This window comes from Motacilla alba, chromosome Z (genome assembly GCF_015832195.1).
Source record: "Motacilla alba alba isolate MOTALB_02 chromosome Z, Motacilla_alba_V1.0_pri, whole genome shotgun sequence".
In the NCBI taxonomy this organism is placed as follows: Eukaryota; Metazoa; Chordata; class Aves; order Passeriformes; family Motacillidae; genus Motacilla; species Motacilla alba.
Window position 1 is genome coordinate 29127897 of NC_052046.1, and position 72089 is coordinate 29199985.

At 37.5% G+C, this 72089-nt stretch overlaps 2 protein-coding genes across 11 annotated transcripts in view; one reads left to right on the top strand and one right to left on the bottom strand.

Annotated features, from left to right (window-relative positions):
* ANXA1 (annexin A1) overlaps positions 1 to 6478 on the bottom strand; it is a 16021-nt gene extending 9543 nt beyond the window's left edge. For 2 of the 3 annotated variants that reach the window (XR_005255431.1, XM_038125105.1), the window contains exons 1-3: positions 6354 to 6478; positions 2840 to 2918; positions 502 to 595 (exon numbers count right to left, since the gene is read on the bottom strand). Coding sequence is in view for 1 of the 3 variants with exons in the window: in XM_038125105.1 (XP_037981033.1) it covers positions 502 to 595; positions 2840 to 2905 (160 nt within the window). In the remaining 2 variants the exon portion in view is untranslated. The remainder of the gene's footprint in view (positions 1 to 501; positions 596 to 2839; positions 2919 to 6353) is intronic. The other variant, XR_005255432.1, reaches the window with a different exon arrangement.
* Positions 6479 to 25614: 19136 nt separating this feature from the next.
* LOC119695812 lies at positions 25615 to 53477 on the top strand. 8 transcript variants are annotated; one of them, XR_005255394.1, is made up of 10 exons: positions 25615 to 26881; positions 27488 to 27580; positions 29099 to 29159; positions 29644 to 29804; positions 30265 to 30468; positions 30789 to 30955; positions 31397 to 31548; positions 32280 to 32357; positions 37901 to 38012; positions 52745 to 53477. XR_005255394.1 is itself a non-coding variant. In XM_038124956.1 (9 exons), exons 1-8 carry the CDS (start codon positions 26801 to 26803, stop codon positions 32342 to 32344), a joined length of 984 nt encoding a protein of 327 aa, XP_037980884.1. In that variant the 5' UTR covers positions 25615 to 26800; the 3' UTR covers positions 32345 to 32357; positions 52745 to 53477. The 8 variants fall into 8 exon arrangements, 7 of the variants coding, with proteins under 7 accessions (XP_037980884.1, XP_037980891.1, XP_037980892.1 ...); XM_038124956.1 differs by lacking the exon at positions 37901 to 38012; XM_038124963.1 differs by lacking the exon at positions 37901 to 38012 and having other exon boundaries at positions 29644 to 29792.
* The last annotated feature ends 18612 nt before the right edge of the window (positions 53478 to 72089 follow it).

Genomic DNA, 72089 nt, shown 5'->3' on the forward strand with positions numbered 1-72089 from the left:
AACAAACAGAAGCCCACACTAAAAAACAAATTAGATGGCATTCTCCTTCAATCTCAGTAAATCAAACTGGAAAACCTTTGGAAGCATAAAGTGCCAAATGTAATTTTCATTAAAAGAGAGATATGTAACAGAAGCATAAATTATCAGCATAATCACTGCCTCTTGCAGGAATTCTAAGGAAATCAAGCCAAAAAAGTATTAGGATGGTATGTTGCAATATTATTTCCTTCCCTAGAAATTACAATTTTTCAACCCTTCCTTTAACATATTCAAGAACTTTAATACAGCATTAAAGTCTGAAACCATAATACAACATCAGGCTATCAAAGAGTTGAGATTCTTCACCACATGGCATAATTTAATGTATTGCCAAACTTTTGAAAGTAGAGGCACCTCTCCCCCTTGCCACTGCCTCTTGCTCCCGTATTTTATTCAGTGCTATTCTCAAAATTTTCTAAGGAAGAGTTCTAATGTAGTAAGTTAAATATTTATTCCTCTTACCTTTTACAGTAATAGCTCTGTCCAAAGCAGCAACATCAGCTGATGGATCAAAATTTAGATGTGACTGTACTCCACGGATGCCTTTTGAGCTCTTCTGAAGAGGGAAAATAAAAAATAAAATTTAAAACAGAAACAAGAAAAAAATTGCTCATACCGAAGAATATTTTTGTACAGAAGCAGTTTTGAATGTCCAAATAAACTATGCATTTGGGATTGCATTTTATCATCAGGGAACATACAGTTTTGTAGCTACAGGTAATTTTATGGGCTCAATAATGGATATGCATTGGATGTATTCCTTTCACAGCTCTCAGATTAAACATAAAAGTACTTCATAAATTGATTTAGGTACCTGGACATCTATTTCTTAGTGTAAGATGGATTGCATAGGAAAATAAAATTAACTGTCATAATTAGGAAATTATGCTCAACTTTTCAAGACTCTAAACCCACAATTAAATTCTACAGGCACTTCCGGTAAAGTGCTAGTTTCTTTGCTCATCTTATGCAAACTGACTATGTTATCATGTTATGGGTGACCTCATCTGATTCATATCTAAGCTTTCAAACATTTCTTGCATTCAAGATGTTGAGAAAGTGTTCAAGCCTAACCCTACAAGGAAGTGGAGACCTCTTGCATAGCTTCTTTGAAACTTTAGACCTAAGCCACAGTCTTTGCAAAGCATTATCCCCTAGCTGATTTTGGTGAATCTACTCCTAGATGGGCACTCCCTAGTCAATGTCTGAAGATCTCTGGGAACAGTACAAAAGATCATTTGGCTTGTCCTATGTCAGCAACATGACACATCAAGTTACAGGTAGGACTAACAGCACTAAATAACTCATGCAGCACTCAACAGCACTAAATAACTGATTCTAGTCTACTGCTATTACAGAATTATAAAATGCTCCAAGATTCTTGGATGAAAGATTTATAGAAAATTTCCATTGTTGTGATATGTGGTGAGGTTTCTTATTAAAAGACACCACCAGTTTAGCTAGATGATTCTGAATCCCCTATAGTCTGTCTCTTGTTTCAAACACTAGTATTTCAAAATTTTTAATTCTTTGCCATTAAAAGAAAATATCGCAATAGAAAGGGCAAGGTTTTGTGAATACATAATTTACATACAACAGTATGCATTGAATTTGGTACACTTCTGGCATCTGGTAATTAAATGTTCATCTCCCTACAAAATTGTCTCACCAGGAGTTGCAAGAGAGCAGACATACTGCATACTTAAATCTCTAGCATAGAGAGACTTAAATCTCATATTTAAATATTTGCATCGTTAGTCTCTAGCATACTTTTAAAGAGATCATTGTGTCTTGTGAGCTAAGTCAACAAAGGAGTGGGACTGTCTCACTGCCTCTTTCTCAATCTTGCAGGCTAACCTTTGTATGCTGGTTTCCATGCCAAACTTATCTACCAGTAATAAAAAAGTGTCTGTAACCACCTTAGCCAAGAATGTCTCAGGACCCTGGGAATGGAAGTGGAATAGGATGGTCGAGCCAAAGGTTTGTCCACAAAATGTTGTGGAGTCAACATTACAAAATCTACAAGGGCCTGGAGCAGAAAACTCTTGTCTACTGAAATTTTCCCTACATAATTTTGTTTTCAAATTGTAGGTTTTTTTAGGAACTTGATTTCACAGCATACTGCTTTACCTTTGCTTTCATTTCACCTCATTAAAGTATCTTCACCTCATTATCACGAAGATTCTCCATATCCTCCTACCACAGTAACCCTTCTAATGTATAACCATACTCATCGTCTGAGGTTTTTTATTACATGCTGTGGCTTGTCCCACCATGTGCATGACATATGATATGAAAGCTAGGATAAATACTAGTGACTTTACTTCCTCCTTTACATTCCTGGGTTCCAACTCATGGCTTCCTACACCTCAGGCAAAGAGCCCCTGTTTTTTTTCACATACATTACCTAGACAGGTTCATACACGTTCACAGAACTCAGGATCAGATTACTACATTAAAGAAGCCAATCTGAGTCACTCAGTGACTGGTCACTGGCAATTAAAGTTTAATCACACTAACTAGTTCTGGCGAGGAATTGATAACTAGACTGATGGGTGCAAATAAGAGCAATTTTTCATCTTGTAGCAAACTTCCTAGGTTATATGGTTACATTAGATTATACAATGCAATAAAATTAGGTTCCAGTTCTAATTCGCTAGTGTTTTGCCATTGTTTTTTGTTTTACCCCCATTTGCATGAAAGATGTCTAGATGATATGAAAGATGTTTAGATGTCTTTAAAACATTTGTAAGACTACAAGAAAATAAGCATGGAGGTCTCAAAAGCTGGTAATACTTACAATACATTCCTGCTCCTGGTTGTCAATGAACCATGCCTGCTTCAGAAATTCTGATACCATAGCCATGTTGACAGAGTTTCTGGGAAGAGATGCATCAAGTTACAAACAATTTTTTTGTCATTTTTAGTACCAGTGAAACTCAAGATTTTCCACCCTCAAAATCACTTATCTAGCACAGTGACGTGTCATGGTTAATGTCCCACATAACTGGCCTGTGCTACTGGAGGCAGGTAACTTTGAGGTTTCATGAGTGATGTGCTGCTCCACAGCTGCTTGCTCACCCCTAGACTCTTAGCTGCTTTCAGAAGTTTTAGATAAGAACAGCAGTAGAACTAAGTGTGTACTTACAGCAATACATTAGCATTAGCACTCACTTACAAAGGGAAGTTACTAGAAACCAATTAGTTAATCTATCATCTATGCCCATTTAGTTTGATCATTTTGAAATCCACTGGTCAACAAGGGGTCTTGTCTCATCATTTACTGACACTGGAGTTCTTGGGTATTATGTTAGGAAAAAAGTAATTCTCTTGTTAATATACTTTTATGTAATTTCTTTGACTAGACATTTTCTAAGGAAGATGAGTAAGTCTGGATAGTTTTATATATATTTCTCTTTCTTACATATTTTCTACAATTTCTACATCATAATAATTAATCATTGCCAACTTAACAAGAGGAAATAAAAATAGGTTTTGCTTTTTACCACTCAGAAAGAAATTCCACCCAGCTTTCCCAAAAGTCACTAAGCAGAAAAGGAAAAAATGAGAGGTGATGTAACATTAGGTACTCAAAAATAATGAATAGGTTGCTTCATAACAATTTCTGTTGTTGGTGTGGGGAATATTCTGTTTGTTAACTGAAATACCGAGGAAATAGAAAGAAGAAATAAATGGTTTATCAAATAAAGCTATTCAAACTAGATTTTTTTTAAACTCTTCCTCAGCAAGCTCTAGGGATGACTTGGTTTTAAAGCATACGTGTAAGTAATAACTAGAGATAGTGTTGCTGAGTAAACAAGACTGATTTTGAAACCGGTGTTAAGAGACAAAATTCTGTTTGCAGTCTTGGAGTACAGATCATATACACAATTATAAAAAATTATGTTAGTTATGCTGCTAACACATTCCCTCTGTCCTGTAGGAAGGGCAGAGACCAGCCTTTTGACTCAATACAAGTTGAGGACCAAGGAGTGTAGCTGCAGCCCAGCTCTTTCTTCCCCTCACAGCAAAAGTGTAAAGCTTGCTTCTGTACTCAGCAGCCAAAAAAGTGACAAACACCTCACACAGCCTGCATGCAGCTCTCTCCAAGGTAAGAGCCAACCATATTTCCTCTTCCCCAAAAAATTCTTGCTTTCGTTTCCTTCCCTCAGGAAGGAATTTCTGGCAGTGCTGCCAGAAAAGCTGAAACTGATTTAAAATCTATATTTGTATGCTATTTCGAATAGGTCTCAACTGGGTAAATAATGGACAGAATATTCAGTCAGATTTAAGGATAAACTTTTATGACCTGCTATTTATTCAGGATCAGAAAGGCGTACTCACATCACAATTGCAACCTGCACTTTTCTCAAGCTGTCAGAGTGACTCCTGCACCCTTCTATGGACAGAAGTCAGCAGGGGCAGATGAAGCAGTACGGTGCCCAAATTTCTGCTGCGTTTTGTAACAGCACACATAAAGGCCATATGCAGTGGCATGGAAACACTTAAGAGTCTCCATACTGGGTACACTGAGTCATCAACGCTGGCATGTCCTGGTATGTCTGCTGACTAACTGATTCACAGAGCAGAGAACCACTCCAAACTATGAAATAAGATTTAGTCTCCCAGCACCAGCTCTGAGAAGAGGTGTGCATTGTCTGATAAAGAAACCCTATTCAAGGGCAGCTAGCCTCACGAAGCACATACTTTTCTTCTACATATTCCCACATCCACCTGTTACATCAAGCTCTAAAGGTTTCCATGCCTTTGGGCCCAGCTGGAGCAGAAGGCTACTAGACTACACTAAATTTGGTTCATTAAGCCTCTAAAACTTAATGTCTTTTCTGGCTTAAATGATACAGTGAGAAAAAAAAGTCTGTGCCTTAAAAACTTGTTAAAGTTTTTTTTTTCTTTTCTTTTGAAATAAAGACACTGGCATGCACATCCATTATTTCCATCTAGTAAAGAAATGATGCAATTTTAATAAAAGTCAAAGTAGTGGACAGTTCTTGGGGGAAGCTGAATACCTTAGTCTGCTTGAATTAACTTTGGAAGGTAAGAAACCAACTTAATACAAAACTCTTCTTCTACTCTGGAAGAAACTACAGCTGATAAGAAAATAGAAGGCTGGAATCTAGGAAGACAGCCAGCCCCCTGATGGAGTCAAGGTCTTGCCCAATACTTTGTCCTGCCACTCTAAAATGCAAATAGATCATGTACCACTTTAATATGGCATGAAAAGAACTGAAGCAACTGATTCCCAGTTGGAATGATCAACATCGCAATGGGATTGAAAAATCAGACAGACATCCAGACTGAAAGCCCCAACTGTTGTTTCACAAAAATCATGACAATATTGCTTTCTGTTTGGCTCTTAATCCCCTGAAGATGCACCCTTAAACAGGGCAAATCAAAAATTTTTAAGATTTTGAGAAAATACTTTATTAAAAATATTTAAAGACACAGCTAGACTTTTACACTACAGTCTGTGTCAAATAACAGCATTTATCTATGCTTATTTAACCATATCATTAAGCATGTCAGATGCCTGGTTACTTTCAGAGGCCAGGATCTTGATGTAAATTACAGTCATGTCACTCAGTCAGAAAAATAGGCAGGAAATCTAATACAGGAATTTACTTTGCAGTGGAAAGTCTGCTGAATATGGAAACATCAGAGAGAAAAACAGTCTCCTCCTTGTAAAATTCTATGGAAAGATTTAGCAGGAAGAACTCCAGATGATGCAGTTTTTACGTGGCTTCGCCTAGTTCTTAGTCAGAAAAGCAAGATTTTGCTCTCATGTTTCTAAAACATTGGTTTGATTTCTAAAATTTTATTTCTAATTTTATTTCTAAGAGATTTGATTTCCATCACTTTCATGAACAATGACTCCTCTACAGTCATAGTGCAGCAAACTGTTCTTGAAGTATCAACAGCTGTTTCTATTTTTTAAGTTTACATACACAGCATAGTACTTTTCTAGGAACTCTGGTTTTTCTACAGATTTCTACAGCAGCCTATTAAAAAGGCAAAAAGAAAGCATATTATATTATCTACTCCAAATAAGTTTGCTTTTAAGCTTTAACCATTTTTTATTCCCTTTATTTAATTGCATTAAATAAAAGCAATAGTTGCCCAAGCCCTTGTGTAAAATGTTTCAGAATGGAAAGAATTTCTCCTGCCCCCACCCATCTTTTTTCCCTGACAACAAGTCCAACCCACATAAAGTTTACACCAGGTCACTTAACAAATTCAGCATACAATTCCTAAGGTCCTGGGTCTACAGAGAGCAATAATGAACTACAAAATCCTACCTTCCTCCTCACGAACACTGCCTTGCACGGCTGCACACTGAGGAGCAAAGGAGCAGAGGGCTCTCGAAGCTTTTGTAGCCTGCGCAGGAAACTCCACCCAGCAACCAGTGTTTCCACAGCCCTAGTAATCATCTGCATCAGCTATATCTGGGTGCCACCCAAAGACGAGAAACATTAGGAAAAAAAAAAAAAGTCATTGCGAAACTATGTGCTGGCGAAAGTATGAGCAGATTTCAGAAGGGAAAAGACAACAAATGAGCAAACCATGGTAGCTCTTCTCTCCTGCCCTAACCACATCCCCAGTTTTAATAAATTGCAATAAATCTTTTGGGATCACATGAATAAATATTAAGAAAACAAAATTTGAGTAATTCTCTTCACATTTTAACGTCTGATATAGTTCCAAAAGTGAATATATTAAGATACATTTTTGCTCAGTGAAACTTTGAGAGAAGAAAGGGTGAAGAGTCAAGGCAGCATCCTCACTTAACTGAGATCCGGTGGCTATGAGCTCTGCCGCTTTTGCATGTGGGTCCATGGCAGAAATAACCCAGGAATAAAACATGTCTAGTATTTCATGTAAATAACTCTTTTTTTTTTTTTTCTTGGAAAGAAACTCAATCAAAAAGGGAGACTTAATATAAGAGACATAATTGGCATCTAAATAATTAGAAAGAGATTGAAACAATCAGATAAAACTCGGAAGTACAAAGTGAGAGTGATTTGCACAAGATGAGGCTAGAAGTGGTTTTCTGAAAGCACTTCCTTGCCAAGCCAGCACAGCACAACACCATCACTAACATCTCAGACTGGCCTGGAGCATGATGCCCAGTGAAGAAATACCTGTTGCTGAACCAGAAGTGTTTGCAATGGGCACATAGGGCTCCCAGCAGACTTTCATCGTCCTTCTGCTGACTGGCTGCAATGCACAGGTACCCCCAATATGGTTGATTTGCCCCACATGAATGTACATGAAATGCAGCCTGCCCTTGAAACCCATGTCTAACAATTAATTATGTAAAAAACAGGGCCAGGAAACCAGCTCCTTTAAAAAGGCTTTCTTTTATTAAAGACAGCTCTGAGTAGGCAACCCAAGGAGTCACGCACGCCACCGCTGCTCCCACTGGACAACACCAAGGAGAAGAACCGAAGCTTTGTCTTTTCGCACAGTTAGCATATCACTCTCCACCAAAGTCCTTAGAAACATACTGTTGGCTCCTCGTTTAGGGCTGTCATCCAGACTGAGTATTATTAAAGGTATGCTGGTAGGATGGACTCCAGCTCTGGTCAATGGTGGGTGATTTCCTGTGGTTCTGCCAGTTTAAAGTCATAGTTTATGTGCTGGTTTGTTGTTTTTGAGAGTGTCCACATAGTACCAACAACTCCTCATTTAAATTCAGTCCAGGTGCAAGTCCTTCTGGGAGCAGAGGAAGTAGCTCCTGACAGAAAGGGATATGACTACAGGGGGAGATAGTAACACTTAACAGCGGCAGCCAAAGGCAAGTCCCAGAACTCTAACATTTGATATTCAACCACAGACCAACACTTCAAATTAAGCCCCTATCAACCTCATCAACATCAACTAGCAATTACCACCTGGAAAAAGAGCTTCCATCTCCAGCATTTTATTTCTCACAAATTATATGAGGAGGAAGAGGAACAGACTGATGGTAATTGTTAGAGGAAATCCTCATAAATTTCTCAAACATGCACATTTCAGCACAACTTACGTCTTTCAGCACAACTTACATCTTTCTCTGTACACCCAAATGTGTGCTGCTCAGAGTAATCTGCTCATCAAGGAGGTCCCCATCCCAGCAGCCCAAGCAGAGATCCTCCAGGACTGCTAAAGACACAGCAGCCAGTCCACCCCAACCCCCAGGTCTGCTCTCAGCAGTGGCCTCAGCCCTCATTCCGTACTTGAGTCACTGCCCTGCTGTCTTACAGAGGGCTGGGACTGAAAGTGGGACCCAGCCCACGGGCTGATGGCCTGTCACATTCCCAACCCCAGGTGCCAAATGCCTGGAGCTGGGGCTGCCTACCCCAGGTCTTCTGCTTCTGGCTGAGGTGATAGGATAGGAGGGGCTGCCAGGCCCTGCCTGTTGACCCCCATGGGAATATTTCTGGCCCTCAGAGAGTCCCCAGCCCACCTGAATCTCAGAGCAATTTTCTCCTATGCTTTGTTACTTCCTTTCCCCCTGTGCATTTAATTTATTATTTGACAAAAGTATTTTAGATGTTTTCAGTAAACTGAATAATTGAAGGAGCCTAGCAGCTGACAATGATACAGTGAGCAAGCTGTCAGGTGTATGTCGATTTGTTTATTTAATTATTATGTGTGACCCGAATTCCATATCAGAATGACACTAGCAGTTGCATTTCACTTGGCTCAGGTGTATTACTCTTTTCTTGGGACTGTTTCCCCTGTCTATTAATGAGCACAGCTAAGGGTAGGAATCAGTGTGCTAGAAGTGCATAGTAAGACACTCCTCCATGTTGACTCTTTTTTCTAATATGATTTTTCCATAATCAGATTACTTCCCCATTTTTCTTATAGTAATTATTAATACTATTTTCTGATTTATTTCTTTTGGGTTTTGGGCTTTTTAAAAATCTAATTGTATTGTCTTTCAGGCTCATGTTTCCACCTTCAGAGTGATATCACAAGAAAGTACAATGACTTGTGCTACTAGTCATTGAAGAAGCCATTTGCATTTACTTTTCCTTCTTAATGGGTGGATAGATGCTGATTGACTCACTGTCTTCCTGGAGCTCAGCTGAGTCACCATCTGCACTAGAGTGCCTTATTGTACAAAGTGCTGCCACTTAAAAAAGATGCAGATTTGCATTTGGATGGAGCTCTTAACAATTGTTTATTGTTAAGTTTATAACTGTTACTCCATCATTTGTTTCATAAAGCTATCACAGTTTGCATATTGTTTACTATTGAGTTGTCATTATCTATTCAGAAGTGGCAAAGCATGCAGCCACTGTTGTAGATATCCAAATATCTCAAAAATGACAAAAATAAGTATATTTGTTTAGAGCACTCAATGCATGGAATGCAATTGAGAGAAACAGAAATGTTCAGTGAAAATAGAAAAGAAAAAGGGTCACTTGATCAACCGCCATATTTGGCTATGCCAAATATTTCTTTTAAGGCTAGTGATGACTCAGCTCAGTTGGGAAGATGGGATTTCCCCAAGCAATCCATCCTACACAAAGTGGTAGGAAAATGAGTCAGGAATTTTCATCTATTTCATCTATTTCAGAGGCTGCTACCAACCTGCTGTAACTCTGTGTTTATGCCACCCAAGGTGTCTTAAAGAAGTGCTAAGGTTGGAGAAATTCAGGAAATGATGATTCTATCTACACAAAAACTAAAGACCACATTTTACAAATTACCTTCAGACTGCCTATGAGATAAACTTTAAGAGAAAATTGATGCTCACAAATTGCATTGTTATGAAATAGCATTATCCTGAGGGAGCTACTGACAGTGCGGTCAGGTGATAAATCATAGAACAGAGCTCTGCCTGTTTCATGCCATGACAGCCATCCATTTTGAACCATCTGACAGCAATCCAGAGCCAACTGGAATCTACCTCTCTGATCTTTTGCACCTTGTGACCTCATTTATCTTCAGTAGCTTTTATCCACTTCCTAAAAACTGAGGGGAATACATTATTCCATTTCATTAGGCACCTAGGACCTGCAGCATAGCACCTGTACTCAGGTTACAGGCAACAGAGACATTCATATCGAAGATACAGATCTAAGAATATGTATGACTTACAGCAGGCCTGCTGAAGGCAGCAATATTCCCAAGAAGACATTCCAGAGACAATGCAGTCTTTTTACAACATATTTATCAATTCCTGTACAAATCCTATTTCAGGAAGTGTGTCTCAGTTACATTATTCAGAAAAATATCTTTCCTGCATATTGAGGTAAAGGGCCTCCTCAGACCTTCATCTCTTCCTTTGACATACACAAGAGATAAAATATCAAATTCAGTGAGAACAGCTACACTATCTATTAATTTGCACCTGATCTGCACGGTTCTAATGAGTTCCATCTAGATTCCATCTAAGTTCTGATTATGTGTACCCATGTGATCCTGTATTATGGGCTGGATAGATTCAAATCTAGACATAGAATTTATTTTTTAATTTCATGCTTAAACCCAAAAAAGTTCATTAGACACAACAGGACATTTAAAACTGTGTAATGTCTTTTATGGATTCTCTGTTAAAGGTTTTATTTTTATTGTATTTCCCATTCAGATCATGTTTCATTTCTGAACCTCTTTGCAAGCTTGTAAATAGGGAAAAGATGCATTTGTTGATACTGATGCAAAACAAATCATAAATATTTTTGAGGAACCTTCTAATAGGGATTCACTTTATTTACACTGCATAATATATTTAGGACCTTTGTCTTTTAACATGGATTTGCATTTTGTTATTGCCTCATGAAATGCAGGATTAGCAATAATTCTCAGGCAGCAGGAATTCCATAGTTTAATCAAACATACATCTGCTTCTATAATCAGCTTTAATACTTACTGTTCTCTTAGTTGCAGTAAATATTTTTCTGCAGTTCCATAAGTTTTTAGAAGTGTAATGGTATATTCTGTGTCTCATCGTTAAACATGGCTTGGCTATCCAGAAGACACAATCACGGAGTCTCCCCCAGTCAGGGTGACCCCAAAAGGTGGAAAAGTCTCTGCTCCAACCCATGCCTTCAAAGAAAGACTCAGTAGTGCTCTGTTGCCCAGTCTCAAGGTAGTTTATTGTGTGTTCTTTTAGATTTTCTTCCTAAACTGCTGTGGTCTCCTCAGCAGGTCAGCCAGAGGCACACTCTGCACACCCCCTACCCCTACAGCTGGTGCTATCTTTTATACTAAAAACTACGTGTACTGTATTTATAATTCTGTTCCAATAGCTATCACCTATGTTAGACAGTCAGCTTCTATTCTAAACCAATCTAAAAGTGCCAACATCACCCAAATCATGGAGGCTATGAAGAAGAAGGAAGGAGGACAAGGGATGCCCTGATTCCTCCATCTTGGAGCCTCAGACCCCCATATACAAAATCCAAACCCCTGTGTACAAGGCTTAAAACCCCCTTGTACAGCACTCAAAAACTCTTCCTTTCACTTTGTGACTACTTCTACTACAATACCTAAACTTTGTGGCTTGCAATTCTTCATACAGAGTTGGTAATTTGCTCCATGGGCTAAGATCAAAACCCCACATGTCTTTGGCTGCATGCCAGGGTCTCAGAGCCCCCTGCCAGTGGCTCAGGCCATCCAGGGCACCCAGAGGGGTGTCCTGGGTTCCGACAACACAAAATGTTAATGAGCAGCCCCATGCACAGAGAAATAAAAATAGCCCATCCTCTCATGGAAACAAGCTGAGTAGCCGCTTGAGAAATCATGTCAAGGTAACATCATTTTGGAGATTACAAATCCCATTCAGTTTAAATGAACTCAAGTTTAGAGAAATGCCTCCAGAAGCTTTTCAATGTCTCAGACAGCCTTCCAAAGAAAAACCCCTATAACTGTGTGCCAAAATAATTTAGATGAGGAAAATGTAGACCTTCTAGGAAGCCTCAAGGGAAAAAAACATTGGAAGTATTTGTTACACATATCTTCATCCAAATCACAGTAGAGCAAAACAGACCTATTTGATAATGAAGTTGTGACAAAAATAGTAAATTACAGTGGAGTAATTTACATTTATTACTACAGTAACAGTAAATCTCAGTGTACATTCAGTGGAAAGTGCTAAGAGGACAAGAAAAAGTGGGAAAGCATAAGCTTTTCAGAGTCCTATGCAGTGTACAATGCTAATCAGAGGGTGTAAATAATAACAGAAGAGTCATTCAGGTCAAGGGAAAACAAGTGAATTTAAACAATTGTACTGTGCATAAAAGCTGTGGAAATGTCAGTGTCCTTGACGGAGAAAACGTCCAAACATCCTCCCCAACAGAAAACCAAACCAAAACAAGAAAGTTGGTGGTATGTCACAACGGATCTGAGGATGAAGGGAACTGGGCAATCTCTTCTAAGGAAACCAAGCAGCAGGATGAGCAGTCCTCTGATTTACAAGAGACTCAACCCTGCTGCACAATTAAGTTGTTGTAACTTCAAAGAAAGAAAAGACAACACTAATTAGCAAAAAATTAATCAGCAGATGAACCAGCTGTGGTACTGCAATATGTAGGTTAAATTTAGCCATCTGGGATTTCCCAGTTTATTTGGCATTCTGAAATTGATTCCTTGAAGTAGCTTTACATCTACTGCCATTTCTTGTGCCACTTTTTCTTTTAAAGAAAATTAATATTATAAATATTTATAAATAGGCCCTTAGCAAACTCTGGTCCTTTGCTTGCTGTTGCAGTGAGTGGATCTATTGACAAAAAATGTTCAGGTTAAAACAAAAAAACATATCTTATTCCCTGTCTATAGCAAGGAGCAAGTGTCAAGCTCTGAATCTTCAGAATCACTTCAGTCAAGGTCATATTTGTTCTGGGTGTCATAGCCCTGACTTGGGTCCCACTACTATGTAGAAACAAGAATTACATAATAAGTGCATAATAGTAAATCATGTTTTGCTTTTTGTGTACATTGAAGGTGGGGTAAGAACAGTCATAAAAAAAACCTAAGGAAACTATATATTCCATTCACTCTTGTAACATCTTTTCCCAGAATATTGAGGGTGGTTTGTGGCTAGAAGTTTTTGGAGACTGCTTGGCTGTTACTATTTCACTCAGCAGCTTACCTGCCAAAATTAGGAGACAACTAATTCACAATTACTCAGTGATTGCAAAACCGGTTTGCTTCTACGGAACACCAGAATAGTTTAGCCTCAAACAAAATAAAACTTTTCATGTACCTTTCCTTCAAATCTACACAAAACCAAAGTGTTGATAGTGAAAAATCTAAACTGCAGTATTCCATTTGAAAAAGTAGGTTTTCTTACCTCCTGCATTTTATGCATTTTTCCCTCAAGTTAAAAATAAGTTTATTGTTGACTTTCAGCAAATTATGATTTATATCCAGGAGATTTCCTGCAAACTCTTGCATTGTGATGTTGAACAGGAATTCCTTATTGTGTTTCCAGGTAAAACCCCAGAAAACTCCTTTTGTTTCAGTTTTACTCTCGACTGGATTGCCTCAAACTGCTGGGGAGGAAATACCACTAGGGCACAATGGTGCAAGTCACAGTTATTAAAGGGAAATTTTAAAGAGTTTAAGCTTGTTTCTGTTTCAGAGAGAACAAGGTTAAAGGTATGTTTGTATTTGTAGTATTTTGTCCCATTATAGAACTGCCTAATGGTACATAACTCAGAGTTTGATTTGCATTTGATTTTCCCCTAAGGAGAAAGATGCAGATGCAACATTCCAAATGTAGCCTAATTCTATAGCAGTGCAAGTTATTTATCCCTGGAGCTGCTATAAGTTTCTTAAGGTAATCAAAGTCATTGGGAATATACAAAGAGGAACATGAAACTCCCAGCCATAGAAATTTAACTACACATAATTATGCATGAACTATCATGGATAACAAAATACGAGACAAGAATTTTAGCCAAAACAAACACATCAAAAGGAGTGATCTCGAGATATCTGTGGCACTACCAATCTGTTTTATTGTGTTTATTTTATAGCTAGTACAGTCACATATTAGTTCTAGAATGGGACTATTACACAGCCCTCAAAGATTAAACAAAGCAAGAAACATCACAGTGAAAATTAAAAATTTTAGTAGAAACTTAAAATACCTTATTTAAATACAAGAGGGAGTCTGTTATTTTCTGTTTGCTTCGCCAGTTTCTTCATTTAGCAGTAGTTGTAGCACTAACATGGCTTACATAATTTATTACTCTAAAAAATAATTTGGAAACATAATCTGTCAAATATGTTTTTATTTTTTATAAGATTGTGAATAGTTAAGATCAAACACCCTCATTTGTTCTGATGGTTGATTTTTCAATTGTTTCTTTTTCTCCTTTTCCATTCTTTACTCCTTTTTTTGCCTCTGTGGTAAGAGAAAAGAGAAAAGAAGGCAAAACCCTCGTTTGTTACCATAAAAACAAAACTCACAAAATAGTTCCTTTAAAAAAATACTCTCTCAAAAAAGCCTTTTGTATAGGTCACATTGTTATATATGTGTTCTTCACATCTCCGTGAAGCTATAAAATATTCAAATTAGCATAGTAGAGCAAATAGTCATAGAAATTAAATTAGCTGTGGATTATTTGTACAACAACTCACAATGAAGCTGCTTCCTGTAAACTCACAGCGAAACTGCTTGTTGAGTCAGTGGTACCAAAAGCCTTCCTTTTGTACTATAATCTAAAGGCAAGTTCCTGGGTTTAATCCTTTTTGTCATAAGGGTGGGGAACCCAACAATAGCAGTGAGGTAGAAATCCTGAGCAATTGGTCTTACCTGCCTAGGCTGGATCACGTTGGCCTGCAGATTTCATTCTGTTCTGTTTTTTGTTTTGCAATTGCTAAATAGTAATTGCTTCTCCCTGTTTCTGCTGCTGTTTTGTTCATATTTACCTGGGAATATATCAGAAGTTTTGTGCCTGGATTTATTCCAAGAGAACAGCATATTTGACTTACAATTCAAAATAACCTGCCTATCTCGGCTGAGGCCAGTCACAGCATAATGGCATAGGAAGTGATAAAATGTGGGCTTGCTTTATATTTAATTAGCAGAGAAGGGAAACGGAAATACACTTCCTTGAAAAAAATTGTAAAAAGCAGGGAAAACTTTGTTCTAATGTAGTAACAGCTTCATCTGGACCAATTTAATCACTCAGTTCATATGAAATTAGAGCTGAAATTGTATAAAATATCCCTTGGAACTCTATCAATTTAACTACTCCTGGAAGTATAGCAAGAGTATCATGTTTCACATTCTTTCAGCCAAAAGAAATGTGGAGATTTATAAATTATTCTAATGAAGCCTTTCTCATCTTGTGGGTATTTGTGCTTTCAGATATATAGAACCAATCTGTATTTTTTCACTTATAGTAAGTTTTAGTTTGCTGGCAAAACAGACATTGCCTGACACAGGAGTCAGTGAGAAGAAACCGGATCCGCGTCTGTTTTACTTTCTGCAGGTATCTTGTTGCCTAGTGAGGCTCTTGCATTTTTTGCAGGTTAAATATTTATGTACACAGTGTGGGAGGTTTTCAGAAAACACCACAAGTTGATTCTCATCTCTCTGGAAACACTGAGAAACAGACGGATAACCATGGATGAAGGTAATTATTTAGAACTTAGTGTGTATTTAGTAAAAACAAGAAACGTTCATTTGTGTATGGTAGATTATGACACACAGCTATTGAGAGTGGAAGGGTGGAGCCAGGCCACTATTTCATCAAATAAATTGAGTGCAAAGTGTGAGGAGGACAACCATCTGTTTTTCCGGGGAAGAAAAGAACTCACACATATGAAATATGCACTAAAAGAGCTTAGTCCTTTACATAGCAGAAAGATAAGCACAAATGAATGACATTATTTTAAACACAGCTAATTATTTTTCAAAAATTGTCTTGCTTACCTAGGAAATATATTTTTGAATGATAAGGATAATTTGGAAAGTTATGTATGTGTTCATAAACATTTAATGTTCTAAATGTTCATAAACATTTAGAAAAGTGTGATAAAGGTCTTCTAAGTAAAGTCACTGCAGGTTTTACAAATAGTAATTTTTTAGAAAAACAGGCCTGACTTCACAGTTCAACAAGTATTGGGTATTTCAGACATGACACTCATGTCATTTCAGAAAATGCAATCTTAAAAGATGAGCAAGAGAGATTGTACAGGGGAATCATCAAAGGGCCAGTGAATATGGCTTCTGGTGAAAGTTTGAAAAGTGGAATATTATATAACAATAATGGAAGAATCTTTAGTTATTTCTCAGAAGACTGAGTTCAGAAATCTTAAAAAAAAATCTATTTGATTGTAGGTCAGGAAGCTATGAACTTAAGGAAAGGGAGTTTCATTTGGATTTTAAACATAAACCATTTTCACCATAAGTGATTAAAAATTGCTTAAATAGGTCCTAATTTTTTTACCATTTTTTTACTTGAGACTAATTTTTTTGCAAACTTAGACCTTTCCTCAAAGCCTTACATCCCTTGTGCTTTTTTCTTCCCTGAAATGTTAACTCCTGTTTGCTGAAAAAAAAAATTAACTGCAAGGCAAATAAATTTTCCCAGAAGATTCTGCCTCAAAGAGGAGATGATGAGGTCACAAAAAAAAAAAAAAAAAAAAAAAAAAAAAAAAAAAAAAATTGCCAAGAGTTGCGGGTTTCCTCATAGATTTTCCACAGAGATAACGTATATCCTAAGTGTGACAACTTAAAATTGTCTTAAAATGGCACTTGTATTCTTTAAATAACTTTGTTATGCAGATAACCTCCTACAAAAACTTTTGTGACTGTTTTTTTTTTTTTTTTTTCTGACACAAACCCCGATGTGGCCATATTTGAGGTGTTGAAAAAACACAAGGTGGTTTGTCTTGCCCCACCTCAGGAAGCAGGGTTGTTGAAAAGCAGTATAGAGAAACATGAGGAAGATTTACAGCTTCTTCTATGCAACCTGCAGATTCTGTCCATAGGTCATGAGGGAACGGTCTTCTCTTACCTAATATTAGGCCTTCCCACACATATTCATAGAAGTAGTTTTTCCTCGGATGTCAAACATAGTTCTTAAGCATTGTGTTTAAAATTTAAATGCAATAATAAACATTGGAATGCCATGTCTGATTTAGAGATAAATAGCAACATTAGTGGGGCACTGAGGTCTGTGTGTAGTCTCAGACAGTTGACTAATGAATGAGCAGACTGGTAATACCATGGAATCTCAGGTATAACCAACATGAAGGAGCAACTATGTCTATCAATAGACACACAAGCTGACATCTTTTTGCAATGAAAGTTAAATCTACAATCTTGCATTTTGTCCAACATCTCTGTGACTTATAGTACAAAATGCATGTTTTTATTTTTATTTCCATGATGAAAGATCAACAAAATACAGCAAGAAAAGCTTTGCTGTCTGTGGCAGCAAGCTGGAATTTTAACTCTTGATCTGATTTTTTGCTCCAGATTGGCAACCTATCAGGTGATAGCTGCCATATATTCTCTTCTTCTTGCTAATATACTATATATACATATATATGTCCTGACTGTTTAACCTTCACATCAGAAGTGAAGAATAACAAGTTAAACATGTTTGACTGTCAGCTCTGTTGGGCAATACAACTGAGCAAGGTTGTTACTTAAGGCAGCGTAACCTGAGAATGTTACAGATAAAAATGTGGTTTGACCGGACAGAGTAAAAAGAACATGTTTGCATGATACATTTCCATCTGGAAAAGAACTGAGTTGTAGCTTGTAACAATGTAAGCAAGCTTTTACTTGTAATATGCTGTCCAAGTTCATTGCTAAATTACTTTCAGGGGATGAGATGGAGTTATAAAAGATATCCTGGTACAAATCTTCATATCAGTTGATACCAGCGTGCTGTAGTACTAATGAGGAAAGAATGGACTTCAGTGGCAACTGCTGTTGCCACATTCCTGCTTCTCTGAGTGATGGCAGCAGGGATAAAAATGCCAATTTCCCCTTTTTTGTAAGCCACAAAGGGAAAAAATGTGGTTTTGCTTGTCAGGACATTGGCAGAACAGTTACTCTCCATTTTCCACATGATGAAGTAGGAAACACTCTTTAAATCTCTCTGCCCAAGTCCAGAAGCTATGGTCTTTTACCCTCTGGCTGTTCTAATGAACTGCACTTTAAGGACACTCCTACGACTCCCACCAGACCTCTCTCACACTGATGTTCTTTGTTTTGCATCGGGGTACAGAGGGTGGGACAGGCTCTGTTCAGTCTGCTGATGTCATTACAAGAAAGCCTAGTGCATGTATTTGCACTATGGGTAATATTGAATAGCAGACAGTCTGTGCATCAATAGAAAGTGCTGTAACAAGGAGCAAGAAAGAAACTTGCTCTCAGACAGCCTCTCTACACAAAGTTATTAAAAGAGCCTTTGTTTTACATTATGAGAGAGTAGTGTGTGGTTTAGGAGAGTCTTGCTGCAGGTACTGGGGATTAGAATTCCTAAACCACAACACTGTCCAAAGGGATATCCCATGCCATACAATACTGTGTGCTACAATAAAAGTTTAGCATTAAGAGAAAAAAGAAAGGATTTTTGAATTACAGAATTTGTCTTTTAAGTGACAATTTTGTGTGATGGACCCTTGCTTTCTTGTAGATGGCTAAACATTGACTTGCCAATGGAAACTAGTGAATTAATTCCTTATTATGTTTTGCTTGCATGTAGATCTTTGCTTTACTTACTAAACTCTCTTTAAATCGACTCATGATTTTTATCACTTTTATTCTTCTGATTCACTCATCTAATCCTGTGGGGGAGTGAGGAACTGGCTGCATGGACCTGAGCTGCTGGACAGGCTTCAACCACAGCAGAAGCTGGTATCAATCTAGCAACATATTGTTGTGCTGCTTCTTTGGGTAGTACTGCTTACTGAATTGATCAAGAAAACATAAAAAAAAAATTCAAACAGTGGTGATAGTGGGAGGGAAGGATTAGTTAAACCAGACTGACCTTTGTTATACTGCATTTCTGAGCAGCATTTCTCAATTCTTCATATGAAAATATTCTGTCAGCTTCATTAGCTGTGTAGAACTTCAATTTGTCCATGGTCATATCAATAATAACACTGCTATCCTTATAATTCTTTTTGACCACTTTTAAGTGTAATTGTCACGTCTTTTTAGTGGACACAAGCCAAGTTTTAAAGGCTTTAGCACTTTTTGCGCAATGTTGACAGGCAGCAGCAAGTCCCCTAGCCAGATGGTTGAAATTAGCATAATGACATGTCTTCAGTTGCTGAACTTACAGTCACCTACAGTTTCATTCCTGTGCATGTGCTCTAATTGTTTCCCAAAATGCCTGTCATTTGTATTTCATGTTCAGAATCCAGTATTCATTTTATTCCTGGCTGTTGTATAAACCTTGATAGAGCTAGAAAAGCAACATGTTTCTCTATGGAGCTAATGAGGTTGGCAAGACATTAAAAAAAAAAAAGGTGTTTTTGGTAGTTTACTATCTTTAAAATTCATCAAGAAAAGAAAAGCATTTTCTGGGGAAATAGAAATTGATCATAAAAAGAGATCAAACATCCTAGAGATATCCAGAGACAAAAGTTGGCCAAGACTTATGCATTGAGGAGTGTGTTTGAGATGCTCTTTTAGATGGAAGCTGCATGAGACTTGACAGGTTTTATTCAGCATAGATAGTGAATTCTGACTACTTTATTTCATGGATCTCAATGTGATTTACTAATTCAGCTAAATCTGACAGTCAAACAAAGATTAAATCACTAAATCATGTTAGATTTCAAAAAAGACAGAAAGACCCAAAACTAAAGGTTTGCTCTGATCAGTTTCTAAGAAAGTCACCCAGGTTTAATTAAACTGCTGACGGTTTGGAATATTTTGATCTTAAATCCATTTTAGTGTGTAATATTACAGGTCTGATCTTGTTTCACAATTTTGATTTTCAGACTCTTTCTAAGACTCTTTAAAGCCTTGTTATTTTATTTTATTAAAACAAATTATGTTGCTTGTTTTTCAGAAGCATGGGTGCAAAGTAATGACCGTTTAGGTTGGCAAGTCCCCAAAGATTCAGTACAAATTGATCCTGAAACTAAACCACAGACCACCATGCACTCCGCTGTTCCTCTACCAGGCAGTGTTATTGATTATTCAGAGGACATACAGGAACATCCATCATGTGTGATTGAAAGTGTGGTGGAAGACACACCTGAGATGGGTAAGTAGTAGTAGTAGTGCCTCCTCAGATTTTTGGAATGAGATCGTATTTCACTGCTTTCCACAAAAGGTAGTAGTAGTATCTGTATTGTAGAACTGCATGAACATTATAGTCCACATTGTTGTCAGTGCTGATATACCTCGAATATACATAGAAGTCAGTATAGACTAAGTGGAAGGGTTCCTGTCATGATTCAGTTTATAGCTTTTGGACATGATCTTCAGGCTCCTCAAGTACAGCTGATGCATAGTGGCTTTGTGCTTGTTAAAACAAAAGCTGTCTAAGAAACAGCAGGAAATAGATTTTTATGTGGTCTACACCTGTAACTTCTAAAACAACGTGTGCAATCTCTCTGAAAACTGTTGAAAAGTACAGTTGTAGTTATTCAGAAATAGTAATGTGGCTGCCTAGCCTCTGCTGAATGCTTTCATTGTGATCCAAGAAAAGGACGGACCTCTGGTTTGAGGAGCCTTACATTCTAAAGGAATTGAACTGCAGGGAGCTGCAAAGGCACCCAAAGTGCCCTTTGAGAGCACTCTAACTGGAGGCATTGGAAAGAAGTGCAAAGGACTATTACAAATGTCTCATCCCTGCCACACCACAGAGTTCTGAGTTAACTCACAAGTGGTGTGAAAAGGGATGTTCAGTAGCTTTAAGAGTCACATGTTCTGTGAAACGCTAAGTTAAACAGAAGACATACAAACTGATTTTAGCATTCATTAATTAACCAGTTGGTGTTTAAAATATTTTTTCTCCCAATGGTCTGTCTAGATTGAAGAAAAACTTTGCAGTTGCAGCAGTATATGATATAGTAATGTATTTTTTAACTTAGAAATGAAATCCGTATGTCTAATTAATCTTTATACTAAGGAAAATATAGACCCTATGCTCTTGGCCTGAAAGCATTGATACATAAGTGGCTAATTTTGCCTAAAGTAGGATTATGTGAAGTGAAGGGCTGCTAAGAGTCTTCAAGATGGCAGAAAGAAAACAAAATGTGAACCAAAAGGATTTAGATGCAAGATGTCAAGTCTTTTTCAAAGTAGCTGTTCTATACAGAGTTTGTGTCCTTCAATGACATTACTCACATAGCAAAAGCTGATATTTTACAGATATTTTTTATATCTGCAATGTATAGTGATGAAAAGACTGAATTCAGAAAAAAATAATAGCTTGAGCCAAGGGTGTTCTTTTCAACATTTATTTTATAAATCACCAAAATTGCATCTTGAAAAACAAGACTTTTATGGCTGTACCTGAACAGGATCCAATTATCCACCTAGTAGCTGGACAGACTGTATTTTAGAATGGCATCCACTTAGAATTCAGCTAGTAAAAAACAGGCAGAGAGAGATATTTGTTTGTATAAAATCATTGCAGTATGTTACTAGAGTTGTGTTAGGAACTCAGGAAAGGTATACATTTATATTTCCCCAGTGCAAAAAATTTCCCCATTTCTGATAATTGTTTTGACCAATTCAAAGAGTCAGAGGACTTCTTTCAGACACTGTTCTCTCTTTCACATCAGAGCACTTGAAGGTGTTGTTGCTTGGTTTTGTCTCAGCAGGAGTGTTGAATGTGTCCAGAGCTCTCATAAATATACCTATGAGATCCACCTCATGTAACAATGTGATACAGCCCCACCTCTTAACACACACATGCACACACATAAACATACAGTCACATTTTCCAATATATTGGGCAAAATCCAGTTTATTTTGTAATTTTTCAAAATAACATTTTGAAAACATTCCTACAGAAGATGAGAAAGAAGTCCAAAATATCGCCTTTGCATTCAATATCTCTATTTTCAGAATCAAGTGGAGCCATTCAAGTCTCACACAAGTCCTCACACAACCATCTTATGCTTCTGGTTTTCTCAATTACTCCCCAGTCTTTCACATTTTTATATCCCTTCTAATTACTTAAACCACTTTTTAGACAAAGAGAATCAGAGCAAGAATGTCAATGATTTTTACAATATTTTGGCACTTGAATTTTGTTAACAGATGGAGAGGGAAACTCATGGTTGCACAAGCTTGGAATTAATATAAACAAGTGGTCATTTCTGAATTCCCTGATTGGATGGCGTGAAGACAGAACTCAAGAAAAAGGTATATTTACAAAGCAAGTATTATTCTTGCTTTGTGGAACAGATAATACCTTAAGGAAAATGAAGAGTTTTATTCTTTTTTTTTTTTCCTTGTATGTGAGCTCTGATTGAATTTGGCTGTGTTACTTGGATTTTCAAATAAAATGACTGATACTTAAATTAATTTTCCAACAGGAAGTCAGCTCTGTATTAAGCCAGAGCAATCTGACTGGGGGAAAGAAAGTAATTTTATGTCCTTATTTAACAAAAAGGAAGATTAGAAAAATAAAATTTGTATCATACTCTGATTAAAAAATGTGTCTATCAAATAACTTGTAACAGCTGGTTTCCCAGGATGTAAAGTGTCCTCTTAGTTGTGGTAAAAGCTAGTTTTCTTAAGAGGCAACATGTTTCTCCATGGGTTTTTAAACCTGATTTTAATTTTTAGTTTTAATGGCATTAATATATGTAAGTAATGAATATCAGTATTCAGGAACAAGTAATTGTCAAACATATGTTTGTATGATGGTGTCCAGAGATAAAAGCTGACAAGTCTGAGTTGCTGTATTTGTCCTCCCAGGGGCCTATTTTGTTATTAGAAAAAGAAAAAAGGAAAGAAAAAGAAAAAAATAGGTAATCAACACCTCTAATAAAAAAAAAATTAAAATGTAATATGTACATGCGAAGTTGCAGTGCATTTTAGTTGATAAGGTAAATTTTACTTTACACTAGATCAGTTTACCACGTCTGGAGTTTGTTCTGCTGCTGATCACAAAGCAACTGAGTTGGAGGAATGTACAACCAAAGAAGTGCCATACATTCCATTCAGTTCAGCTATGCTGCATATCATCAAGGTAAAAAAACTCAAACAAACATCCCCTTCTCTCAAATAAAGTCCCCAATGACTGAATAGTTTACAATATTTTAAAAATTGACAGTATAAGCAAGCATCTCTTTCCTTAGGATAAATTGTATGAATTGTCATAATCGCTGTCATTGTATAAACTCAATTCACACAATCCTTTTGCCCAACAGGTTGTTTTTTTGATTTTTTGGTTGGATGTTGATTGGGAGGCTGCAGTTAAATTTTGAATATTGGTATAAAAATGAGAACATTAATATCAAAGTGCCATCTTAACTTAGATCAGACTGTAAACTGCTTAAATGCCTTTCCCAGATTGGTGTCTAAAGATGAAAGCTTCCTTGTAACTGTGTTTGGAGGAAATCCTTGCGTTCTTATATATATTTCTCATCATTATTCTTCATTGCTGGGAATGGTATGTTACTGGAAGTGTGAGGGTTTTATCCTAATACAATGTTTTTGGGGCTAGAAACTTGAATAACTTCTGATTTTGTATTTAGACTTATTTAATTCATGTACACATTCATCTGTATATAAAATAAAAACAAATGTATACATATCCTGGTTTACTGGTTTCCTTGCTTTATTTATTCCAGTAGATATGGTCTTGTATTCTTGATCTTTTAGTATGAATCAAAAATGTTCAGTGGTGATTTCTTTTGTACAGACTACATACAGACTGCTGAGCTAGCTATAAGAGACAAGTTAAATACCTGAAGCAAATTACTAAAATGACTCCGACTTCTGTGGGTGATGAGATCTGGAGCCCATCTGGAGTTTTCAATCTTCTCAAAGAGGCTTTTCTTGTGTCTTAAACTTTTGATTGTGTCTCTTTAAAATTTCTCTACTTCCACTGTAGTTTTTGTGGATAAGGAGTAAATAGGAGAGAATATTTCAAGACTGCATTGCTGCTTGGTAACTTTTATGTCATTTTAATTGTGACAGTGTCAGGTGTTACAGATTCCTCACTCCCAAGTCAACTGCTTGTAAATATTAATAAAGATTTAATCTGCCAGCCTAGATCCATGCTAACAACCACAACTATTTTGAAATAATGTATCAGCTGCAATAAATTATCTGAGATTTTATTCTTTTTGTTTTGATTTGGCTGAGCTGCTCCCTGTCAGCAGACTCTGCATCATGTGAAGCTTAAATGAAGAACTGAAACCGGGAATTCTCTTGAAAAGTTCTAGATTTTTATCACTTACATATGATCATTTTCATTACTGCTATAATTGACTTAATGTTGTTCATGTGTCAGTGCAATTTGACGTTGCTCCTACTAGACAGCTATGTCAAAAAAAAAGGTGGACAGCAGAAGCTAGGACAGGAGCTGATGGAATTTTCCCTTAGAGACTATTATGAATTGAATTAAAACCAAAATTAATTAAAGAGATTAAAGAGAAACCTGATGCAATTTAAAGCTTAAATGATTCACTTTCAAACACAAAAATGCTCAATTTGTCCATCCTTGACATACACATCTCTATTTATTAGTAATTAAAACTGCCAGTGTACTTAAAGTTATACCAATTTTGTAGGATTTCAAATTATTTTAATGAAATACAGTATAAAATAGAATGTATTCTTTAACTACTTTGCTTTTCTAACTCTTAAATGAATAAATGCAATCTTACCCACTGGTTGCTTTTTTCCCCAGTTATAGGTCTCATAATGCTATCCTTTTTCAAGAACTTTAGAATTGTTATAATGACTATGTCTTCCATTTTCTATTTAGATCACAACATTAAAAAGGAAGAAGTGGAGGTGCAATGTTGGAACCAAAAGAGAAATTCCATTTCAAGTTATTCACAGACTTTTATTCAATAGCATAACATAATTTCTATTATTGAAGCCTGAAAGTTTTGGCCTGTAGTTCTACTGAGTACTTATCGCTGGTTCATTACAACTGGAGTTGGTAGTGCTCTGAGTTTATAATTTCCTTCTTCCTTCTACTCTGATTTCCTTCTTCCTCTACAGATTGTAAAAGACATGCAGCAAATGAAAAACAGACACATGAAGATAATCAGAAAACTAGATGATATAAGGAAAGAACAGCAGGTAATTATACTGGAACATTAGAAATATTGACCATTAACCAAAGTGATACAGAGAGATAAAATCTACTTCCTTCACAATTAAATATCCATTCTTGTACCATTCTTCGTGTCTGTAAATAATGCCAGTGTATCTTGAAGTGTATTTTGTCTTACACCTTTGTGAAGTCTGTTTTTTCTTTTTGTCTGGCACAATGTCAGACATTTTTCTAAAATTTATCTGTTACTAAAATTTTCTCTTAGTAACACCTTCATGTCATGACTGGCACCATGGTTTTAACTTTTGCATTTCTGTAGGCTGTGCCTCTCAAGAATGACGGCATTGTTAAAGGCTGTGCCAGGCTGTATTGACTTTATGGCTTTTTGTTTTTCTGTGTGTATTTTTTGTCTACTTTTTACTTAGCTTGGCTTTAGCCTTGCAATATTTTTTCAGTGTAGTTTATAGCATAACAGAATCTCTTCACCTGTAAACTCCTTCAAGGTGACAAGGAGGATCCAGAGGTGCCATTCCTGTGACCTAAATTCCACAATACGTCTCTTTCCTTAGTGGAAGCATTTCTGCATTCCATTAGTCAATAATTCTCCCAAAAAGATGGAATTACCTTCATCATCTTTCTCTACTCTGTTCTGGAATACTTTCTTGCAGTTACAGCTTCATGTTTCTGTTTATTTGTTACATCATTCTTCTTTCTGATCCACAGTAAGACAGACATTCAGTTCCTATGAAGAGCATTGCTTTCCACACAATTAAAGTTTACTGTGGGCACTCAGAAAGAGGAGATTCAGAAATTCCTCTAAAGTCACCGAAGGGAAGTGAGCAAACTCTTGTGACTGTCAAGTAAAATCTAGAGAATTTCCTGTAGGTCACATACAAAAGCTAGATACACTTTGGTGCAGAACAATATTTCATCTTGTTCTTAGTTGTCACATCTGCGTAAGCATTGTATACCAGTGTAAATCCATTTCTGAACTTTGATAGGGATGTAACCCTGGCACAGTCACATCTTCCACTTTCAACTGACTACAGATCACTAAGGGAAGAGAAAGAGAACAGGGAAGAACACAGATGCATGGCAAGACACAACAGCCTCCTGGGCAGGGATGCAAACACTGTGTAATGATCTTACTTCACAGAACTGCTCTCATTTTGGTTGCTGTGTGGGTTTTAATGCTACTTCCAAACTTTCCCTCTCTGAGCTAAGTTTCACTTCTTTAAAATCGCTTAACTGTGCTTGGGTGAATTCATTCTGATCTTCTCTGAGAAAGGCTTTGTTTTTTATTTCTGCAGAAAAATACATAAAAGATACGTTATTTTAGTAGTAAGTTTCGCTTGAAGTCTGCAATGAAGACAGTACAAATCTCCTGTGATCAATAGTAAATGTTTTCAGACAATAAACATTGAAGGACAATAAAGAGAACCGGATATGGAAACTGTTTCCTTTATTGTGCCTGACTTTCTGTTCTCATTCACTATTATTTTTCTCAATAATATTTTGTTGTTAAGGAGGAGACTATAAGTACTATAAAGAAACATTGCAGTGAGAAAATGAGGTGTCTGAAATCCCAGTTAGAAGCTTACCAGGAGCTGATGAACAAGAGCAACATACACTGGCAAAATACAGTTAAGGTAAACAAGTATTTCTGTTTCACATGGGCATAAGCATAGCAGGTATTTACAGAGGTTGTAGGAATAGGCCTTATAATTAATGCTCTTTTCTTATGGACAGACAGGTTTGGTATGCAGATGGCATGCAGTTTGTAAAATTGTAAAACTGTATTTTAAAATAAGCTATGTCTTTCTCATTCTGGAGATGAATAAACCTTTGCACAGTATACTCCCAAATCAGTTTTCATAGCTTGGCCTAGCTGTGCTATGCACTTGGAAATAGCTTTGCTTTCATGTAAATAATGTGTGAAGGATAGTCCTAGAACATACAGGATGTCTGCTGCTTATTTGATGATGAATAGACATTTAGGTTTATCCTGTTCCTCGTTTCTGTTCTGCTACTGAGGAAAAGGTTCAGAGTCCTCAAGCCTTTAGAAAGGGTCTTTAGAAAAAGGCTCCCTCTGGCCACAGATGATCATTGCTAAATGAGGAATTTTAGTTTTTTTAAGATCCACAGGCCTCAGCAGCCTGACTTTTCAAGGTGTAGACCAAAAAACCTCAAATTGGATGCCTTTCTGAAGAATAGTTGCAATTCTCATCCCATTTGCCTTATTTTACTGCCTTCAGAATCTGAGAGAAAAAAACAAACAACTGATCCAGGAGAAGGAAGATCTTCTTTACCAAATGAAACAAAGAACAGAGACCTGGAGAAAAGAAAAGGTAAAGAAACAGAGTTTATGCTTTCTTTTTGGAGTCAGATGGTGTTCTTGCTATTGTTTCCAGTGTGTGCTCTTTGCTTGCCTGTGTACTTTTACATATGTACATCTAAATCAGCGAAGATTGAACTACTATGCACTTGCCTTGTTTTTTTAAGAGAAAGCTGTATGTTTTCATCCTTAAACAGCAACAAAGATGGCACATGCTGTTTTGTCCTACTGCAATTTTCTTTCCACTTAAAATTATTAGATGGTCATTTCTCTTGCATTCCACATTTTATGTCTTTTTTGGATGAATCTTAAAATTACACAAAACATTGCTTCCTTCTTGTTTAGCAATGAAAAATCAACAAAAGCATGTCATTGTTTATGTTACTGCAATATTGCATTTCAGCTAGCTGACACAGCAGCAATACTACCTTATTTGGTCGGTCCCAGGAAAAACTCCTTAAATTTCCTGAGGCTTTCCAAATTTATCTGTAGTAATGGCACTTTAATTTATTAACAGCATAGGTGTAAAAAACCAAAGAAATTTGTTTGGGTTGTAATAGATAGCATTGGTAAACATGGCCTGATATTTGTTATTTTCTGCACAAGGTTCTGCTCTGTTCAATATGTGCAACTCTTCCTTTAATTTTGCTGCACTGCTTTGTTACAGACAGTTTTCGTTGCAGTTGTCCAAGGCATGAATTAAGGAAGATCTTACCCAACCTTGTGCTGCGGAGTCGTGGGGGTGGGAGGAGGTCTGGGGGTGGGGCCTGTGAGGCAGATTCTTTTTTTAATTCGTGAAACTGAATACAGATTTCTGTATGATTTCTGAGCAAAGATCTCAGGCAGGTTTTTTGGTTTCTCTTTTCAAGTGTCCTAGCACCACCTTCCGTTAAAGTTCTGCATGACACCAGTATTTATAATGGGGGTTTTCACTTTTCAAACACATTGAGCCGTTCCCACCACTCTAATATCCTATGTCTTATTGAAGAACTGCAAAAAAACCCATGGGGTTTACAAATCTTTTGACATAATTATTATATATCGAGGAAATGTAGCAAAAGTATTATAATGAAGAGTTAAAAGTGATGCGGATACTGTGTTCTAAGGCTCCTGGGAAGAAGGAGTATTTTCTGTTGGGCAGATAATGCTGTTAACATTTGACATACACAGCCTTTTCTGCAGGGTTGTCATAGGAATCCTTCCAAAAGCTTTTGTTCTTCAGCTGTTTCAGGAGAATCAATCATTTTGTCGCTGTTACCATTTCAGCAGTGTGGACAAATGCTTAAGAAAGTCTAAGCATAGGACCCCTTGACTGAGGCTCTTGTGAAAACACTAGTGCCTGAGGAGTCTCTGGTTTATTTCTGTATTTTCTCATCCAGTGACATCTAATTTTACTGCTCAGTAGTCCATTTGTGTTGGTTTTACACATAAGTAGCAACAACATTATTTCCTTATTGATTATTCTCCCCAAGGAAATATAATGAAAATTGGTAGAGTATTGATTTCCTGCTATTCTTTTCTTTTCTTGCAGGTCAGGATTCTAGAAAATTTGTGTAAAAAGCTAGATTACCTTTATACACAGCACATACTGAGTGAGTGTTTCAGATGCACAGTTTCTTGATCTGTTTCTGTTTCTTTCCTCTTTCCTCGTTTGTTTACACTAAGCTGCATACCTGCTGAAGTCAATAAAAGTATTTCCTTTTCAATACTGTGTGTGCAGGTGGAATAATAAAAGAATGTTGAAGTTACAAATACTGCCTGTAATGACTCCAAACTGCTCCAAACTCCTTGCTTTTTACAGTCAGCATAATTTCTCAGTAGGTTTATTTCAACAATTGTAGCCTTTCCTTTGGAAATATAAAGCAAAACAAAGCATGAATGCTTAAAAATTCTTTGAGTTTAAATAAATAAAAATGAGTTATTGATGAAAATTAAATATTTATTATTAAAAATATCAGCTTGTGACAAATTCTTGATTTCTAAAGGGAGATAATTTTACAGAGACAGTATTGCTGGAACTGCAGATTAGAAATGCTGAAGTTATTCTTACCTGGTTTTCTATTCTTTTCAATTCAGTTTTACAGGAACTACACAACATCAGTTTACATGTGGAAAGATTGCAAGACTTCATGAATTTCCAGATAAAAATTCTTCAAAAGAAGTCTGAAAAGGCAGGAGGAGAAAATTCAGATGTGTCAGAAGTTTTGGTAATAAAAACAGACCAAGTGAGCAAAAATGTAAATTTAACTGGTGGTTTATGGGATTACAGCAAGTATTTCAAAGTCAACCAGGCTGATTCTTTCAAAAGCTGAAATCAACCATGAGCCTAACTGATAATAACTAAGGTGTGCAAATATATACATGCCTTAAGAATGATACGTTTGTGATGAATGGTTAAAACATCACAATAATGAAACAAACTCATTGGTTCTAGAATCATCAATAGTGTGCTATGGCTGTCATTATATATTTGATAGTAGACACTTTGCTACAAAATGCTTTTAAGTATCCACCTCTTTGATGTAAAAAGACTATATTCTGAATGTTGGAACCAAAGAAATCATCTTATTTAATATTTCATTTGCTTTTCTTCATTTCTGATCCACCTTGCTCATTAAATTCTTGGTAGCTTTGTATGAAAGCAATCAAAATTTGGATCTTGGCTTAGTGTATAAGAGTTATCTTTTGTGCCTGCAGGCAGCTAATGAAGAAAGGAAGACTGACTGGTCAGTGGAAAAGCAGTATCTTTGGCAAGCACATGCCATCCTGCAAGAGATAAAAGAATCTATACAGAAACGAGAGAGAGAAGTCACTGAGCTCTTACAAAGTGAAAAAAAGTTTAACAAGGCAATGAAACCTCAAGTGACAGTGCTAATATTCTTGAAATCTCTTATCAAGATGGTAAGAATACAGTTTCAGCAAAGAAGTTTTGTAAAGTTTATTTAATGGGCTTTCTAAAGAGTTCATTAAAGAAAAAGAGTGCAGTTTAGTTTATTAATGTTGTAGTCTTAAAAATGGCAAAATATTATTTTGTATATATTAATTTACTGGTAAGATTTTCAGAACATCGCACATAATTAAAGACCAACTTGAATACTCATTAGTTGGCAATTTTTAAAGATAAATTACTGAAGCATGAGAATGGTACCATGGAAAAAGCACGTTTTTCTAGCCTTTCAGTTATGTGAACTGCATGAACTGCAACTTTTTATCCATGTTAGGTTCACACCATATATTGTGATGTTCCTGGGGCACAGCAATGTATCCATCAACTTATCAGGAAGAACAAGGATGAAAGACCTGATTTGGAAGAAGTTTTTAATAATGCTCAGGCTGACATTCTGTCCTATGAAATACTTTGTGGAAATGAACTTATGGATGACACAAGGTATATTGAATAGTTAATAAAACAAAGATAGGCATGGCATAGAAAAATAGGGAGTGCTTTTCACAGAGACAAAAATATATTTTGAAGAATGCTGTTACAGTTTTTATGTCTATTTAGAAGGGGAAAGTATTAAAGTCTACATCTATATTGTGAATGAAATCAATAACTTAGAAATACTTTGTATAAAAAGCAGAAAAACATTTCAACTTAAGTGGCTTGTGCAAGTTTTTCCCACTGTATTATAAAATATGCTGGAATAAGCTTATTTGACAGCCCTGTGCTACAACATCAATATCTTCTCTTCCTATGTTTTCTACAGGAAGTTCCTAAAAAATTAGTCTCTTCACAAATTAACTTCATTACAAATAACTTCTAAGAGTTTTTTAATTATTATTTTTCTTTTTTTTCTTTTTTCTTTTTTTTTTTTCTATTTAATGATAGGACACACCTCCCAACGAAGCTTTTCAGAAACATTGGGAAGGCAAAGTCTGATTTAGAATATGTTGAAACAGAAAAAATTGTGTTTGAGTGTATCCAAACAGGAGAAATCCCGAACTGGATTAAAAGGGATTGTCTTTATGAAGCCTGGTCAGGTGAGAAATCTTCCTGTCAAACCACAGAAGCCTAACTATCCTCACCCAACTAACTTTTGAATACATAAAACAACAGTGCAGCAGTAAAAACCATGTTGTTGCCATACCTAAAGGGTTTCCATGCCACATCTTCCATTTTGTGCATTTTAGTGAGCTACTATATGAATGGTAATAATGGGTCATGGCTTGTAAACACAGAGCTTCTGAATTTGTACTCCACCATGCATCTTTTCTTCAGTACCTTCATCATTTTGAAAATAGATGTCTTTTTATATTGTGTCTGAATATCTCAATGCATGTCCTAAGATGCACCCAGAATCTTCCCAAATTTGGCAGATATGCACTGAATGAAATAAAAAATGTGGAATTCACAATGCAGTAACCCCCTTTCACGAAAACTTAAAAATATCCATTGCATTAATTTGACACACTGTGCCCTTCTAGTGGGACTAGCAGAAAATCTTTTTCAAACATTTGATTGGCTTTTTCTGCAATACAAAGTCTGGTCTTGGTGACTTGGGGAAAGGAAGTCAGATGTGTTCTTCTATTTGAAAAAAAAAAGATTTTTTCTAATTTAGAAGATTTACTGGGTTATATATTGATCCTTAAAAATTCCTATGTAACTATATTATTATTATTATTATTATTATTATTATTATTATTATTATTATTATTATTATTATTACACATATTATTATATGTGTAACTATATCATTATGGGAACTTTCCAGAAGACCCTGCAATATGCTCTGAGGAAATAGAGTCACCATTCCAAGGAACTCGCGCAGAAGTTTAAAATGGAAATCAAGGTAATACCTTGCAATGTATCACCCCACATGGTTTTAAATAAGTTAATAATGTGCTGGTTTTCCTAGCTATTCTTAATGGATTTGAGACTTGTTCTTTTTTCTATTGTGTCTAAGCACATTTACATCCAAGAATGACGTAGTTTTGCTAACTAGCGAATTACAGGGTTACAGTTTTCTGTGTATGAAAGGATTCCCATGTTGTATTTTGCGCCTGTATATCTATTGTGTTGTTCATGTACAAGTCTTTATGCATCTTGGTGGCCCTTGATATCTATTACAAGTAAAATATATTAGAATCATAGAACTCTTCAGGCTGGAAAAGACCCTTATGATCATTCAGCCGAACTATTAATCCAGCATTGTCAAGTTGACTACTAAACCATGTCCCTAAGTGCCACATCTACATTGTTTTTTAAATACCTCCAGCTATGGTGACTCAACCACTTCCCTGTACAAACTGTTCCAATGCTCAGCAATCCTCTGCATGAATAAATTTTCCCCGATATCCAATCTAAACCACCCCTGGCTCAACTTGTAGCCATTTCCTATGGTCCCGCCATTTGTTTCCTGGGCAAAGAGGTATTTCTCCATCACACTGCCACCTCCTTTCATGTAGCTGCAGAGAGCAATAAGGCCTTCCCCGAGCTTCCTTTTCTCCAGGCTAAAAACCCACAGTTGCCTCAGTCAATCCTCATAAGATTTGTGATCCAGACACTTCACCAGTTTTGTTGCTTCTTTCTGGATGTGTTCCAGCAGTTCTGGCTTCATTTCATATCTCTGATGATTTGGGATACATGGATTCCTTGCTTATTAGTAGGTTCCAAAAAAAGCATTGCCTCATGTGAATTTACATCAGCGTAAATAACTGAAAAAAGTAACTGTTTGAATTGAGTTTTCTCACACTGGGCAAATGACATCCATGAGTCCATGGGCCCTGACAGGATGCACCCATGAGTGCTGAGAGACTAGGCATAAATCATAGCAAGGCTGCTCACTATCATCTTAGAAAGGTCATGGAGCTGGAGAGTATGCCTGAAGACTGGTGGAAAGCAAATGTCACCCCAGTTTTCAAAAACGGCAAGGAGTGCACAGAGAACTATCACCTCAATTCCTGGAAAGGCAATTGTCTTGGTTTAGGGCAAATTTGGGAGAAAACCTCCAAAGGGGTTCCTCTAGAAAACAGATTCAAGCGGCCCCTCCCCTCACTAGTTTGGGAAAATATTTCCTTGGAGAAAAGTGGAAAACAATTTAACAGGCAAAGCATTCACCATCACAAAAACTAAACACTATTAAATGATAAAACTTCTTGCCACTCTGAAGAGATGACAAACTCAGGAAGTCCCCTTTATGGGCTGTAGCTCAGCTCACTCAGTCTCTTATCAGTCCCTCTGGCTCTGGAAATGCCGTGGCCCAGGCCCAGCCCATGGGCCACAAGTGCAAGCTACCAGTGCTCTTCTGAGTGCTCAGTCCAGAGCAGGTTTAAACAGTTCCAGGAAAATGAAAAACCACAGTCCAGGGGACTTCTCTGCCTCAGCTAGCTAAAACTAACTAAAAAGCAAAGGAGAACTCTCTCATGCTGTCTGTCCGTCCATAGACAACACAGTCCAGGAGCAGGAATGTGGAGGAGTGAGTGAAGTTTCTGGAAACAAACTCCGTGATTCTTCTCTTCCCACCTTCGCACTCAGAACCAATCTTAAAAGTTCAAAACTTATTTCTGGGCCTAAATAGACAAATGGGGATACAAGCATCATAAAGTCACCCCAGGACAGCAGTGGACCTCCTCATTCTGGAGGCCATCTCTAGCCATGTGGAAAAAGAGGTGATCAAGAGCAGTCGGAATGTATTCTCTAAATGCAAATGATGGTTGAGCAACCTGATAGCTTTGTATGATGAAAAAACTACCTGGGTGGATGAGCAATATATGTTGTCTAACTCAGCTTCTGCAAGGTTTTCCACTGTGTTTCTCACAATATCCTCATAGGCAAACTCAGGGAGTGTGGACCAGATTAGCAGGCAATGAGGTGGATTGAGAATTGGCTGAATGGCAGATCCCAGAGGGTCATAATCAGACACAGGGTCAGGTTGGAGGTCTGCCACTAGAGGTGTCCCTCAAGGTTCTATACAGGGCCCAGTATTGTTTAACATATTTATCAATGGATTTGATGAAGGGCCAGATGCCTCCTCAGAAAATTTGCTGATGACTCTGAGCTGGGAGCAGAGGCTGGTACCACTGCTGTGCTGTACTTCAGAAGGACCTCCAAACAGACTGAAGAGATGGGCAGAGAAGAGCTCCTTGAAGTTCTATGAAGGCAGGTGCAGGGTGCTGCACCTGGGAAGGAGCAACCCTGTGCACCAGCACAGACTGGGGTGACCTGCTGGAGGGCTGCTCTGTGGGAAAGGACCTGGGAGTCTTGGTGGACAACAAGCTGTCCATGGGCCAATGGTAAGCCTGCGGCCAAGAAGGCCAATGGTGTCCCGGGGTGCATCAGGAAGAGCACTGCCAGCAGCTTGAGGGAGGTGATCCTGTTCCTCTGCTCAGCCCTGGTGAGGCTCACCTGGAGTGCTGTGTCCAGTTCTGGGCTCCTCAACACAACAGGGACATGGAGCTCCGGGAATGGGTCCGGGGGAGGGGTACAAAGGTGGGACCAAAAGGGACCAAAGGGACCAAAGCATCTCTCTTATGAGGAAAGGCTGAGGGAGTTGGGCCTGTTCAGTCTCAAGAAGAAGGGATCTCATGAATGTATCTGCAGGGAGGATGCCAGGAGGATGGAGCCAGGCTCTTCTTGGGGGTGCTGAACAATGGGACAAGAGGCAACTGGTAGAAACTGATACACAGAAAGTTCCACCTGAACATGAGGAAGAATTCTTTACTCTGCAGGTGACTGTAAGAGTTCATCCAGAGAGGGTGTGGAGTCTCCCTCACTGGAGATATTCAGAAGCCATCTGGACAGAATCCTGTGCTATGTTCTATGTGGTAGCTCTGCTTGAGCAGGGCAGCTGGGCCAGATGACCCATTGTGGTCCTTTCCAACCTGGCTCATTCTGTGATTCTCTGCTGAAATTGACCCAACTATATACATAAAAATGCATCAAATGTCAGAGTGCATTAATACATTTACGACATTTTGATTGATGAATCCCAAAGTGAATAGGCTCAAAATTACATTAAATAATTACTTACCCTACTTAGACACTAAGATAACAGCCATCATGTCAAGTTCATGTAGAGAAGTTCTTAATTGGTAAATACAGAATAAAAACTGTAAATTATATTTTTTGTAATTTTTAGTTTTATCATTTGTTGCATTTTTATGTTTGGTTTTGCTTTGAGCTTTTAGATTTACCAGGTAATGAAGAAACACTAAGATGCCAACACTGAAACAAGCTCCCCATTTTAGAGAGAAGCAATGGACAGAAAGCTTGACACACAAAAGCACTTTCTGCAGTATTTTTTTGAGTGGACAAAAAATTGGAAGCATTCAATACATGGGGTCCCCTAACTATCAGAAAACTTATGCAGGCATTTAAGTGTTTTGAAAATTTTGTGCTTTTTAATAAACATTTTTAAGAAATCTTCTAAAAGAAATAACCAAAAAACCAGTTTAGCAATGACCTGAAAGAGTCTGTGACTGAGCAAAGGAGTCTTTGAGTCAAACAGGTATAGTTCTGTTGCAAGTGTATGGGGTATGTAAGTTTTTGCTGTCAAAAGGGGGGCATTTAACATGCCCCCAAAAGCAATATCTGCAGAGAGGTGCCCCTAAGGGAAACTTTCATCTGTGAAGCACAAGCCTCCAAAATAAACTTTGCTTTGTCCTACTTCAAGTTATTTAGCAATTGTTTTAAAGTGCTGGCTTTTATGCCACAGTATGTGTTTCAACTTTTCACACTCTCTTTTTTTTTTTTTTTGTTTAAATAAAAGATGATATTCAAAAAACATAGGTAGGAAGAAAACTTTAAAAATATAAGCTTCAAAAATGTAGTAGTAATAAGGGGCAAATGAATGTGAAGGTCATGGCTGTTGTTGTTGAAGACAACAACTTGTCTCTAACAAGTAGTTGTTGAAGATTATAATGCTAAGTTCCTGGAAGTAAACGCACACTGGAAATTTAAATACCAAATGTCTGCTTTTAGAGTTGGGGCTAGATTTTATTGTTGTCTCTTAAGCATGTGTACCTGGAGCTGAGTGGTTTATTTGAACTACTCAACTGCATCATGTCCCATATCATAAGTTGAAAAAATTTTTTATTCCAGCACTGATCTATTATTCAAATAGTAACATCCACAAGCTTTATTTTTTTTTACTGCATATCTGTTCATAAGGTGCATCTTCTATTCCTTCTAATTACCTATCCAGAAAGAACACTTTGTACAGATGAAACATCCCTATGACAGTGCTTTTGTGCAAACAAATTAATGTGTCCTTATCACCGTCCTTGTGGGAACTGTCCTTCTGGGAACTGTAGTACTGGGAACACGATGTCTGTTTCTGAGTGCAATTACCATTCTCAGGGCATTTTGCATTTGAATCTTAGAGTGCACTGTGAAAGGAATGCAAGAGAAAAGAAACAAGGACTTAGATGTCACTGAAATGTAGATGCATTATGGAGAAGATGCTGTAGAGAAAAACAGCTGGAGTGGATAGAAAGGTGATCTTGAGTGCTTCGCTGTGAACATACCACTCCAAGATGCTGCAACACTGATTGATAAGTCCAAGGTTTAGACAGGACTGAAACAGTTCCAGTCCACCACAGAGAGAGAAATTAAACCTAAATATCTATAAAAGCTATAAACAATCTATATGCAGGATGTACACATAGACACTGTTTGATTTTTTACTGCTGTTAGAATTTTGATTTTTTGGTAATGAGACAGTCAAGGGCAGTTTTAAATCAGCTTTGAAGAATGGAAGTCACGTAGTAAGCAAGAACGCTGTTTTAAGTGAAAGGAGATTTTTGAGGTGTGGTTCAGCTATCGAACTGTATAATGCAAAGTAATTGAACATTTTATGTAAAGAAGTGTAAAGTAAAATATCCAAACAATAAATATTTTTATTAACTTTATTGTTTAGCTTAGTTAGGTATTTAGAGTCCCCATGTAAAAAAAATTTATTCTATGAAGAAATTTTAGCACAGTTCTTGTTCTTTCTCTAACCTTTTTGAATGCCTGACTCCAAAGCTTATAATTTAGCTCCTTCCCTCTCCTAATCTCATGTCTATGCAAGTTTTCTGAAGCAGTTTCATGATGTCAAGTGCAAGGTGTAGCTTTTATATCTGTTTTTAATTATGTGACAAAGAGAAAAGGAATGATTTCTCTATTAGGCTATTGGCCTTTACTTACTTATAATGTCAACATTAAAGCTGGGAACTAGATTTTAAATAAAATTTAAAAAAAATTAAAATAAAGCTGAGAACTAGATTTTAAATAAAATTATCCATAAAACATAATTTTAAATACCAGTCATTACATACTTTAAATATAATTAATTAATTAATAAACAATAAATGATAAAAATAAGAATAAGAAAACAGTGTCATTTTGTTTTAGAATCATAGTCCAGGAGCAATGGACCCCAACAAGGAGGAAATTGGGCAAAAATGATGTGAATCCTCCATGCATGGCAAAGCTGAGCAAATTCGGAGCAAAAAAGAGGCTTTTGGTAAATAGAAAGAAGGACAGGTGACCTGGGAGGAATACAGGGGAATTGCAAAGGAAGCTAGGGACAAAGTTAAAGAAGCCAAGGCCCAGTTAGAATTGAACCAGGCCAAAGATACTGAGGATAAAAGAGAGGGCTTCTATGGGTGTGTTGCAAGGAAGAGAAAGTCTAGGGATAATGCAGGCCCTCTGCAGCAGGAAAAAGGAGACCGGACTGGCCTGAAGAAAGAGAAGCGTGAAGTTCCCAATGAGTTCTGTATCTCATTGGGAAGTGCTCTAGCCATGCTACCCAAGTTGAGAACAAACTCAAAATCAGGAACTAGGAGAATGAAGACCCCAAGCCCTGGGAAGGGATCAAGTTTGAGACCACCTAAGGACCCTGAATATGTACAACTCCGTAGGAGGACCTGACAAGATTTGTCCAAGGGCCCCAAGGGAGCTGTCATAGTTGCTAAGTTATTTTACATCAGTTTTGAAAAATTGTGGCAGGCAGGTGAAGGCCTCAATGGCTAGAAAAAGCAAAATATAACCCCATTTATAAAAGGGGGAAAGCAGAAGACCCATGGAACCACTGACTAGTCAGTCTCACCTTAGTACCAAGATTATGGAACAGATTCTGCTGGAACCTATGCTAAGGCACACAAAAAAGTGAAGAGCTGGTTGGTAACAGCCAAGATGGCTTTACAAAGGGGAAATCATGCTGACAAATTTGGTGATATTCTGTGATGGGGATAGAGCACTGGATAGGGGCAGAGCAACTGGCATCATCTGCCTGGATTTATGCAAAGCGTTTGATGCTGTCCCTGATACTATTACTTCACTATTCCTCTGGTGTATAGAAACAAGCAAAGATTAAAAAGTAATGTAATTAAATTACAGAAGAGTACAATGAAAGAACAAATAATAATTATTTAGAAAAATCACATTATCCAGAAATGTAATTTTAAAATTATTTTCTCTCATCAGGGAAGAATCTTAGCTGCAAAAGTCAAGTACTCTTTAAGAAAACTTCTGTGTAGCTCTAATTAGCACACCTATTCTTTTGTCCTGCAAAAAAAATCAAATAGAATTTTTTCATCTTGTTCATAAATAATGAATTTTTCTTTAGTAAAATATGATCACATGAATTCATTATTGTAATTTTATTTGAATGTTCTGTAATAATTCTCAGTATAAACAGGAAAAAAAAACCCAAAAGAAAATAACAAAACAAATAAAACCAAACCAGAACAAAAACAAAAACAAACAAACAAACAAAAAACCCAAAAAACACACACACAAAAAATCCCACAAAATTTTCAGCAGTAAAATGTAAGCTAAAACTCCCTATTCTAAAATAGGGACATTCTCATGAATACCAATTAAAATCTTAGAATTACTTTATTAATGCCTAACAGCTCAAAAAATGTCTTTCTATTACTGTTTGATAAATCTCAAATTTTTATGTTAGTTGTGGGTTTTATATCACCTGTATTTAAAATGTTAGAAATGTCACTGAAATTATTTCAAAAATTTTTCTTTAAAGGGGTACATTTTCAGCCAAAAATCTTTCTCATGACATCCTAAGAATCATAAGTAGTAGGCTTTACTTCAATCTGAGGTACAGGGGACTTGAGGCTGCAAGCACCATAGACATTCCTGCTAAGGACATTCTTGCAAGTGCACCAATCTAGGCTGTGTTCAGGTGTTCTCTCTAGCCCTCCGGGACCTCTGCTTCATGTGGGATGCTCTAAGCTGAATAAATTAGCAAATACTTTTTCAGGGAAAAGAAAGAAATAGATTATTATTAAATTACTTGGTTATGGTATGAAATAAATACTGAAACCCCAGATAGCTAATAAATGAGAAATCATAGCCTCCTGATTTCATTCAGCTCAGCTAGGTCTATTGCCTCCCATCAAATTCAAGTCATAGTTATAAGAATTTTTTACAGGCTGCATTTCTCAGTAGAGTCATATAGGGCTTTATACACACACTACTATTTCTTTATCTACTCTCAAAATGACAGCTGTAGACACATGTGCATAATTGAAAATTATTATCAAGCAGATTAGCCTTTCCAAAGGCTATAATATTTTCTTTATTACAGATATAATCCTAAAGTGGGTGGCAATTGTTGCCCCACTTTGTGCTCGTGAGCAGTGTTGTTACTGATGATGCTGGCTCTGGCTGTATCTACAATGTTTCCAGTGTTGGCCTCACCTCAACAAACACAGCAGCCAGCGGCATCGCTGCCACATTTGGGGCAGAAGTCAGTGCTGCCGGTGCCAGCTCCCTCTCTGCTGGTGGCAGAGTGAAGCAGTGTGGCCATGGGCCATTGGAGCATTTCCTCATTCCCTGAGCACCTAGATGACAGGGCAGCCTTGGCCTTCTCTGTGGTTTAATGCAGGTGTGGCTTAGAAAAGACTCTATGCTTCTGCTTGTGGTAATTTTTTTGGCATGTTCAAGGTCAGTATCAGAGGTTAATCCTCCACACCCTCACCTGTGCTATGAATGCCATTTGAGTGCATTATAAACCTCTGTTCCCACCATTACCTCCTTTGTCTTGCTCTCATTATTTCAGCATCTGAGCTATTTGTGTTCTCCTTGTTTACCAAGTTCCTACTGTTGACTCTATTTCATTTTCACTAGGCATTTTATTTCTCTGTTTCTGCATTTCACCATCCTTTCTGCAAAGGACACAAATACAGCTTTGGCAGTATGAATAATTTTTAATTCATTGAAACACATGAAACTTAACCTGATTTGATATTTTCTAGAGGCACTTGGCAATTAAACCCACCCAATCCTATTGACATGTGAGGACCTTAGTAGCATACTCTGCAAATCAATCAAGACCTCCATGGAGCAGAGGTACTTGGTGCAACTGCTTTCTTGAATGCCTCAAGAGGTGGCATATGTCTGTTCTTAGTACAGGTCTTTTGCTGTGACAACTGCATTTTTTGCTAACTCTCAGTCCTTTTATGTATCTTTGATTGCCTCTTCCAAATACATGGCTTCACCAAATTAAGCCCTTTTTTTTTTTCTTACTTAAACACTAGTATAAAAATACATTATTATGTATGTCACTTATTACACATTGTTGTATGTACCATACCATTTGACCACAACCACAGCATCACGTGAAGGATATGCATTTCATTCCCCATTTTTTTTCTGCTCATACCATGTTGTTCTACAAAAGGCCATGGACAGGTCACAGACAAGTTTCAAAAATAATGTTTCACAGTCTTCTGTGTGGAGTTCTACCTCTGGAGTCCTTTAAAACTGTTAACTTTTCTCCACTGACTATAAGAAAAATGAGATGCATGCTTCAGAAGGACTTTCCTGCATATTTAAAGCACTGATCCAAGTGACGTTCTCAAATTAAAGAGATCGTACCTCATCTATGTCTGAAATATTTTTATAGAGACAAATTTTTAGACCATTTATGAGTTTCCTGCAGTAGAGTCCTCTGAGTTTGAAAAAGAAAATTTAATTAAACATCAGAATACATCTAGCTGTAGTAGTATCCAAACCTAAAAAATTAAGCATTATATTTTACATTAGATATATTAATACAGTTATTCTGTAAAAAAGTTTTGATTTGGCTAGCAATTCAGAAATCAGTTTCATGAGTGTAAACAAAGCCCAACACATACACAGGAAAAAACAATTCAAATTTCATAGACATTATATTAGCTGTGCAATGCAAATACAGTGGAAGTGGAAGAGAAAGAGAAGAAATTTGTCCTTTTAAGTGACTTTATGTTTGTACCATTACTATCCAAATTTGAATTTATGGATATGACTAAAATACTGAACTTCGATATTTAAACTGTAGGTAGCTTTTTAGATTGAAAGTATGGTTTTGGTATGGAATAGAGTGTTCTACATATCTGAAAAGTATCTCCCAAAGTCAGATTTGGATATAGAATCCTATATTGCACCTTTAATTAAAATTACTGTTTCAAAGATCAGTGTGGAGGACCAGGCATAGGCATGTTTTTTTCTCAAGCATTTCGACTGTTGCAACACAAAAGTTGTGTTTGGAAGAGAGGGTCCCAAACCCTTTCTTGGAGGTGGGACAGTGCTCTGCTGAACCAACTTCCTTTACCATGTCAAGACCTGAGTTCTGTTGCCATCCTTGTCATGATCACTGTCATTCCTGACTCACTCCCTGGAAAAATGTTCATCAGGCTGGCTGTGTGTGTGAGGATGAAATGGCAGAAAAAGTATAGTTTACATCACAGGCTGCAGAAAGTTAACTGTAAAAGGAAGCAGATCAGGCCCCCTTTCTTTTTCCTCTACTCCTCTTTTGCTTTCTTCCTCACTACCTCAGCCCAGAACCATCCAGGCAGCAGGACTAATATGGGATCTAAGGACTTGTGAACTTCTTATATCTCTCTCTCTCTCTCTCTCTCTCTCTCTCTCTCTCTCTCCCTCCCTCTCTCTCTCTCTCTCTCACCCCCCGCCTCTCTCTCTCTCTCCCTCCCTCTCCCTCTCTCTCTCTCTCTCTCTCTCTCCCTCTCTCTCTCTCTCACTCTCACTCTCACTCTCACTCCCTCTCTCTCTGTCTCTTTTTTGCCTTCAATTCTATCTCCCCTTGTTTCTACTGGGCTAAGCATGATTGATGTATTCTGCCCCAAACTCTGTACTGAACTTTGTCGTGGGAGTGAAGCATTTATGGTTTTGTGGTTTGGCTCGTTAACCAGCAAAGTTGAGCTGTTTGCTGGGGGACTTGCAATCTTATTTAAAGTGTACCGTGAAAAAGTAAGGATTTGTTAGCCACCACTTTTGAGGAAGATTTAAGGACTTGTTAGACAACAGCTTTTGAGTGTGAACTATGGGCTAGCTGCCAGATTTAAATATAGTAAAATATAGTGTGTAGCAAAAGCACAAGAATTACCCAATATGTGGTCTTGGGTCTTTTTTTCAGCCTGATGAGAATTTTCAACAAATATCATGCTCTGTACCAATACTTCTTGATAATTAGAAACAGTTCAGTAGGTGTTTCAAAAAAGTTGAAATAACCATCAAATTTAAAAATTAGTGGCATGCAAATCTTGTTTGTTTTGCATGAAAATAGTATGGCTAAATTCATCATGATGCAGAATAAAAGAAGAGCTCATATATAAGCACTTTATATGTCACACCATCTAGAAGCATATTTACAATTTTGATGATTAATTAAAGACATTAAACATCATCTATCAGTTAAAGACAACAAACTATCACGGTTGAAGAAAGTTATGGAATTAGTTGTTAAAAAATAGTTTTAATGGGTTTTTTTTGCTTTCAAATGTCATTTTATTGGCCTTAACAAGTAATGTGCTAGAATACACAGAGGCTGTAACAGGATATATTTTAAGAGCCAAGTTTATTTTTAAATGTATTTTATGGTACAAAGAGGCCAACTGAATCTATGTTTGATTTTATACAGTATAAATTATTTAAGAGGCTATTTTTAATAGATTTTGTGATGTAAAATCATACTTGATCATAGAGGCATGAGTTCTTTTGTTTAAAATAGACATTGATATCATATTAAAAACCAGCAGCTAATATTTAAAAATATGATCTCATTATATTGGCTAAATTTATTAATTTTTCTTTTTGTGTAAAATTAGAAATGAATGTATTGCCTTCTTGACATTGTGTAATTGTAATTGCATGAATTAGTAATAAGAAATATACTGAAAATATTAAAATAAAGCTCATACCAGATGGTCACAAATTAATTTTACTTCCATGACAAAAGACTTTCACAGTTTCCAACAATTAGTGCTAAAATGGGCTCATCCTTTTTATTTCACCATTTCTTTTCAACCTAAGTCACAAAAAAAAAAAATCCTAACTTACTAAAAATTGAATCTGCACATAATCTTTCAAAGATAAATTGCTAACATTAGCACTGCAGTCTCTTTTAATGGAAAATTCTGCCAGGCAGTTTCTGTGGATTGGCATTACTTTACTGCCTCCTTCTTTATGATATCTTTCAAAAGCTGAAACACACAATAAAATAAATCTGCAAATCCACAACTTCCATTGAAGATATTTATCTTTTAAATGGGGTAGGTTAAAGTCATATTCAGAATACTTCAGGGTTAAATCCCAGATTCACAGAATGGGTCAGGTTGGAAGGGACCACTGTGGGTCATCTGGTCCAGCCTCCCAGCTCAAGCAGGGTCATCCCAGAGCACACGGCACAGGATTGTGTCCCGATGGTTCCTGAATATCTCCAATGAGGGAGACTTCATAGCCTCCCTGTACAATCTGTTCCAGTGCATGGTCACCCACACAAGTTATTACTTTATGTTCTCATGGAACTTCCTGTGCATCAGTTTCTGCCCGTTGCCCCTTGTCCTACTTGTCAGCACCACCAAGAAGAGCCTGGCTCCATCCTCCTGGCATCCTCCCTGCAGATACATTCATGAGATCCCTTCTTCTTGAGACTGAACAGGCCCAACTCCCTCAGCCTTTCCTCATAAGAGAGATGCTTTGGTCCCTTTGGTCCCTTTGGTCCCTTTTGGTCCCACCTTTGTACCCCTCCCCCGGACCCATTCCCAGAGCTCCATGTCCCTGTTGTGCTGAGGAGCCCAGAACTGGACACAGCACTCCAGATGAGCCTCACCAGGGCTGAGCAGAGGAACAGGATCACCTCCCTCAAGCTGCTGGCAGTGCTCTTCCTGATGCACCCCGGGACACCATTGGCCTTCTTGGCCACAGGCTTACCATTACCATTGGCTTGTTGTCCACCAAGACTCCCAGGTCCTTTCCCACAGAGCAGCCCTCCAGCAGGTCACCCCAGTCTGTGCTGGTGCACAGGGTAATTACTCCCCAGGTGCGTGCCACTGCATTCTTAATAAGAGAAAAGGTACATTCCATATTTTGAGACGTTAACAACTTTCACCTTTGGAGATACTTCAGCACGTACACAGGCTTAACAAAAATATGAGTTCAAAATTTTTATTTTTGGAAAAGGAAATGAAGGAGAAGCCATTATACAGGTAAATTGCAGGTTTAAAGTAATACCTAAATTTGCAGATATTATCTTTTTAATTTTTTTTTGCTTTTCACCTGAAACACTATGAAAGGCAGGCACCTGAAAAAGAAAAATTGATCCTCGTCAGTAACACATTTGTAAGAATTTTTCAGCTACCCTCACATCTAAAAGTGATCCTGATGGGATACAATGTCCATTTGTCAACAAACAATTTGCTTTAATCTTTCTCCACTGCATAACTCTGAAATTCACAGCAGAAATATATGTCTGTTCCTATCAACAATTGCCCCCCACAAGATATACTATATACTTTCTATTTTTCTCCTTTTTTTGAAAAACTTAACTGAAACTGCTTCTCATTGCCATCACAATATTGTGCTTATCAAAAAATACATGCAGGATATGATGTATTATTTTATGACAGTTCAGTAAAAAACCCCATGAAACTCAAATAGCATGGAATTACACAATTAAGTTTTTAAAAACATAAATAAATCTTCCTGAAACATTGTTTTCTCTGAATGTTTTTATGTGAACATTTCTCAATTAATATACTATCATGAAACAAATAAAATTATACAATTCCTGAAATGTTCTTTTCTCTAACTGGATGTTTTTCTATAAATATTTCTTAATTAATATACTATCAAGAAACAAAATGGTATAACTACATAGCATTTAAGAACTCTGATCAAAAGTTTATCCAGAGATAAACTATTTATTAAAACCAAATAATTGTAGAAATATTAATAGATTATGTATATATACACAATTCTTTTTATGAACAGTTCATCTTCCCCAGGCTAATGTGAGTTTTTTGCAAACCATGACTATTAATTCCATAAGAGTCAAAATGTTTTATTCCTGATTCTGTTCTGTTTCAGCAAATGTATTCAACTAAGTGAGGTGAGAGCTATGCTGAGACTTCACCTCCACTATTTGTGCGTACAATTAACTGTAGCAGAGAGTTATTAGTTGAGGAAAATTATTAACCAAACAAAATTTCATTTTACAAAACCAGTTAAATCTCCATTATTAGCTTATTATAGATATAAGATGTAAAAAAAAAATGTTTTAAATAGCTGACTAAAGAATTCTGAAGTTTAGAAGGGTAACCTGGAATGCCCAATTCCTCTTTTTAAGAAGACAAGGCCTCTCAGCCTTTCGGGGTTCCTCTGGGTGGCCTTCCAGCCCAAAAGAAGAGTTCCCAACTGCAGATCCACTGCTGAGAGAAGGAGTGACCCAAGAGGCTCTCTGGTGGGACTCCCCATAGTCAAAATTGGTCAGCATAGTCACATCATTGCCTAGGGGGTCTGGCTTTTGGTTCTGCTGCAGCCACCATGCAGTTGTGAAGGGGTTAGTCTGCACATGGGCGAGTCAGTCTGCATATGGGCTGGTCAGTGCAACACTGAGGCCAATGTTGAGGCCACACATTGACTGAGGCCAATGTTACAGTATTCTGGTTAGTCATGGTTCATTAGCTGGAGGGCCCTGAGCCCTGCTGTAGCAGTGAATCTCCTTTCCCATTGTATGTGTTTTGGCTTTGAGCCAACCACTTTATCCCACAAAATGCTTAGTGAGCACTCTTTTCCTGCAAGGAAACACGGTTGCATGGCAGTAATCTCCCCTTGAGCTGAGACAGCTCCTAATGTTGCTCCTCAAGGCTGACAGACTTTCTACTGATAACAGATCTATGGGTAAGTCAAATCTGAGCTCTCTCTAAAGTTGCAGCAGGACAGCATTCCAGTGACTCTCCCTGTAAGGTAGCATGCCTCTCAGAGTTTGAGATTCCTTACCTTTGACTGGGATATCCTTCCTTACCCAAGGCTGAGAGAGCTCTTACTCGGAACAAATCCTGGGTAAATGACTGATAACAAGACGACTTAATATTAATGAAATCCATATTGTGATTTCTGTAGGCATACTCGGAGACTAAGACTGGATCTAGCCACATCCAAGTTTTATCAGGAGTTTAGAAAGCAAAGTGTCCAGTGTGAAATTCAGCATTCAATTAGAGAGTCTACAGTAGTCTCATTCTAAGTCAATTCTGACTCAATTTGCATTGTATGTTTCATCCATGTAGTAAGTAATAGAGTGAGCCTTGCCTCCAACTTTGTTAAATTGCATTTTTATAAATCCATATTAAAACCATTTTTGTTAATACTTTTGATGAGGATACTTTGAGTGACCATAAATGGCTCACTTGAGACAGACGTGTATGGATGCCACAGCAACATAACACCTAACATAAGTAATTCTAGACAAGCAAGCCCTATTAAACTTTCTTTCACAGAAGGAATGAAAATATAGACTAATGTATTTCCTTGTTTAGTTTTCTCATTTTCGCCCTCTATATTTAAGAGAATGTTGACTTGAAAAAATCCCCAGTCTAAATGCTTAATGCTTAATCAGTCTACAGACACAGAGCATCCACAAAACCAGAGAAAAAACAAAATATCTACGAAGACTCATAGCTATTTTGCAGCAATAGAGCTATGCTCGGCATATGTGAGCAAATGTCAGTGTGCCAAGAGACACTGACAGCAGGAAAGTTACCTAAATTATAATACCTGAACTGTCCCTCAGTCTAAACAATCAGGTAGAGTCCATCTGCCTGAAGAGATATTTTAACCTGTAGAAACTCTACATGGCGGGATTTTTAAAATTGGACACAAGCAAAATTTTTGCTTCTAGTTTACCTTTATAGCAGAAATGAGAGTCTATAATGTCGCCCTGATTTTTCAAGATTTTGCTAAGCCTTCTGATATTTGCATTCTTGTAACAAACTTTCTCACACACTTTATGTAAAAAACTTATTGTTTTGCATTCTTTCATGGAGGAGGAGAGATTTAGATTTGATGGACTGTTGGTTTGTCCAGTGTCATTGGAGAGGTGGCACTGTCACCCTCCAATCCACTGTCACTTTTGGAAAACTATAAATGTTGGAGTCAGAAAATAAACTTCCCTCTTTTTGTTCACCTTGAGAGCAGCAGTGTGCGTGTTGTCGTTTCGTGTCCTATAGTGACACTATAAAACTTCAACAAACTCTACTTTTGAAACCATAAAAAAATATCAACACGTGCTTGGTGCTCAAATAAACCATGGCCTATTTGTGTATCACTTTATGTGCAATCCAGCTGTAATAACACCAATTTTCAGAAAGGCTTTTTCTCCCCCTAAAGTCGGGGGATTCGTACTTCAGTGGGAATGAGTGCATAGTGTGTACTTCACATTTGAACCATTTGAGTTTGAAACTAAACATGCTTACCCAGTGTTTATGTACATGTATTCCATTAAACACCAAAATCTTTTCTTTTTAAAAGGAAATAAAACTAACCCATGACCTCACCTGAGGGAAAAATCTGCCAAGGATGACATATTTTAAACCACTGGTAAAAGATGCTGTCCAGGCTGTTCAGTTTGAGGAGAGCCATTTAAATTATGATGATTTCCTTGGACCTGAAGTACAATCATCAGAATTTGTATTTAAAGCCATTTTGATTGCTGTTGATAACCAAGAGACTCTCCTCAGCAGAACCAGTCTGTTTAGCAAATTTATGTTCTTTACAGGGAGAGTCTGTTCCCTTCTAGTTTGCATGCTTCATCGCCTCATCAGCTTTCTTTTATGCAGATGCTCATAGATGCAGATGAGTCTTCCAGGAAAAAACATTGCTGAATCTATGGGGACAAACTTTGATCAGACTGCAGAAAGATCAGATATTTGCTGTGAGAATCTGTACTTAATTTGTGCACACTGTTTGTACTCTGACTTGCTACCAGCAATGTTTGCACCCTGAATAAATCTGTTTTTGAAATGAGAGATATTTTCATGTAAAATATATCTGTCATAACCCAGCACCATGGCCTTCCCACTTCATACAACAGCAGGTGCCATTTAAAGAACAGAAAGGCTGGCAAAAGACCTGCAACCTCACCCAGGCAAATCCTGGCCAATCACAAGAACTAATAAATAATTGAACAGCATCCAGGCAAATAAATTCTTGAGTAAATGAGTGAGTTCAGCTGTCACACTTTTTCATTCTGGTAGCAGTTCCCCATTGCAGCAGGAGGCATGACTTCTCGCCTCTTCTCTACCAACGTATCCATGCTTTTCATGGAGCAGGTTACAACTCACTCCAGAGGAATTTTTACAATCTTATTTTACTTCTCATTATTCTGCTCTCATTTTGTTAGCAATAAATTCAATTAGTATCTCTAATTTGAATCTGTTTCCCCATGATGTCATTTGATAAGTGATCTCTCCTAGTCCTTATCTAAACCCATGGACCCTTCAGTATATTTTCTCTCCCCTTTGCAGCTGTGGAAGGGAGTGAGAGAGCTGCTTTGGTGGGTGCCTGGCACCCAGCCAGGGTCAATCCACTCCAATGGATTGAAGATTATATATTCAAAAGGCGCCGTGATACCCACTTTCTTCCAAAATTTTTGTGTGATGAACTTGGAATGCAGAGGGTTTTTTTACACATATAAGTGTTTCATTCTTTAATGTAGAAACATTATCATAGTGTAAACAGAGGAATTTATCAGATGGCCCAGTTCACACAAGGGGCTGCACATACAAAAAGATAGAAATAAATGCTACAGAGAGTGAATTGCTGCATCTATCAAAGTAGCAATCTATCAAAGCAAAGAAAGGCACTACTTTGGCAAAATTAACAGTCCACAATTCATTAACCCATTCCCAAATGTCCCAGTGTTTCTACTAAAAGCTCTCATGATAACCTGGGTGAAACCCACATTTCCAGGTGTACTGGAGTACCAAATCCTACCATGATCTTTCTGGAAATTATGGCAGGTCATGATAAGTTGAATCTCATGCCTAGGCAAGATATGAGGGCCTTTGCCCTCACCACTCCCAAGAAGCCTGATGACAGTTGCAACTTCCAGATAGAAGCTCTGAACAGCTTCAGGAGAGCTGAACAGAGTTGCATGACAGGATCTAAATAATTCCTGTCACAGTCTGTGACCAGTGCTAAAGGCAACAACAACCAGGGGTTACAGATGGATTATAAATTTTTCTGTCTGCAAGAACAAGTTTTGTCCTCTGCAGAATAAGTCATTCTCTCATTGTCCCAACAGCAAAAAAGTATCTCATTGTCCCAACAGCAAAAAAGCTGGCATCCTGTGGCTGTGAGTTGGCAATGAAAGTTTGACTATGAACATCAAATATTATTTGAAGATTTGTCATAGTAAGCTGTTTCATTCCCGCTTTGGACACAAAGACTGATAATTAAAGGGAGTTCAAGCCTTTTTTCACCTTCTATGTTAAACAAGTAGTGCTCTGCCATGCTTTCAATGGATACTGTTTGTGGAAATTAGGCTTTCCTCAGGTTTTCTGGTTAGGGAATGAGAAATTACAGAAAAGATCATTTTCAAATAAGCATTTCAGATTAGAGAGAATATAAAGGTCATACAGGTGTTTTCTAAAAATGGACCTATATTACTTACCTTTGCTGGAAAAATTATTTTGTAGTATTTTATAAATAAGAGGATGGTTCAGAAAAAAACCCAGAATATTCTGAAATACATTCTGTATTTTCCAAGTAACAATATTTAACAGAAATGAAACAGAAAGATCTTTATTAATTCCTTATTTGTTTCCTAGTCCATGGAACCACGTTCACACAATAAAGTTTCTATAAACACAGAAATCAGTTTCATAAAATCGGAATTAATTATTAGACAGATATATTTTTATCTGAAAATAACAAAGAAGAAGGAGATAACTCAAATCAAGACTATATTATAGATTTAAAAATTACTCTGTATGCACATATGCACATGATATCAAGTGGAGTAAACAAGCAGAGAATAGAAAATTGCCATAGTTTTCCTAGATGTTCCTAACAAAAATATGTATAAAAGTTAAACTTTAAAGCTACTAATACCTTTGTTTTCTTGTTTGTCTTTGTCATTGATTTTGTAATCTGTCTTTAGAGAACTGTATTTTTAAGATTTTTTTGTTGGATATTTGGTTTGTTTGGCTTTGGGTTTTTTGGGGCTTTTTGTTTGACTTTTTTGGTTATGGGGATTTTATTTATTTTTTATTATTATTTTTTATTTTAATTTTTGCTGGTAAATTTGTAGATGTTAATATCCATCTTTACAAGTGGAAATTTTTGATTTCCAAGTAAGATTCTCCCATAAAGCTCCAGGGAAACACTGGGTTTCGTGAATACTGCTCAGATTCTGCAGGACATTGAAAGGAAGTTATGGAGGAGTCTTATTAAATGTTTGTTTTGTTCACAGCTTGGAAGGTGAAACCATATCAAAACCATGATTGTAGCAGACACAGTCTTTAAGGGAGAGCAAGGTAAAATTAGCAGATCCTTGAAGATTCCAGGGAGGCATAAGGAGCCCAAATATAACTTTGAATGCTCTACAGTCACCTGTGGTTGTCAGTATAGTTAAACAATCTCTAGCAGATAGTCTGCTGCAAAATATTTGAAAGCAGGAAGAAGAAGGGAAAAAAAAAGAACCAGACATGGTGCCCTTGAAATGGGTGAATAGTAGGCAGCAGACAGATGCAGTGGCCAGCATTTGGGTCACAGTTTTATGTAATAGTGACAATATTTGATTTTTGACTCTTATATATTCATACTGCTCAAAAATATGCCTTCTGTAGGCCAATTCCTACAAATAGCAAATAAGCTACAGATGCCTATTTAATGTATTTTTTGCAATAACCATAGAATCATAGAATGGCTTGTGTTGGAAGGGACCTTGAAGTTCACCTCATTCCAGCCCCTGTGTTCCTGTGGTGGACAGGGACACCTTCCACAAGAGCAGGGTTTTCAAACCCCTGTCCAGCCTGGCCATGAACACTTCCAGGGATGGGGCATCGACAGCTCTGTGCCAATGCCTCACCACGCTCACAGTAATCTGATTCAGAAAGCTCTACAGCAACCATGTGTCTAAGACTCATCACTTTTTTTGTAGACCACAGGGAGGTGCAATTGATCTTTTTTTTCTTTCTTTTTTTTTTTTTTTTTAATTTGAACTTCCACACTTAAAAACAATTAATTTCCAGTGAGTTTTGATGTTTTCCTTTGGCATTTCCTATTAAACTTTAGATGAAAACACTAAATATCCAATACTCTTTTTGTTCTTACCTAAAGTATGACCTGTTCTTTGGGTAGAACAGTTACAGTGCTTCTGTTTCCTTGCTCAACTCACACTCTGTGTCCGGCTTGCAATGATGTAGAAAGAAAAAATAAAAAGAGAAAATCCCCAAGCCATGTCACAATCCTGAGATGTTTTTGGCTTGCAGAAGGTGTGAAAGTTCTATTTTTTTTTTTTTTTGACTGGTAAACTTTAAGGATGAAGTGCATAAGGTATTTCGACACTATAAAGAGAGAGTGCTAGTCCAGTGTGAAGACCATATCTGGCTGCTAGTTCTGTTAAAATTATTAATAAAAATCTGCAATATGTATTTTAGATCAATCATCAGTAATCTTTCTTTCTTTCTGATAAAAAAGAAAAAAAATATGAAAAGAACATTTGCATTTGACCTTGCTAGCTTTTATCATCTACATTATTCAAGTAAAATCAACTACTAGTCTGATTTAGCACAGAATATATATTTTAAAATCTTGTTGTAGCCTCCCAGACAAAATCAGTCATCAGCTCACTTGCCATTTCTTCTCTCTGAAATGGAATATTGCCTTCTTTCAACCTGAACAGTTGCCTAATCCTCATGTTTCAGCAATTGTTATTTTGCTCTTTATTTGCAGATTGGAAACCTGAAGACAGAAAGAAGCACACCTCCTACAAAGACATTCCTTGAGCATTTCTACAAAAGCTGCATGGATGTGCTGATCCCCTTAGAATTTAGCTAATTGTCCTTGTGCTCACAGTCCCTTCCTGCTTTTGATCAGCACTTTATCCTGCATTTCTTTCTTAACTCTTCCTCTAAATGACGTATTAACGAGACTAATCTGACTGAGATGGTGACACGTTTGCCCCAAAGTTCCCTTAAACAGTACCTAAGCCATTGCTTTTTTTTTTTTTTTTTTTTTTCTCTATCAGTGTTTGGTCACATCACTCAGTTTCCACTCACACCTCTCTGCAGGTTTGGAGTGTGTTGCTTTCGTTGTTTCAGCTATCTGTTTCCACAGCTGAGCTTTATTGTTTCTTCTCTTTACTCTGTGTGAAAAGGTGTGATTACATTGGCCTGTGACATTTCACTCAGCCTTTCTGTACAATAAAGCTATATTTTCTTTTGTTCTTTTAATCTGCCATAATTTGCTTATTAATAACCTCCTGAAAGATAATAGACTTTACTAGTATCTCCTCCCATGATGGGAACACATTTATAGCATCCTTTAGCAGTTTTCATACTTCATCTGTTGGTTAATAAACGAACAATGTAAAGCTGGTTGCATTTTTCATTTTTTTATCCTTAAAAGACAAAAATGTATTTTGAAGAAATATGAATTTTAAATTGCATTTTAAGCAGTATGTTGCGATCCTGGATGTAAAAAAAAAATTTAAAAAATCATCATTTGCACAGTAAAGAAGAGACAAGAACTGAACTATTTACATCTTGGTGGAACATTTTGCTCCCTGACCCTCCATGAGAAGTGCCACTCCAAAGAGTTCTCTTATGGATACCTTTCATTTATCCTATTTTTAGGCAGTAATGCTGGATCCATCCTTATTGCCTGCACTTGTACAGCAAGTCAAGTTGATCAATCTGTCTTAAAAATCAGTGCAAACCTTAGCTACCCCCAAACAGTGACAACTTCTAGTAATCATCGTAGTGATCCCTTTGTCCTGCAAAGAAAGGACACCTCACCTGGTCTGTCTGTGTTCATTTACCACTCTAGAAATGAAAATAGCAAGTTTTGCAGGAGCTGAAGATTCATTTATGCTGGTACTCAGTATCTCAGCATCAAAAAAATTAGATCATCACAACAAAATGGAACCTCTCCTACTTTCTTTCAGGAATTTTCTTACAATTCCCCCACTAAAAAGTGAACAACAGAACTTCACCTTCACTGAGACATGTAGCAGAATTTTTTTCAAGTGATGTGGGATTTTGGAAAATGCACATTCCAAATTACAGTCTGATTGTAAGCCCTTTCTGTCAAGTGACCCAGAAGAAGAATTATTTCAGACCCTGAGCAATGACAAGTCTTTGAGCAAATCAAGCAAGAGATAGTTCAGGCTGTAGCCCTCTGGCCAGTCCAAACAGGGCAAGATGTAAGAAATGTGCTTTGTTCTGTAGCTGGGGAGAATGGCCCTTCCTGGAGGCTCTGGCAGAAAGCACCAGGGAACACTCAAGGTTGACTTCTAGGTTTTTGGACTTGGGCATACAAAGGATCTGAAATCCTCTATATTCAAACTGAAAAGGAGGTACTGGCAGGTTATGAAAGTGTCTGAGCCAATTCAGAGGTGATTGGTACAGAGGCACAGGTCCGCCTGGCACCCTGGTTACTCATGTTAGATTGGATGTTCAAAGAGACCATCTCCTCTAGACATTATGCAACAGATGCTACACGGAATAAGTAAGTCACACTGACCACACAACGAGCTTAGACAGGAAACCTCCGCTCTCCTGGAACCTTAGACATTTATCATGGACCAACCAGAAGGCAAAGGTTTTGGAATGTCACCAGAGAAGCATGCTGAAGGGACCCCACTATATAATAAATTACCAGAAAATGAGAAGCATTATGCCTTTTTTACTGATGGATCCTGGTGTCTTGTGGGGAAGTATTGGAGATGGAAAGCGCCTGTGTGTAGGAGTCCCCTATGACAAGTCACAGGAACTGCTGAGGGAGAAGGTGAATTGAGTCAGCTTGCTTGGGTGAAACCAATCCAGCTGGCCTTAGACATTGCTGAATGAGAGAAAGGGACAATACTTTATATTGATTCATGAGTGGTGGTAAACATCCTGTGGAGGTTGCTGCAACAAAGGAAGCAGAATAACTGGTAGCATAGTGGTAAATCTGTCTGGGCTGCTGCATTGTGGCAAGATATCACTGACCAGGTGGAGAACATGGCTGTGAAGGTAGATTGCAGAGATGCTCATGTAACCAAGGGTCAGGACACAGAAGAACATTGGAACAACCAGCACGGATATCAGGTTGCTAGGATTGAAGTGGCTCAGCTGGATTTGGATTGACAAATAAGTGTGAGTTATTACTAGCTGGTGGGTCCATGACACCTTGGGACGTCAAAGAGGAGATCCAACAGGGGTGATACAGGGGTGAACCTCACCATGGAACTATCTCCCAGTTATCCGTGATCATGAAATATCCTGCTTTCAAGCAGGGTCGGTGGGTAAAGCCTCTTTGGTATGGAGGACAATGGCTGAAATGTAAGTATAGGAAGGCCTGGCAGACTGACTATGTCACACACTCCCAAAACCATGATGGCAAGCACTATGTGCTTATGGTGATGGAAGCAAGCACTGGATGGCCAGAAACATACCCTGTGTCCCATGCCACCACCCATAACACTATCCTAGGCCTTGAAAAGCAAGTCTTATGGCAGCATGTTACTCCAGAAAGAATTAAATCAGAAAATGAAACTTGCTTCTGAAACCATCTCATAGACATTTAGGCCAAAGTATGTGGCATTTACTGACTATATCACATTCCCTGTCATGCACCAGCCTCTGAAAGATCAAATGATGTAACAGACTGTTAAAGACTACACTGAGAGCAATGCGTGGTGGGAATTCAAATATTGTATCCCTCAAACATTGGGATACGATGTTGTATGCCTTCAAACATTGGAATACACATTCAGTAAAGACCACCTGGTCTGTCAACACCAGAGGCTCTGCCAGTCAGGCTGGCCTGGTCCAATCAAAAATTTTATGGACTGTGGAAAGGGATAAAATTCCTGTTGAACACATTAAAACATGCTGGGGGGAAACTGTCTGCATTTTTCCTGCCTCAGTCAAAGGCAAACCCATCTGTGGGATAGTGCTTTTCCTCAAGCACTGGGGTGCAGCTTTGTGGGTAACACAGGACAATAGGGAATTCCAGGGTGTGCCCCAAGGGGATTTGATTTTGGGTGAGAATAGCCGATGAATTAAGCTGAATTATGTTAATAACTACAGCACTGTGTATTACCACTTCTGTGATGGCTACATGTGCATCACCTCACTGAGCACCTCATGGTATCTCTCTTCACCACAAGCCCTCTGTAGTTCTGAGCCTGACTCCCCTCTGATCACAGCAATGAAGAATGAACTTTGAATAAAACTGAACAAGTGCAGCAGCACTGGAATCGGAACTGACTTAAAATGTGCAGCATGCAACCATCCAACCCCTCACAACATTTTTACTGTTCAAAAGATTATTATCAAGAATGAAGGCCAAAATCATTGACTAAAGAAATTCAAAATTTTTGGGGGGTTTTCGGTTGGTGTTTTTTGATCTTTGTTTTGCTTTGCTTCGTTGTTTTGGGTTTGTTTTTTTTTTTTTTTTTGTATAGACATTTTATGAACGTTTGACAAAGGTGCTTCATAGACTTACAGAATGATATTTATATATATATTTATTAAAACAGATAAGTAGGAAACGTGGTGGGATATTGAGGAGAGTGAAACTTGGCATGACATATATAGTATGGAATAAGGAATGGCTCCCATCATTGTGTTCCTGGTTTTAGGTAGAGTTAATCTCTTCTCAGAAGCTGTTACTGTGCTGTTTTAGATTCAGAATGAGAATAGTGTTGATAACACACTAATGTTTTGGTTTTTTTGCCAAGTTGTGCTTATCCTAACTCAAGGACTATTTTTCCTTATCTGCCAATAAGGAGGTTAAAAAAAGAAATTGGAAGGGAGGATAGCTGGGACTGTTGTCTTGAATTGACCAAAGGGATGTTCCACACCACAGAATATCATGGTCAGTATATAATCTGGAGGAGTTACCTGAAGGATAAACTGATCTGGATTCAGAAAGGGGAGTTCGGCATTTAAGCTGAGGTGAAATATAAATAAGAATGAACTTTGTTCATTATCTGCCAAGAGTAAAATTGTATTGGTGTTTTATTTCATCAGTTCTGGAAGTTTCTTATTCCTCTCATAAAGGTAAGTGGGTGGAGAGAAATTGCATTGTGCAGCACTTGCAGCTTTCCTCCCTGTTTGTTATATTATTAATTTTATTATTATTATTATTACAACAATTTCTACTGTATTTAACCTTATTTGCTGTTATTATTGTATTTTACTTTTGTACTTTTTTACTTTTACTTTATTATTTTTACTTTTACTTTATTTTTAATTATTAAACTGTTCTTAACTCCACATACAAAAGTTACTTGGATTCTTCTTATTCCACTGGGGAGGAGGGGGAAGAGAGGAGGGTTTTAGTGAGTGGGGACATGGTTTTCATCTCTAGCTGAGTTTAAAACCACAGCAATTACTTAAGTAAGCACATTCTGAGGAAAGGGTCAGGAAACTAAATAGTACTTTTAGCTCCCACATTTGCCATGGGATTATTTTTCAGGTTCAAATAGACACTACTTTTTACTTCTCATTTAAATTATGTTCTTTAAAATTTTATAGACAATCACAAACTAGAAAGATTAGCAAGCTCATGAAAAGTCCAGCCCTCAAGGTATAATAGTGATGGATAGATGAATTAGGGTGTCATGGCATAGCATGGTGGTTAGGAAAACAAGGCTTGAGTTTTAATGGGTTGTATAATTCAGAAATACAGTGCGAGTTACTCCGTTCTGTCTTCAGCTGGAATAGAGTGTGGACTATAAATGGTAGACAATGGGAAAAGTAGAGGAAGGAGTAAGAAGCTTTCAAATTCTCTACAAACCCTATTAGGTTTAATAGACATAATGGCCTCCTGATTGATGTTTTGGACTTAAATAACAAGAGCCAGAGTTTTCAGATTTTAACACAATCTTATGTATTCTTTTCAGCCTTTACAGAGTAATCCAGAAACCTAACAGTCAGGACTCCAGTCAGGATTTTCTTTTTCTTTTGCCTTGCTAAAAGAGCATTTTGATTTTTCTCTCTCTCTCTCAAAAAAAAAAAAAAAAAAAAGAAAGAAAAAAAAAAAAAAAAAAAAAAAAAAAAGAAAAAGGGAAGCGATGTCTAGCAGGAATTTCACCTCAGGCTAAATTCCAGCCCCATAACTAGAAAAGTAACTCTAATACTTCCAAGGTCAGGGCATACTTCTTCCTGTGTATTCAAACATCCCCATGTCAACCGTGACTGTTTTAGTCCTTTCTGTGCATCTTTAAATTTTACTATACTACTGAGAACGAATGCTGGAAATATTAGTAAATGATTTCTACTTAATTCTGCAGTCATCTTGGTAAAAGGGCAATTTAAAAGGCAATCTGCTCTAACACATCCTCTGTGGGTGCATTCCAAGGCATTATCCTCTAACTAGACCAAAATGTCTAGTCATACTGCAATTATTCCTCGCTTCAGTGCAATATAGATCACTGAAATTAATCATTTCTTGCTCTTACATTGTGCTTACACTGAGCCACTGTGAAAGAAAGTATAGAAATTCCTTATAGTCCTCTTAGCGTCATTCCTGGAGAGAAGAAATCATCCAGCAGTCTTTTTTTTTTTCCCCGCTTTAAAATCATCCATCCAAAGTCAACAATCACTCCATTTTGGTAATATTCATAGAACAGACCTCAAGGTTGCGTGGCTGCACATTAAATAGTAGTAGATATTTAACTTTGCCTTTTGAGTACAGATTGTTTGAAATCTCTGGCAATGTCTTCAAAAAGCCTGTGTTGCAGGAGTCTTAGTTTTTATTGACTTCTATGTATCTCATTATCTTAGTTTCTTATTTACTTTGCTCTGCCACAGATCTCATCAAAGGTTTCTGATTCTCTGCAGTGTTACGCTATTTTTTTACTGAATCCATCACTATGCTTAGTAAAATGGGCAAGACAGTGTTGCTATTAATTTATAATCAAATTTTAATTTTAAATTATTGAATAATATTATTATCAGGTAATTTAAGACAAATAAAATATAAACACACTTTAAAGCTTTATACTGAGTTTGAGTCTGGAAATGCAACACCTTGTGAGCAGAATTTAAAACAGAACTTTATAGCTGCTATCTATATAAGAAAAAAACAGATACAGAACATGGTCCAGAAAAACTACTAAATCATTAACAGTCTATGAACAGGAAATTGCTTTATGAGATGAATAAGAAACTTCCAGAACTGATGAAATAAAACACCAGTATAATTTTACTAATGGCAGATAATGGAAAGTTCATTCTTATTTATATTAATTGCAGTTAAATTTATCACACAACCACTACATTACTATCATTTCACTGATCTATTGTTTATGTAAATGTCTAGCTGAGAGCATGATTCCCAGACATCACTGCTAAATATAGGCAGTGTTTAAGCTACACATCAACACACAGAAGTAGCTTTATAGTTTGCAATGTGGTTGTATAGGCTTGAATAGGACTCTAGACATTTCTCATACAGATGTGATCAAGACAAGCCCTGTAAGCAACTATGAATAAACAAAGAAAACTGTTCAGATGACATCTCAAGGTAAAACTGACAGTAAAATTGACAGTTTTACAGAAAAGATAGAAAGCATTTTCAGTAGCTGCCACCTAGTTAATTTCTGTTTTGAACTTCTAGAAAAGAAGGTTCCAACAGTTTAGAAGTACATTAATGTTCCTAAAAGGGTTGAGCAAACTGAAGTTTATGAGAATTCCACAATCAAGCTTCTTTTTCTGGAACATGCTTGATCGGCTGCCCATGAATTTAGAATCCAGACTGAACTTTTTCTTGGTTCTCCTTTCATTGCCTCTCTCATGGTTTCTCCTGCCATGTCTCCTTGCAGAAGTACAGATCTCATCATAATGAAAACCTGGCAGTTTAAAACAGAATTAAAAGAACTTCTCAGAAGAAAAACTGTTGTTACTATGGAACAAAAAAAAAACAAGTAATGGTTATCTTGGATTGAGAAATCACTTCAAATACCTTCTGAAAAATGCTGCTGATAACTATTAAACAGAAAACTGAACTGCAAGATGTTTCTCAAATAACAGTAGAAAACACCAAAAACAACTGATTAATAACTCTTGGGAATCTACAACAGTTTTGGCAATGTAGCTTGAAAGATACAACCACAACTGCTCGCCTTACCACAAAGCCTAACAACTTAATTTTGTGTTATACATGCATTATAAATTTTAATGATTTCACTGTTAGTCAGAATTTGCTAAGAATGGATGTAAATTATATGAGAACTGAGCCCTAAATTGCTGTTTTCCATTATTCCAAAAGAGATTATATACAAATAATGCCTTAACAAATCCTAACCACATGAACAGCATTTAAAATGTTGAAAGTGCAAGATGAACAGTAATGAATTGGCAGCACAAGACTATTTGCCTCTGCAGCTTTTCAAGCAACTTGAGTTACCTCAGGTTTCAGAGATTTCAGCTGTGAAAGTTAGGTTTTGAAATAAACAAATTTTTATCAATGGAAATAGTGAACAAGTAAGAAGGGAAAGACCTGTACTTTTACAAAACATTTTGTAATAGTCTGTAGGTAATGTTTATAGTATTATTTTATTAATTTATCAGGTTGTCAGGAACAGAAGTGTTTCTATAAAATATAGACTGGAAGGTAATACACTTCAACAATTAATTCATCTATATTGCAGTTTATTATTGCCACTTGAAATAAAACATGATGCAAGAAGTGATGAGGATTAAGCATGTATACACCAAAATGTTTCCATTGATTCATTAACAAATTAATATAATGAAATCTCTATACGGCTCAAAATTACTATTTATTAAATTATGAAGAAAAATATGTTAAAATTCTAATCATAAAGCAATCATGTCAGCTGAGTATATGGTCTTAAAATATCTTTGGGACTCAGCCAATATTAAACCACTTTGCCAGTTCCCCAGGAACAGCAACACTTCGTTGAATACATAAGTTATTTTAATATAGAAAATAGCTGACTTTAGTAGTCACACTCTACTCAGTAACACTTTACTGAAAAAGCAGCCATCTTTTCAGAAAAAATATAAAATGTAGGAAAACATGAGAGTTCATAAAGGTAGTAAAACTCCACCTAAAAGAATGACTAAATAATCAGCTAAATTAAATTCATTTGATCAGTAAAATCTCTTCAAATTTATCGCAGGTGGTCATCCACAGAAGGAAACAGCAATCACAGAGATTTTTTTAATCAGATGCATTGCTGTCTTCAAAGAAAAACAAGAATAAAAAGGCAGCCCTAGGGAAAAAAATAGTCAAAAAAGTAGGGGGGCTTGCTTGTATGAAGAAATGGTACATAGTAAAGCTTCTTGTGACAGGCTCTTTACACAGCTTAGTTAGCTCCAATTCAACTAAACTTACCATGACAAGATGCAAATCAATCTCCTCACAGTTAACTATTCATGCCATAGAATAAAAAGAGTCAGAGACAACAAATTCCAAGATTTTAAGGTTACTTTAAAACTGTAATTAACACAAACACTTCCAGGCTGAAGGACAGACAGATTGCGCTCCTGAGAGATTCTCATTGTCCCATTCTGGAAATCTTAGTTCATCACTTGTGGCAGAGCCAACCAGTTGGCCCTCACACTACCACAGTCTGGGCTCTGGGGACTTTGTTCCCTCTTCCTTCAATATGTGACACTTCATAAAGCTCCAGCATTTTTCTGACTGTTCAGGTCCTGTCCTTTAAAGCTACAAGGCCACACATTGTAAAAAGTAACACAATGACTGAAGCATTTCCCATAAAATTGTCTACTGTACTAATTTTCCAGCAGCTGCCAAAGACTCATCCATTGCATTTGTTTTGGGGGAAAGTTCTCTAACTGAATTTTTTTTATAGAAACATGACCATGGGTTTTGGAGCTAGAGGTTTGTTGCTTAGCAACAAATTTAGCAGTGTTATGCCTAGAATTTTCCTGGACAACTGATTCTCAGAGCCAGATATGCAAAGTTTCTATAGCAAATTGAACATTAAAGCATTTTTGTCTTACTGTGAAAATCTGAATTAACATTAATGTGGAGCATGGGATAAATACCTGTACTATTTCTCAGCATGCTAAATACTGTCTTAGGGAAGCAGGCATTTGCTGGTCACCTTAATTTCCAGTAGACATCAAGTTAAAATAAACTCTACTTTGTATGCTGCATGAATGTGACACACTGAGGTGTATCAGACATGTGGTTCACTTCAAGAAGCTGTTTTGTCCTGAAAAATGTTCAGTAAAAATAGTACATGTATTAGACAATTTTTGCATTTCCTCCAAGGTAACATACATTGTCTTTCTCTGGCGGACATTGCAGTGTCTGAAATTGACTCATGATAAATGATGCAGCTGAAGATTCAGTAATGCCAGACATTATTTAGGGGGTGGACTTGTCTGAATTCCCTAAGCTCCTGTTAGCTTGACTTGGCAACTTTTAGGACATTCTATAGCAGAACAAAGACAAAATCTCATGGACAAGAGCCAAAAACCCCTTATCCTCCACTGATCTGCAAGTGATTGAATGAAAAATGATGAGTAATATGGCAATTTCTCCATATGATAACATATGCTTTCTCCTCTGAAGAGTGCATTACTACCTATCGGAAGATATTCAGCTTCTGTGAACACAATATTACACCACATTTATGCTTCTCAGGAACCCACACTGGAACTAATGGAGACACAATAGGTGTTGTAATATTTGCCAATGGTTGAAACACATCCAAATACTAAAAAAAACCCAACTGAAATGTAAGTCACCTCTGGTTATACAGATCTGACATTGTTTCAGTGCTGGAGTAGTTAAGCAGTAGTGTGACTAAACTCAATGAGTTGTGCTGACGTAAATTTGGTGCGACGTTAGCTTCAGGCAAAAGTCTACATTGAGTGCTGACCATTATTTTAGAGTTTTCAGTACTCCAAGGCCAGAAAAAGAAAGATGTAGAAAGGATTTATACAAAATAAACCGACTTAAAACTGGGTGCAAATGCTGCATCATTCAGGTAATTGCTGTGTGTATGAGTGGCTAGGATAGTCACAGTCCAGTCAGGCGCTGACAAAATTTAAGCAGGATGTACAGAATTACTAAGAGTGGATGCTAAGACTGCTGACTGCTCTTGTGTGTTCACATCTGTCTGGGCACTACTGCCTGTGCTTGACAACCTCATGTCACAAATGAATTTTTAGGCTGCTTAAGGAGTTGTCCTCAAAGCTGTTGGCAAAAGAGCAGGGTTTTATATAAATTTGAGAAAGTGCCATTTTAACAGAGCTCAGTGGCAAGGTTCACTCTCTCACTTATGGATGAATCATACATAATAAGGAAGTCAGACTAGAGTCAATGTAGAGTGATTTATGTAGAGACTGTAAGAGGGTTAAAGTACAAAGAATCTGGATACAAGAAGTTAAGGGTTAAAAAGGGTTCAAAAGGGTACAGTAGCACTTAATCATTGACTAATTTAACATCTATACACTTATTCAAAAAGATATGCTACAGTTATAACAGTGACTTATTACAATTCAGGATAAGAACATTCATGCCATAACCAACTCTCACACATGCACACAGGCAAAGTGTTGTCTACATCTACATCTGTGTGTTTAGAGGAACCCATCAAAAATTACCCTTGAGTTCAGACAAATGCTCACATCAAATCCCCTAACATCTCTTAATGGGCTCTGTTTCACCTCAAGGAGCATGTGTGTATTGGGGCAGTATCAGCTGAGGCTCCATAGTCAATGACAGTCTCTCAAGTATTGTCCACTGGAGAGCTGGCAGGCTCCAAGAGCCGTCTCACTGGGATGAGGGTACTGGCACAGGTGTCATGCTTCAGGAGTGTTCAGAGGGCTGCTTCCAGAGGGGAGGTTGGACTGCTGTCATGGGGTTGTGAGACAATGTGCTTTAGTTATCCGTCATTTTCTATGCTGGCCAAAACACAAGCTGGTAGCTACTGGACTTTTTCCCACAAAGTCCAGTAATGATGGTACCATTCCAGTTGGGCTACAATACATTTTTTCAAAAGATCTCATAACACTGATAGCATTTCACATGGGTTACAATAAAGTAGGAGTATCAGGAAGCTAACCTTGTTAAAGCAACTGCTTTACGAAATTCCTGCTAGCACCGTGCAATAGAACACAAAATAGCAGCAGAATAGAATACTTTGTGATCCAATAATTATTACAAAATTGAAGGTTTCATGCCATCTTTATTTTTAAAAAAAGTTTAGATTTATTATCTGCATGACTCAGCATTTGTAAATCACCACCTTGGAGAGGATACACTTCAGATACTGATTCTTCTTCATGTTCTCTGAAGTATCAGAGAGGTGCATACTCATACAGACTCTCTGAGCTCCAGTCTGCAGAATTTGCATTTTCCTGGTAAAATGTAAAATTCAATGTGCGTGCGGCTGCTTATGAATTGGCATATCTATGGGATATTTGTTACCATGCAGTAAGGTATATGTTGAAGGCATTTTCCTATTGTGATGAGGGTTTTATAGATTTCAAGATGAGCTTTTAATATGGTTAGAATATTTATTGTCTTTGAAAAGCAAAATTTATTTCTGAAGTTATTTACCCAAGAAGTCTATGATAATTATCATGCAGAAAACATTAATTGCTTGACTTTGCACATCTCCTCAAACCAAATGTTGATTGAATAACTTGAAGATAATTACAGAAACTAAAAAATAATTCTTTGATATGAATAAGAGGAATGAAAAATTCTATATTATTCAGTAGAACTCAATCTTTAATGAAGGACTGCTATAGGTGTGTAGTATATTAAAGTTTTAATCTGGTGTAACTTCATTGATTCCAACACTTATCAGCAACCTGAATGTAGTTTTTCATTATTTACAGTGTATGGTATAAGGATTTCCCTTTTTCTCCTACATGAGGATTATAACAGAAGTGCACATTTTCACTTATTTTTTTTTTCTCTTCTTCGGGTGTTGGGTGTTACTTTGTGTAAACTGATTTGGGGCTTGCATCTACATATATTTTGGAAATATATTTAGTTCTCCAGCTAGTTGATTTTATTTTTGTCTGCCTTCATTCCCATTACTATGTCAGTTTGGAAAAGGAAAGACTGATCTCCTAATATTCCTTTAGCAAGCAGACTGGCAAAATGTGCAAGCAGGGACTGTATCCCCGCCTTATATCCTCAATCCATGTTCAGCCTTCCTGAGAACAAGAGAATTCAAATACTTGATGCCTAATCCTATGGAAATCTAATTTCCAAAGTCACACAGCAGTTGCAAAACTCCATTTCTGGAGTTTTTGTGCAAGGTTATTTATGGTTAAAGCAGACTGTTGCAACTTCACTTAGCCAAAGAGGGGTTATACATTGGTGTGGTCTAGTGAGACAGGACTGTCTGCACTAGTTGTGTGTAAATATGTAGTCTAATATGTGTATGCAACAAGTTTAATATCAGTTCTCTACAGAGCTTGTCCTAGGACTTCAGCAAAATTGTCCTCACTTTCCCCTTTTCTCCTGTTTTTCTCATTAATGCAATTTTTCATCTGGCAAAAAACATTCATCTGGATGTGCAAAAGTCTCTTTGAAAAAGGGGGAAAACTGATTGTATGTTGCATATAAGTAAAACCTTACAAAGGGAAGGCCTTGTAAAGTCATGGCCCAGGCCTGCTACTTCAGCTAAGCAGAAAAGGACTACGGGAAAGTGACTCAGCTGAATTAGAAGTAGAAAAACAAGTTATATAACCATCATGTGTTCACATCATGGTGAATGGTGGTTGGTTGAATTATGTTTGTAATGATTTAAAAGTATGTAACCGTAACTGATAAAGGCCTGACTGCTTAAATAGGCCTGGCTTTAACAATTAAGCAGCTCTCCTTTGCACCTGCCTGGGGACTCTATGTCTCTTCAGACCCTCAAGCACCTCACAATTATACACTGTACAAAACCCATTTCAGAAAGATAAGTTAATTCACAACTTTGTAAACTTGATCTTTCTCATTTACCTACGTGTGCACACAGGTGTGCTATACAGAAGGATCTGCCAATTAAAACTGGCAAAACCACAGACCAATATTTTGCTTTCTTTGTGTGTTCTTAATAGGTATTTGGAACCAGAGATTTCTAACCTGTGTATTTTCCAGTAAAAAGAGACACAATGGTGTCATGTGTGCAGAAATGTTACGTTCTAAATAATAATGTCTAAAAATTGTAAAACAGTTGCCTTTTTGGCATCCTGCACTAAGCTGATTGTCTTTGTGCTTTGTGTTGACTACAATCAGACTGTAGAAAAAGACTGTATGTTAACCATAATATGGCTTCTGTAAAATACCACTCCTAAGTGTGAGACTACATGATGAAATGCAGCAGCCTAAACCTACCCACTGTCACAATTTATTCTTGTACTTTTGAAATGTCATTGTGAGATGAAAGTCACAGAAGCACAGAAGGGATTCCACTGAGTTGGAAAGGACCCACAAGGATCATCAAGTCCAACTCCTGGCCCTGCATAGAATGCCCCAAGACTCACACCATGAGCCTGAGAGCATTGTCCAAATGGTTCTTGAACTCTGTCAGGCTTGGTGCTGTGAGCACTTGCCTGGGGAGCCAGCCCCAGTGCCCAACCACCCTCTGGGTAAAGAACCTGTTTTGTTTTAATATCCAACCTAAACCTCCCCAACGCAGTTTCATGCCATTCCCTCAGGTCCTGTCAGTGGTCACCAAACAGAAGAGATCATGAGACAGGGTTGGCCCTCCTGGCTACCAGGGCACTGCCGACTCACATGCAACTTTCCTGCTGACCAGGACTCCCATACTCCTTTCTGCAGCACTGCTCTCCAGCATCTCATTCCCCAGTTTATTTAACAAAACCAGGGGTTATCCCATCCCATTCGGCACCTTCCCTTGTTGTACTTCATAGGGTTGGTGATTGCCCAGCTCTCTAATTTTAAGGTCTCTCTGCAGGGCCTCCTTGCCTTTGAGGGAGTCAACAGCTTGTCCCAAATTTGTATCATCTGTGAACTTGCTCAGTATCCCTTCCACTCCTGAGTTGAAGTCATTTATGGAGATATTGAAGAGGGCAGGGCTGAGGATGGAGCTCTGTAGAACCCCACTGGTGACAGGTCAGGTCTGATGTCACCCCATTCACTATCACCCCTCATGCCTGACCGGTGAGTCAGTTGCTCACTCATGTCATGATGTGTTTATCCAGCTCTGTGCTGCACATTGTCTCCAGAAGGAGACTGGGAGAGATACTATTGAAAGCTTTTCTAAAATCCAAATAGAGTGCATCCACTGGCTGCCCTTGATCAGCTGGCTGGGTTTCCTTGTCATGAAAGGATCACAGGTTTGATAAGCACGACTTCCCTCTTATGAAGCTGTGCTGGCTGTGACCAATGACTGTGTTGTCCTTTAGTTGTTTTCCATTACCTTCCAGAATAATCTTCTCCATAATTTTACTGGGCACTGTTAGTGTGACTGAGAGACCTGTAGCTTCCAGAGTCATTCTTTTTGCTGTTTTTGAAAGACAGGACAAAGTTAGCCAGCTTCCAGTCAACTGGGACCTCTCCTCTCTCTTTGGGTCAAATCTAGCTTACTCAAAACTAAAGTACAATCTATTGGCTTTGCATTACTAAGAGAAATAAACTGTAGTATACATGCTTTTTCTTCTCTTCAGTATTCATTCACAGAATATTCTGAGTTGGAAGGGACCCACCCACAAGGATCATCTTAGCATTGTTAGCACCATGCTCTAACTGAGTTAATCTGTTCTCTCCTTATTTCTGGGGGGTTTTGTTTTGTTGTTTTTTGGGGTTTTTTTTAGGAAATCACAATAGCAGAGAATGCAAAACACAACTGCTCTATACCTACACATGTATTCCTTCACGTCTGTTGGCTAGCTTTTAAGCCTACTAGTAGTAGATCTGTAGCTCCCATGTTGGGCACTGTTCAAAGGTAACCAGAATTTCCCTTCCATTACTTTTGATTTTAAAACTACAATTCACACTCTCTTTTCTCCCTTACTTTGTTAAACAGGTAGTGTTAGATGCAGGTTAAAATAGAACATCTCTCAGCATACTGCAACAGCTTCTCCTGAATGATTTCAAGTAGGATATATTTGTAGGTTAGTAAATTCTATGGTCCATGTGGACCTGGACATATGCATATATCTGCAAAAATAATATTTCACAGTTGCACTAGCTATGACATATTTTCTTATGATTATTGTGGCCATATTTGTTCACCAATGCAGTATGTTAAATTCTATGGATGTCCAAAGTCACTTAGTGATTGCAAAGACACAGGAGCTTATGTATCTGGGGCACAGATATCGGGCTCTTATATAATTTGCCTATGTTGCAGAATACATTTCAAAAGCTATTTCTTGTACCTCTCTTATACAGGACATACCCTGCTCCAAGAGAAAAGAAACACAAACTAAAAAACAAAAAGACCCCAGACCAAAGAAACAAAAACGCAAGTCAAAAAACCTCTATTGTTAATGACATTAAGATGTTGGAATTTTTAAAATTATTTTTCCCTATGTGAAAAAAATGTGCTAAAATTTTCCTTGGGGGAAAAAAAAGAAAAAAAAACAAACCACAAAAAAACCAAAACAAAACCAAAAAACTAAGAAAACCTCGGTGCAAACTTCTGTCCTCCGTTGGCTGCATTTGTAATTAAATTTGCATTTGTGTTCAGTCTAAAACAAGGTGCTGTAGGGTCCCCTTTCCCATCCTCCCCACCCAGCTCCTTCTCCCCCGAGCTCAAGCCCGGGCTGTGTCTCAGCACCCTGTGCTCACGCCATCGCTCCCCTCCTGTCCTGAGGATGTCCAGGGTGGTTAGGATTTGTCAGGTCACACCTCAGCCTGTCAGGACTTGGTGGCGCGTCCTTTGCCCCGCTGCAGCCCATTGCTTCATTTCATCTGCACAGAGCCTGGCAACAGCCTGTCCTCATTACACGCAAATAACCGCAGCCGGCCAAAACAAGCTGGCTATTTTCGCCCTGCTTACCTGTCACATCCCCATGGCTTTTGCTAAACTATTCAGTGCTGTTATTAACCCCAGATTGGGCCACAGTAAATAAGCAAGCACTGCGCACATGCCTGTGTAGATGCGTGAGCAGACACACGCAGGCATAGGGCCCAGCAAGAGCTTCTGGTTCTGGGCTGAGAGTGGTGGGGGCTAGACTACATCCCCAGCCCTTGCCTCTCCCTCTCCTGTCTGCCTTTCCCCTCTCCAAGGCTCACTGCCCTCTTAAACTCCTACTCACTCAGCTCCACTCTGCTTTCAGCCTCTCTCACTGCTTTCCCAATTTTTCCCTAATTTTGTTAATGTGAAAAGTTGACTCATTCTGTGTCTTCCACTCCCTTGGTCTGACAACCTATTTTCTTCATGGCTGTTCTTTCTTTTAACTTGATCCCCAGTGACTTCCCGCAGGAGCCTGCCCCTCCTCCCTGTCATGATCTGGTCTCCCCTTCTACCTCTTCTCTCACATTGCTTTCTGTCCCTCTTCTCTCCTGCCCAGCCTGAATCAATGGAGCAGGAACATCCATGGAAGAGTTATCTCACTCCAGGCAGCCCTACAGCCTCAGCTGCAACCACAGCAAACACACTCCTGCTCTCCTCTGCCTCCCACAGGCTCCCATCCTCACTTTGGCTCCTGGAGAAAGGAGACCACAGGCACAGAAACGTGGGAGTTTTGGCCAGAGTCTTCTTCTGGGCCTGGGGAAAAAGGGTGCCCTTCTAAACATGACATTTCACACAGTATGTGCACACCTGAAAATTGACTTTTACTTGCTTTATCTTGAAACTGGTTTAATTAGGGGCTATGCTATCAAACTAAACAACTAACTTCCTGGTAGTAGGAGAGAGAGAGAAAAGAACCAGGACAGAAGTGGGTGCTGAAGTAGTTTCTAAAAAGAAGAAATAATCTAACATTAGTGCAATACTGTATTGCTTATGTTTCTTTGGTGTTTTTGCAATACATCTTTGCCTCTTGTTAGAAATAAAAGGCAAATCTGTTCCCAGGAGATTCTTCTCCCCTACTTTCCAGCCTTAATGGTATTTGCATTTCCTCCACCTTCTTCCTTTTTCTTTTCCTTTCTCCATCCCTTTTAAGTTGTAGTTCAATCTCTTCCAACACATGATCTCTTTTCTTTTTTTGGCACTCCCTCCACCCACTCTCTCATTAGTTTGAGTTAATTAGGAACAGTAGGCAGCCCTCAATCTGTTATGTGTTAAAACAGAACAATCCAAAACAGAGGTACAGACACAACTACATGATTTCATTGTCTAAGGGAGACAGAAAACCAGTGGGGATTCTCTTATCTAGACTAACATCTTCCCAATGGTTAACTAACTGGCTTTAAAATGTTCCGCAATTGCAGATCTGGGACAACAATCTTTCCCTGTTTCCTTTTCTTTTTTCCTTTTTTTTTCTTTTTTTTTCTTTTTCTTTATTTTTTTTTCATTTCATCGTTGGCAAGAATGAATGAATTGGATTGACATGGAGGTGATAGAGGAAGAGAAATAGTCTACATGTCAAAATGACAATTTATATTACATGGTTAACAGAATGAGTGGTACGTGCAATGGCTGTGGGTATTTTCATCTGCTGTGTGGTACAATAAGGTCCTTTTTTTCCCCGAAGTGTATCATCAAGATCACTCCCAATTCAATGCAGATTGTTTGCTTGAAGGATCTCTTTCTAACTGTAATATCATTTGATAAATGTCTAACTGAAACAAGAATCTAAGTATTCACTTGTTTCTGTTAGCGAATTGTGTATATATAAAGGTCATGCCTGGTATTTTTCCTGTAATGCTGATCACAGACCTTATGGGAGAGTGTGCTGTGGAAGTGAATTATATTACGACTAAGAAATCAGCCTTCTGAAGGTAAGGCCTTACATTTTTAAACTGACTCTTTGGAGTCAGTACTCTATGGTACTCTTTGGATGAAATGCATGCTTAGGAAAGACAGGTATAGCTGTGCTACTAATAAAAAATTTATGCCTGCATTAAACATAAATGTGAGTACTTTTGAGTGTTTATGAGGCTGTTTATATATGTATAGTTAAATGCATAAATATGTAAAGTTTTAATCTTCAAAGATTGTTGTGTAAGATTAATGAACTATAGACAGCCACATTTATAATAATTGTTAGATTAAATTTCTAATTTGGTATGTATGTGCCTGCATGCATATGAAATTGTGTGGCAGTAATTTGTTTCAATAATTTACCCATTAATTAGCAATGCTAATGCAATAAAGCTTTAAAGTTACACAACTTTCAATGATCTTTTTTGAAATCTGATATCCAGGATATAGAATGAAAAATCTATTGCAAAAAAGGAAATAGAGACATTGTAAGTATTGCCATCAAAATGTCATTGTCTATGTTAAAAAAAATAGTCTCCTTTCTGCCAGAAACATCTCTTTATGACAGCGAAGACATCAGACTAATGAGACACAAAAGGAATGCTTAATGAATGACAAAGTATAAGCTTGATTATCAGAACATACCAGAGTGCTACAGCACTGGAGAAGATAATATCCCCTCAAAAAGACATCCTTGGAGGTTTTTACTGGGAGGTAGGGGGGCAAGAAGTTTCTGGCTGGATATAGACAGCTTGAGACCAAACATCTCCATACGGAGATGCAAGAAGTTGCAAGTTTAGATGCGAGAAGTTGCAAGTTGCAAAAAATTTAGGAGTATTTACAATTTATTATTAATATACTGTTTGTTTATTTATTACCCTAGCTATTGGTACAGTTATGTGCAAACTGCATTAACTCCAGCAAGGAGATAAATTTGGCCTTTATACTGTTCCTCCATTTGATCTTTTCTTTCTATAGTAATGCCAAAATGTAGAGATTGTTGTGGGTCTACTTAACACTACAGATGAAAAATTGTTCTTTTTTTACTCATTGAATTAAAAGAATTTACGTCAACACCTCCATTTCAGTACAGGCAATTAAGACTATTTTATTTATACTATCTTTCTCTATGTGTTTTAGGTTACACTGTAAGAGTGGCATAAGAAAAAAGTATAAACATGCATTTAAATGAAAATTCAGGACTTTAAAAATCTCTATACTAGATGATATTAAAAA

Coding starts and splice junctions, on each gene's coding strand:
- LOC119695812 (XM_038124956.1), top strand. CDS start 26,801: ATGAGGTGTCTGAAATCCCAGTTAGAAGCTTACCAGGAGCTGATGAAC. Junction 30,956..31,396: donor GAACTTATGGATGACACAAG/GTATATTGAATA, acceptor ATTTAATGATAG/GACACACCTCCCAACGAAGC. Junction 31,549..32,279: donor TCTTTATGAAGCCTGGTCAG/GTGAGAAATCTT, acceptor GGAACTTTCCAG/AAGACCCTGCAATATGCTCT.